The 72089-nt window shown below is 39.6% G+C and overlaps 1 protein-coding gene across 1 annotated transcript; it reads right to left on the reverse strand.

Annotated features, from left to right (window-relative positions):
- Nucleotides 1-22562: 22562 nt before the first annotated feature.
- Nucleotides 22563-25591, reverse strand: LOC148009593 (uncharacterized). The gene is made up of 2 exons (XM_087673313.1): nucleotides 23957-25591; nucleotides 22563-23819 (listed from the first exon to the last, which is right to left on the reverse strand). Exons 1-2 carry the CDS (start codon nucleotides 25115-25117, stop codon nucleotides 23070-23072), a joined length of 1911 nt encoding a protein of 636 aa, XP_087529439.1. The 5' UTR covers nucleotides 25118-25591; the 3' UTR covers nucleotides 22563-23069.
- Nucleotides 25592-72089: the final 46498 nt, after the last annotated feature.

A 72089-nucleotide genomic window follows, 5' to 3' on the forward strand; every position in this document is an offset into this window, starting at 1 on the left:
AAGAATGTCAATTGTTACTTCCTCTGCATTGTCATTATATTGGTGGTTGCTATTATATCTCTTTTTCTCTTTCTCACCAATTTTCCTCACTTTGCTTCTGGTCGTATAGGAATTAGCTGCATTGCAACCATGTATTTTGTGATTCAAAGGTGTGTTTTACATCATATACAATTTGTTAAATTGAAATCATATAATTTGTGACTGATCACTTGCAAGTCAATCATTTATGTTATTTGTATCATCTACAAGCCAATTGTTTATGCTTTACCTATCAATGATTTGAGTACACAAGAATTAAGTTGCCAAACAATGGCATGCATGCTAAAGTGCACACGATTTGTGTCTTTACTTATGAGAAATTTATATTCATGCTTGAGTGCATAAGAAATATTGTTATTATTATGAGCAAATTGTAGATACTATATGCTTGTGTTGGAACTATGATACACAAGAATGGTGAGATCCTTAAGAGCACATAAAATATTTCCATACTAAAGAGGAAATTTCAAACATTCTACCTATATGAATCATGCTGCAAAATAGCTATATCATATAAACCAAATGATCACAAAATAAAGGAATGTTGGTAGTACGTTGAATCACTCTTGCAACTAAGAGTCCATTCTACTTACCTATATCATGTAAGGTTAACATTTGTTTCAATTTACCAAATTAAAACTAATACTTACAATATTATAATCCATATTGAATGAGACATCTAATACTAAATTGAAAGCAAAGGGATTTGATTATATGCTATTAAGACAAATCAGTTTGCACCATAGTGGACATATAAAAAAATTTCTAAGCACTTGGCCTCTTTAGTTTTGCTCCTCTCTTAGCTTTTTGGTTGGTTGCATATCTCTTTGCATGATTGTTACCCACTTGGCATTACTTACATATGGGTGCTTTTCTTATCAAAAGCTCTGTGCTCTTTTAGTATTTATGGATTTCCCTAAGTCCTATAGTGGATAATTTTTTTTGCTCTTGTTTGTTTGCCCCCATACTCGGGCGCTTTTTGTTGGATCGCATCATACTCGCCAGTCTTGCACTTGTTAAGAATGAGGTTGGAGCTGAGGTTGGGTTTGCTCAACTAGGTTCTATTGCAAAGCAAGGATAAGGGCTAGTTGAGGAGTAAGAGGAAGAAGTCGTTTGCATTGCTTGGTGGATAGAATTAGAACATCATATGGATCCCTTACCACCCATGGTCCCCTTTCTCCAAATCTCCACCTCCACTACCATCATTGTCCTCACCACCATTGTTGCCCTCCTCACTAATAGGATGACCTTCTAGATCAATAGAGGTGTCGTCCTCATCCATATATGCTCTTGGTCATTGTTGTCACCACCCTTCTCTTTGTGGCTTGCTTGTTCACCTTTAAAAGAGTCTTCTTGTTCATGAGCTTAAAGTCTTTAAAAATAGATTTAACCTTTGGATTGAGGAGGGGAGCTAGGAGTGCTAAACAAGGAAGTGATGTTGGAGCATGTGGACTAGGAGAAATCAGGGATGTCCTTACCTGGCCATGATATACTAGAGAATACTTACCTTGGGGGGGGGGGGGATGTCATCATGTAGTTTGTTTGCTATGGCCCATGAGGTGGATTTGAAGAGTAGAGTAAAAGAGAGCAATAGGAGTGTGAAATATAGAATGAATTAAAGAAGAAGAGCTATTTATATAAAATTTACTAAAAGGGATTCAATGTAGGTTTATATGTGTGTCCATTTCAACCCTTCCCTTCACCTCATCATGCACAATGCTACATGTGTATTCATTGCACATGTGTTTCACCACCTTTCTTTGTTCTTTGATTGAACTTCTTGCCTAAGGGGTTTATTTGATGCATTACCTTTGCAGTCTCAAATGATTGAGTGGCTAAAGGTATATTTGTAAAACTACCTTGACATTTCTACAAGGTAGCTACTCTTTATATCACCATCTCTATGGCAAATGTTTTCGAAATATGCACCAAAAGCTTAGTAATGCAACTTTCCATACCTTGGAAGCTCCATATTTCCAAAGATCCATAGTTCTCAGAAAATTATGATCCATTAGCATATAGTACATATTGTAGAAATATAGGGCATTAATATAGCAAACTAAATTATACAAATAGAAAATAGTATGCAAGGAGTAAAGTCCAAAAGTTACCATCTATTGGCTAATATTGAATTCTCCCTACACATTGCTCACTAACTTTGTAAAGTTCATTAACTAATTTATGGAATTTAGCTTGAGCTGAATAATTTGTTGATTGTTTTAGCTTTATGCATACTAGCTTATCAAAAGAATACGAAACTTTGGTACTAGTACTCTTAAGATTGGGATCTCCTTCCCAATCAATATTACATTTGTATAAATCTTTTTAGATCTCCCACTTTAACTTTGATGACTTGCCAGTCATGTTACATAAGAATCTGTTGGCCCTCATCCCACTCATTGATATTTTCTATGCTATTTCATAAGTTAGATATGATGTTTTTGGTCCATTTGAATCTTAACCTTACCTCCATACCAAACAATTTTAATCACTCCTTAATTTCCTCAAATTCACTTAGTGTCTAGAGGGAGGCTTCATTGTGTATACATGATTGACATGCAACTTAAAAAGCTTGTCAAATATGTGCATGAGGCAATGTAAAGTGCAAAAATGGACATTCTCAATGTCAATTGGAAATATAGCTTTCTACTTTTTGTTAAGATGTGACCTATTTGGTGGCACCTTTCTATTGCAAGCTAGCACTCCTCCATTCCATGTGACATATTGTAAGACCTTAGAATAATTATTTACTTTCATAAAATAATAGACAAAGAAGCGATGCTAATACCTTAGTTTCTTAAGATTGCCATCAAAGTGCCAATAAACATTAAATCCTCAGACTTCTTCTACATAGAGCTTCTTACCACACGCTTGCCTAGAAATTATGCCAGGATAAGGAGTTCATTAGAAGATCTAGAAGAGAATATTGTTTGTCTCCTTAGACACTTTAGTTGGCTACTCGCCACAGTATTGTCACACTAGATGAATAGATAATTCTGATGTAAATCTGATGTCTTTAGCATAGGCCATTGCATAATCCTATAGTGTAAGATCTACTCTCTCAACTTACATCCCTTTATGATTTGCCATCTGTTAAGCTTGACAACAAACTCCAACATTGAAACAACACATGGAAAATATAGTTTGCACAAACTTATTAGAAATAAGTGTATCATATTAAATCCTCAATGTTGTTTTATAACAAGTCAATACCTTATGTCACATATGCATTACACCTTCTAGAGACAAGCCATGGAACATTTTACAATTTACCCAAGTCAACAACAAATATCATTGAGCTCATCATATTCATAGAAAATCATCTTTTTAGATTTTGTTTCTTCCATTTTAGTTTTCTCTTTGATAAATATATTGTCTTATTGATCACCAATTGATAAATTCTATGCTCATCATATAGTTCTAAGCCAAAATGGATGAGGCAAGATCACATGACTTATTTTGCTATGAGTCAATATGTATATATATTCTATCATATTGTATATAAACTTGTAGCCTTGTCAACTAACCTTGATTGTATCACAAGCTCTTTGAACTTTTGATATGGACAAAGTATTAAGGATATCTAGAATAACATCATGCAATGGAGTAAGGTGGAGTACTTAATATCAAGATTCTCTCAAAATTACAATTAGATGTTTGCATTTTAAAAATGCCTTTAAAAGCTCAAACTATTGAGCCTTGCCTTTGGCATCATTGAAAAAGTTCTTGAAAAGGAATCATAGAGAATGTTGATGGATATTATAGTAAATCAAGATAGTCTACTAATGGGATGCTACTAACCTCCATGCTTACTTGTGTCTCTTTTGTGCTCCACCATTTATTAATAGTCACAACATTGGTAGTTGTCAACATTTCTTTCCTTATAGCATATAAAAGTTTACTTGTGTCTTTCCTTCTCTTCTAAGATGAAATGGAAAAGGCAAGATCATATGCTTTATTTTGCAATGAGCAAATGTATTTTCTATCGTATTTATTGTATATAACTTCGTAGCCTTGTTGACCTACCTCGAGTGTATCACAAGCTCTTTGAATTTTTTCTACAAATAAACTATTATGAACATCTAGAATAAAATCATTCAATGTAGTAAGGCGAATAGCTTGATATCAAGAGTAAAAAAATAACAAATAGATGTTTACATTTCAAAAGCGCCTTTAGAAGCTCGAAACTATTGAGCCTTGCCTTGGCCTTTGGCATCATAAAAAAAGTTTTTGAACAGAAACATAGAGAACATTGGGGGATATAGTAAATCAAGATAGTCTACTAATGGGATGCTTCGAACCTCAATGCTTGTATATGTCTCATTTGTCCTCCATCATTCATTAATAGCAATGACATTGGTAGTAGTTGTCATTTTCTTTCCTGATAGCATATGAAAGTTTACTTGTGCCTTTGCAACTTCACTTCTAATATCTTATTATACTTCTCCAATTGCTCTAAAGTTGTTTTCAATTATGCACTCTCATTCTACATGAAAATTTTCTTCTTATGATGTAGATTAAGATTCTATTGTCCTCCCCAATCACCTCATCATCTTAGCAAAGCATGTCATGGTATGCATGCACACAAACTCCATTATTCTAGGTGCATTGGATGATGTCTTATCCTCTCGCCCATTTCCCACCATATATTGCTTACATCACTCCTATCATTCTAGTGACCACTCTATCTTTTCCTCTCTTAACATTGCCTCCCATACACTTTGGAGGTTCCATCCCCCCCCCGCCAAACTCCATTATTCTAGGTGCATTGGATGATGTCTTATCCTCTCTTAAAATTGCCTCCCACACACTTTGGAGGTTTGATCCTCCTCACTCCATCTTCTAACCTTGACAAGATGCATTGTGTGATGAGGTGTACCATCAAGCGTCTTTGTAGCTCAACTTGTTCCACTACCATGATGCCCTTTGCTAATCTTTCTGCAGTATACAAGACAATCCTCATAGTTTTGTAGTGTTTCATGGCCTCGATATTGGAACTCATTGGCAAATAATGTCATAGCCTCCCCAAGTGTTTAGCACCACCATCAAGTAACTAGAGGCTACCATGCATGGAAGAAATACTTCAAAGGTGTTTGACCATAGAGAACAAACTGTTGGAACTTGTAAGCTACCAAATGGAGGCTTGCATGGAGACATGGATGAAGGAGCATCAAAATAGAAATAAGGAGCATCAGAACATGGAGTCTCAACCAAATAAGATATGTGCTCTGTTTAACTTTTGAATGGCAGTATGAGTAGAGTGTTCTCAGATTATCATGTTTGTGCCCTTATTAGGCTCTACCATAGTGCTAAGCCACTTACATTGAGATCCTACATGCATGGATCCATGAACATTAGGGCCCCTTAAGAATCCAAGTGCAATCTACATGATATCTCTCGAATAATTATTTCATATCCCTCTTTAGAACCAAAGATATGGCTGCTAATGTATTGGCCTATGGCAAATGGATGTTAATAAATTCCCTACATATTCTTTAAATGGTATGAAAATTTTAATGTGCATGTCCCTAAACCCACAAATATGCACATGTAGGTGGAATTTCTAATTTACTTGACCCTCTCTATCAATTCTTAGGTGCCATTGCAACCCCCTTAAGGAAGGTGCCAAGACGAAGGTCGTAGTCCAACATCAATCCATGGTGGCACCTACAAGAGCTTGTAGAATTAGTAAAAAAAAACAACTCAAAGAACTCATCATCGTTAGAATTTCCCAAGGCCAATCAATCCATATCCATTCCGCTCTATCAGTCCTTGGGTGCCATTGTAGCCCCCTTAGGAAAGATGCTATAGGACAAATGGTGTAGTCCCACTTTGGCACCAAAAAGTGCTTGTAGAAATTGGTATTAGTGGAAAAACTCAAAGAATTTATCATCATTGGGAAATCCTAAGGCCAATCAATCTACATATGATAACTAGTTTCTAAAAATTTTCATAGTGCATGCTTCAAATTCATGAAAGAGGGGCATTTGATAAAAGATTTTTCTTAAATGGGGGATTACAAACAAAAAGGATGACATGAAGGCTAAAAGGCCAAAAGCATTAAGAAATTGGGCCAAAATAAAGGCCCTCGAGCCATGGTAAAATCACGAGTAATTATGTAGCATTACTCATTAATTTTGAAGACAATTTTGAGGATGTTAAAGGTAAGAAGAAAATGCCCATAGACGCTAGTGAATCTAATGATTCAAAAGAAGATGATTTTGTTAAAAGCACATAATTCTTATAGGATATGCATATGTAGGAGGTAACCTTTGAAAAGGAAGTTAATGATTATTATGACTTGAACTGACCATTGGAGAAACTATACAAAGAGATGGTAAATGTGAAAAATGCTTAGGTTGAGGAGGAATCCTTGCCAACATCCATTAGGTTGACTATAAAAAATGAGCTCTAGCCCTCCTTTCCAAGTTACGAGTTTGTTAGGTAGAAATAAGCGACACTTATCTAAAGTTGATGTAAGTGTTGAGAGCCACCAATAAGAGCATGAGAGGTAAGAATAGTAATTCCAAACAAAACAAAAACTAATAAATTAAAAACTTTGGATTTTATGCTATGATACTAAAGGGTTATAACTGAACATTGTAGGCCAAAAGTAATAAGTAATTGGATTTATTAAGAGCTTTCTGATTTTTAAAAAAATAAGGAATTAGAGTAGTTGTGGAAGGTCTATATAAACAATCTAAAAGCCATATCTAAAGACCATGAGTGATAATCAACCAAACATGAGGGGGGAGCTGGAGGTGTTGCTATAGGGGTGAATAGGAGACACTCCCACATTATCAAAAAATCTGTAAGAGATATTGAACCTAATTACATTGGTGCATTGGTCAAAGATGAGAAAGAGGTGGCAATTGTCTTCGTTTATGCCTTATGGTCTGCAGCAAATAGAACAAGGTTATGGGAATCCCTTGGAAGGCTACATTGCCCAATTGTCTTTGTTGGAGACTATAATATGGTTGACACCATATAAGACCGACTTGATGCTAAAGAAATCATACTTTGTGGACAAGAAAGAGAGCCTTTGTGCATGTTAAAAGGTTTTCATGGGCTAATGGATCCTAATCCACACTTGGATTAAGCATGTCTGACCTCCTTACTTTCGCAAAGTACAATTAGGTTGCTATTACATCTCTTTGGGTCTTCTAGTATCTTATATAGACTACAAAAAAAAAGTCCTCAACATGATTATTCGATTTGATCGTACTAGCTATCCTCTCACAAGATCATAATGCTACCATAAAGGTAAGCATGTTGACCTTGTGCAATGTGATTTTGAGTATATAGTCAAAGGCATAAAGCAAATTTGGGGGGGAGGGGGCACTTCTCATCACTAGGATGCCTTTACTAGATCCTTGGATTGTAGCAATTAGAGAGTTGGAAACCTTTCTAATTAAGCCCAAACAAACCTTAACAAGAATTAGAAAAGAATGGAGGGCTCAAGTCTATCAAGAAGTTTGTCTTTTGGATGCATGCATAGACAAAACTGAAAATCTTCTATAAGATAAGCTAATCCAAGCCAAGGCAACTCTCAAGGAGTCGATAGAAACTAAAATCTTACAATTATACTTCAAGGAATGGTGGTATGCCAAAGTGGATGGACTCCAAAGAAACATTCCAACTACTCAAACAAAAATGAAATAAGGACAAAATTCCGATGCTTAGAAAATAGGATGGCACCCTAGCTATCTACTAAGAAGTGAACATAGCAACAACTCATGAATATTTTTTTGGATATTATGACAATTGAGCAACAAATTGTGACCAAAGCAAGGTTGTCCCTATGGAGAAAAAAAGTAGTGCCCATAGAGATTGCCCACCTATGTGACATATAAATAATGGACATAGACCTAGTTAATACAATTGACTCCTTAGCCAAAGGCAAATCCCCAGGATTAGAAGGTCCATTGAATGGATTTTTCCAACAATATAAGGAGGTCCTTCTCCTACCCTTGTTTTTACTTTGGAAGAGATCCATACATTTTGGGGCTCTCCCTTTAATAATTAGTGAAATACAAGTGGTAAAACTCATCCACAAAAAGGAAGAAAAGGGGAATATGGGAAATAGACATGAATAACTTGCCTCACTTCAGCATATCAAATCTTCTCTAAAACGTTGGCAAGAAGATTGATAGCCCATCTAGGCAAGTGGATTAGGAAGGAACAAAAAGGATTTAACAATGGTTGCTATGTCTCTTAAATGCCAAAATCAATTTGTGAAGGGATTGGAATTTGCACAAAAACTAACCAATATTATACATTCTTGAAAATAAGAATTGATAAAGCATATGATATGTTAGAATGGGACTTCATCTTTTGCAGTCACTTTTGGACAAGAGACTAGGAAGGAGGCTCATAAAATTCATCTTTGTGCTCTTTGGAAATGCTTCCATGAGAATAGTAGGTAATGGAGAATTGATAGTCTCCTTCCCATTGCGATCCTTAATTAGATAGAACCGACCTCTATCATTTCTTCTATTTACCATAATAGCTGATGGATTTGGATTGCTAATTGAGGATCTAATCTAAAAAGGAAACATCAAGGTGATCAAGATCCATAACAAACTTAAGGAAGCGATCTTGAACCTATTTGTAGATGACAATAATGCCACTCTAAACAATGTTGTAGCCTCTATCTCTACCTTTTTGGAGTGTTTGGAGATATTCTACATTGCCATTGGTTCATTGGATATTGATTAAAAGAACAAGAATCAAAATCTTACGGAAAGATCCATTGATTGGATTCTTCAAGTAGGCTGCCCACCTATACAAGAAGGCAAGGTAGATTACTAAGTTATACCCATGGGATTTGGAGTCTCTCTTGATCAAAGGTGATGGATAGATTAAAAAAGGATTTAGATAGAAGAAATGAAATCCAACAAGGCTTTGCATCATGAATAGTCATATTAAATTATATCACAATACCTCCCTATGTGCATTTCCTAGGGTGTTGGAGACCATCTAAGACTTGTATGGGCCAACTAGAATCATCTATCAAAACTTTTTTTGGAGGGGGGACTGAAAGAAATTTAGAATCCCAAAGATATATTATTAGACTTTCACCCTCCCCCCAAAAAGGGGGACTAGGACTCAAACAATTTGAAAATCCCAAAGGTACCTTGGCACACCTGTACCCTCCCAGAAAAACAAGGGGGACTAGGACTAACAAACCTCAATAGTCTAGTAGACAAACTTACAAAAAAAGTGGATTATTAGATGTCTTGAATAGCTAGGGAGGACTAGTCTATATTTTCCATGAATACTTTGAAAACTTTTAATGTTGCATGAGGTCCTAGACTTGGCAATCATGCACTAAACTCAGTTCACACATTGTGATACTCTGTAAGAAAATGTTCAAACCCAAAGGATCCTCCCCATTGATCAAACATATTTGGGAGGCACGACAAAAATGCAAGTTGGTTATAATGTAGACGCCCTCCAATTGAGCTCTAAGTTGGAAAATTTCTTACTTAATATGGTTGAGCCTCACTATACAACCCATAGAAGTTGAGGATAATATTAATCTAGCCAAACTTAACAGGAAAGGAACAGTGGTATGGGAGGATATAAGGGACAATTGGATAAAGAATAGAGAATTCAAGGCTAAATATATAGTTAATAGAGAATATTTATTGTTGATTAAGAAAACAATATTTGGTATGGGAGGATATATGGAACAATTGGCTAGAGAACAGAGAACTTAAGGCTAAATATAGGGTTAATAGAGAATATTTGTTGTTGTATGGTTTGAATCTAAACCCATCTACATTTAATTAAATATGTAGATAAAAATGAGAAATTTTGGGTGTAAATGGAGTGTTGACCTACTATGCTTGCCAAAACTTCCTAGAGACAACATTGCCCTCATCAACCAATTGAACATGATGTTGGAGGTTAAAGGCGACCTATGCCTAGCCACCTATATTTGCTTGTATATAGACCTGCACACCTATACACTATAGGTGGAGGGCACCCATCACTATTAGTTTATCATTTATTCTTTTGGTGACAAATAGAATAAGGGAAGGCTTGTCACACCTTGTGACTGTTGGAGATCCCACATATCGGTCTCTTTCTTCTTGTTTGACCATAGCTCTTGATCTCTTCTTGCTTTTGCTCTTGCTTCCGCCTTTTGCTCACCTTTCAACTAGTATTAGAGTGGGCACTCAAGGAGTTGTCAGAAGTGGTGTAGCAATGGAAGCATAAACAACATGCTGAATAAACTGCTGAAACACAAGACAAGAGAAAGAAAGAATGAATGAACAGATGAGAACTCAGATGTATGCCCGGGAAACAGAATCCATATCGAACATGAGACATCAACATACAACATTGAATCATTGGCTATGTGGGCACCTTGGCATCGGCTCCTCTCTCCCCAGAATAATCCACAAATGATGGGGTTGAAGTACTAAAAAGGAGGAGGATGAGCCCTAGCAATATATATGCATAAAATGGGGGGAGCAATAAATGGAATCGACCAGCATTTAATGCTGGTCGACCATCATTAAATGCTCCCTAGCCCTAAAAAAGAGCACAAGAAAATTCCAAATAAATACTACATAAAATGTTGTAGCCTCTACAGCACAGACTCACACCTGAGCTGACTAATCTACTAACACCCTCTCTCAGATCAGGGGTGATCTGATACAATACAATAGTACAATGATAGGGAATCATAAACTATACAACATAGAACCACTACAAGAACCATGGATATCCAAGCAGTGTGTGGCCAACCCACCAGCAAGATGCCTCGGAGAGTATCTGACGGCGATGTCGATCATAATAGCACCACCTGAAATAGAGAAGAATCATAACAGCTCTTTGTGTTATGTCACCTATGTCACATAGGACATACAAGACCAATCTGCTAAACATGTCTCTCAACATGTGACCATGAAATCCCCGCCTTCAACCAAAACTGCCAAAGTGTCCCATCATTTGGACTCCAGATGAAAGCCTCCTGCTCTCTGTCAAGTAGCTAGCCCATCACGAACCTGGATGTCAATCCTAACTCCACGATTTGTACCTGCCATACTTCAGTCAATGCGTCAGGGATGTCCCTCGCTGGATCCTATGCATTCGTATAGACATATAGATAAGGCACGGCTATCCCATCTCACCACCCTCTCACACTCCCTCTCTGGCACTTTGGAGAGTCACGAGGGATGTCTGCATCACCACTACTAGAAAGCAGTTGAGGAAGGGGCCACTAAGCCCTTCCCACGATCCCTTCCGTGCCTTGGACTTCGCTTGGCTGGAGGATCGAAATCGGAATCTGAGGCAAAGGATGAATCGCCAGAGGAGTCTGCATCCCGCTTCGTCTTCTGCTCCTTTTTCTTCCAAGAAGCTGCTAACTTGTTGCAGTCCTTCCTTAAATGACCTTTCTTGCCACAATGGTCACATTGGGCCTTCGACTTCTTCATCTTTGAACCCCTCTCTGAAGCTGCAAGAGCCTCACTAGAACCTCCATAATGTGATGGAAGCTTCCCCTGTAGTTGCAAAGTAGCCTCATGCTCAAGTAGCATGGAGGACATATGAAGAAAACTGATAGGAGTCGTAGATGTCTGTGCCCGTAAAGCATTTGCCACTCCATCAAACTCCCGAGGAAGCTTGTAGAGTACTGTACCAACAAGATGTGCCTCTAATAGGGTAGACTGCATAGTACGAAGCTGGTCCTGGGGTCGGGTAGCACAAGGTAGGAAGGATTGGATCGTATCTTTGGATTCAAACGTCAGTTGTTGGAGCTGACCATATAGAGTAACGACCCTCATGGTGGAAGGAGCCTCGTACATCAACTGTAACTTCGACCATATGTCTGAAGCTGTCGTATAGGAGGTGACCGCCAGTAGGACTTCTTTGGAAATACATCGAAGTAATGCTGAATAAGCACGGGCATCATCCGAATCCCATGTAAGCACAGCCTCCTCATGGTTGTCTTCATCAAAATTAGATGGAACGGGAGAAGGTTGTCGAGGATGTGCCATAGCTCCATTAACCACGTACCATAACGATTCTGAATAAACCAAGCCTTCATCACCACACTCCATGTGTAATAATTGGGTCCATGGAGCTTGTCATCAGTGGATGTGCATGGAGGAGCCATCTGGAGAGGATGCAGAAAAGAAATAGAGAAAAGAAGGCATTGGGAGAGGAAACACAACAGAATCACGAGCACAGACTGCAAAAAGCAAGAGTTCACATGCAATATAACCCAAAATTAGATCAAAATAAGCCAAAATATGCTACACAAAGTCAAAAAATCAGTCAAAAATAGTAAGAACGACTTGATGATGTAAGCACCCAGCCAGGAGGAGATGCAGCAAAACGCAGGGTGAAATGAAGGCGCAGGCTGTAGGATGCTGATGCAGTAAAAAACACAGGCAAATCTGGTCGCCTGATTGGAGCAACAACTGCCTGATTAGCAAGAGGGAAAATAGTCCTGAAATCAGCAATAAAACATAGCAGAAACACAAAACTTGAAAACTGATACCATGTCAGAAGTGGTGCATCAATGGAAGCATAAACAACATGCTGAAATAAACTGCTAAAACACAAGATAAGAGAAAGAATGAATGAATAAACAAAAATACAGATGAGAACTCAGATGTATGCCCGAGAAACAGAATCTATATCGAACATGAGACAACAGCATACAATAGTGAATCACTAGCTGTGTGGGCACCTTGGCACCGACTCCTCTCTCCCAGAAGAATCCACAAATGATGGCTGAAGTACTGAAGAGGAGGAGGGGCCCTAGCAATATATAGGCATAAAATGGGGGAGTAATAAATGCAGCTAGCTAGCATTTAATGTTGGTCGACCAGCATTGAATGCTCCCTAGCCCTAAAAAAGGGCACTAGAAAATGCCAAATAAATACTACATAAAATGCTGTAGCCTCTGTAGCACAGACTCACACTTGAGCAGACTAATCTGCTAATAGGAGTTTCATCAATCATTTGCTTTAGCCTGTGAAGAAGCTTCAGCTGAAGGTTTCATGGCAGCCACTGTCTCTTCTTCCCAAGGTATGTATTGAAACTTTCCTTCTACTAGCTTGCTCGAAGATACTTGAGGACCTTTTGGGGGACACATTGAGCATTGGTAAGAGTTCTTTGAGCTCCCTTACACTCAGCCATGGTAGCAGAAGCCCATGCAACATCAATATGAATTGCGGATGGCTATCTCTCTCCATTAATAATCTCACCTATAGCTCTTGGAGCTCCCGGTTATTGGGAAAACACTTTGGCACTTGTCTTGGCATCATTGGCTTTCATTTGTTTAAAATTTGGAGTGTTATGATATGTATCATTACTGTAATACACAAGTAACATGCTATATATAGGTCTGGGACAACTATCTCTTCACTGTTTGAGCTTCATTAATGCTCATATGCTCATGTATTAGTGTTGGGATCATCATTGAAGTGGTATTTAAGATGTATTGAGCTTGCATAGCTCAATTTTGATAGGGTTTTACTACTATATGCAATGTGGACAATAAGCATTTCAACTAAGAGGGTTTATGCCTATTGTGTCCACACGTGCTTCCGGTATGCTACTTGGCCAGAGTGATGCTTAACATTGATCTACATATCCGAATATGCTTATGACATTCTTTGAGGCTTAGATTTGAGATACACTTGATGCACTTGAGCTTTGGATAGTTGCTTCATTGATTATTCACTCAAGGGTTGAAGGCTTATTCAATGTATTGCTCCCAGATGTATCTTTGATGTACTTGGGCTTCCAAGATGCTTTGATGTATATGCATTGAGCTTGGTTTTCTCACTTATGATTCCAGATTTGATTCTAGTGGGAGAAACTTGTATTTAGTTGGCACATATGATGCTATTTGAATGCATTGCCTTTCTTGTCAACACATACCACAAACCAAATTCTCTCCTCGAGCCACACAACTTATCTTTATTGAATATGGTGAGCCTTATGGTCACAAAGCTTATCGATTTTATGACCCACAACACAAAGCCCTCCTTTATGGTAGGAGTGCCATGTTCAACAAACTCCATCTTTTCTCGGCCTCTTCAACCACCATAAAATGTCAATCTCTAACTCTTTAACTAGTTGCACAATTTGCAACCACATCTTTGAATCTATCCCCTACCACACACAACTCCAATGATGGTCCCACCACTTCCACTTCATCATTTGCCACACACATAACTGCCCTCTCATTCACAATAATCCAAATACTTTGTATGCAAGTTGAGAAATCTTTTACATGGTTTGAAACAAGCTCCACGAGCTTGGTATGCCAAAATTGATGTGTTCCTACTTAGAAGGGCTTATTTAATAGCCCATCAAAGTCTACTCTCTATGTATGCAAAGAGGGGGGAAAGCTTGGTTCTTTGAGATAGCGGGACTCTCTCGATTTATATATATGCTCTCATGGATGCTAGTTGATGTAGTTACTTTTGCTTGCGGGCTAATTTGATTTCATATACTTTGGACACCTGCACTTATTGAATGTATTGCTCCCGGATGTATCTTTGATGTACTTGGGCTCCCGGATGTATCTTTGATGTACTTGGGCTTCCAAGATACTTTGATGTATATGCATTGAGCTTGGTTCGCTCACTTATGATTCCAGATTTGATTCTAGTGGGAGAAACTTGTATTTACTTGGCAGAGCTTGGTTCTTTGAGATAGCGGGACTCTCTCGATTTATATCTATGCTCTCATGTATGCTATTTGATGTAGTTACGTTCACTTGTGGGCTAATTTGATTTCGGATGCTTTGGACACCCACACTTACCTTTGTCAACAATTTGTTAGTGATGTATACATGTATATTGGTTATATACTTAGCGTCATTGCTCGTTGCTCAGTCCATTGTGCATTGGAAGGATCTTTGGAGTTGCTCTTAAGATCTTTTACATGCATGGTGTATATGCTTATGGGATGTATTGTCTACTAACGTTTTGAGTTCTTGATAGATTTTGGTACTAGTGGTCTATGCCTATTCACTGCTAGTTGAATTCTTTATAACCTAGTTACTATTCAGATATCCCTGGTAGTGGGAGCTTGCTATCTTGTCTATTTGCCCACAATTGGATTGACATACATTGCTGCATTTATTACATCAATGCTATAGTTATTGTTTTGAGCATTCTTTTGGAGACTAGACACATTGCTTTGGCATTCTATTGATTGCAATTTGTGGACATCTACACCCTCTTTTGTTCCCACACTTTTGCCCATTCTTTTGAATTAGTTTTGGAGCTATTTTTCTATAATTACAATAGCCCATACTCTTGTACTTTTCAGTCATTTATAGTCATTATGATATGTATTTCTCATACATTAGCCGATAGTGCTATTTTCAACATTGAAAAGATTAATAGTAATAACTTCCAATATTGAAAGACGCAAATATGGCAAGTATTGGTGTAGAAGAAGCAAGTTAGGCTATTGAAGACAAAGGTTATAAAGCTAGAAGGTTTGGATAGAGAAGATTAGAATGAGCTTGACGAGTTATACAAGTCAACTATCATATTGTCTTTGTCTAAGTAGGTATACTTCAATGTTATCTCTACTAAGGGTGGTGCATATGAGTTATGGAAGAAGATTCTTGATCTTGATGACAAGCATAGTCCTACATTTGAGTTGTATTGGTTGAATAAGATTGTGGACCTTCATGTGAAGGAAGGCACCCTATGTTTATTCATTTGAATGAGTTCCACTCCATTTTTAGCTAGCTTATCTTGCAAGACATTAAGTTTGAGGATAACATAAAGTTTTTGTTCTTGCTAGCTTGTCACATTGCTAAAATCATGGGATATATTTCATACTACTATGAGTGCTAATCCCTATGAGGGTGGTTTTAAATGCAGTGGTGTAGATAATGCTCTATTGAAAAAAGAAGTAAACATGAAGAATATTGATACAATCCGCATTTCTCATGCAATGATTGTTAGAGAAAGAACTGGTGAAATTGGTAATAATAACCGTGGTAGAGACTCACATCCCAATAGGGACAAGTCTCAGTGTTGAGGGCAATTTCATAGTGAGTCCCACAATTGTAAGTCCTCTTTTAACATGTCATTATTGTGGGTGGCAGGTTCACATTAGGCCCTAGTACCATAAAATGCACAATGACAAGTGCCATGAGAAAGGTAAGAGAAAAATACAGGAAAATGCAAAGTCCATTGAGATTACCTCTAAGTCCAGTGTGAAGATAGAGGAGATAAATGCATTGGAGTACAGTTTTAATGATTACATTCTTGCAACTTCATCTCTTGATGCTACTCACTTGATTGATGCACCATCTACTTACTCATAGTGTTGGATTATTGATTCGGGGGATTTTTTCCATGTTATCCTAGTTGCCATTGGTTTCATAGCTATCGTATATTTATGGGTTCAATGCTAGACTAGGGAGATGATACTACATTGGATATCATTGGTGTAGATGATGTTAGACTGCAGTTTGGTATTGGTACTTTGTTTATGCTTTGTGATGTATGTGATTCCATGAGGATAAAATGCATATGAGACTAGAGTAAGTGATTGAGATATGCAAGGTGATCTTTTAGGAGGAGCTTCATGCTACCATACAACCAATCCTAGTGAGACATCTTGCTGCAATTATTGATGATATAGTGGTGCAAGATCCGCTTGTTGTGCATGATCACAATTTTGGATAGAGAGGACATGTCGTACATGCCCCACATCTAGTTTTGAGATGCTATGCTAGAGCTTCACGTCCTCCTGATTGCTATGAACCCTCTATGGATTATGTCATGGTGACAGACTCTACTAAGCCAGTTACCTATGAGGAGGCTATGCGTAGAGGTGATTCTCATTCTTGGGAGAGGGCTATGTAGTTCGAGTTTGATGCATTATAGAAGAACCATACAAGGGACTTAGTTTCCTTGCCTGATGGAAAGCATGCATTGCCATGTAAGTTGTACAAGTTGGAGAGTATCCTTGGTCACCCAAAGCTAGCATATAAGGCCAAACGTATTGTTAAGGGGTTTAAGCAAGAAAAGGGAATTGATTTTGGTGAAATCTTCTCTCTTATGGTCAAGGTGACTACCCTACGCTTAGTCTTAGCTGTGGTTACTCGGTTGGATTTGGATCTTTATCAAATAGATGTTAAGACAAATTTTCTTGTAGAGATCTATATGAGGATATTTATATATATCAGTCGAAGGGCTTTGTGGAAAGAGGCAAGGACCACCTAGTGTGCAAATTGAAGAAGAGTCTTTATGGGCTTAAGCAACCACCTAGGGAATGGTACCATAAGTTTGATGCTTTCATGCATTCACAGGGGTATTTTCACAGTGATATGGATTTGTGTCTATACAGAATGTAGGTTCATGATGATAGCCTTATTATCTTGGTGCTTTATGTTGATGATATGCTTATAATTCAAAGTGCTCATGCTGAGTTGGATGCATTAAATACTTAGCTCAAGAAGAGCTTTGAGATGTAGAACATGGGACATGCCTCACACATACTTGGCATGCATATTAGATGAGTAATCACTCTAAGGGACTTCTCTACTTGTCCCAAAAGGAGTACATACACAGAGTACTTGAGCGATTCCATATCTAGGATGGTAAGCCTATTGGTTATCCTTTACCTTCTCATGTGAAGGTTAGTTAGGTTGATTATCTGTAGTTGGATGATGAGAGGGTCGAGATGGCCAAGGTTTTGTATGCATCCCTACAATGGATAGTTTGATGTATACCATGATAGCCACTTATCCTAACATAGCATTTGTATTGGGAGTTGTGACATGTTATATGGCTATACTTGGAAGGCAACATTGGGATGTTGTGAAGGGTATCATGAGATACCTTAGAGGCACTAAGGATATGTTCATTTGCTATGGTAGCTAGGATACAAGAGTCATGGATTACACCAACTTAGATTATGCAAGACATGCAAATATGAGGAAGTTCACATTTGGGTATGACTTTACCTATGCTGGAGGTGCTATCTCTTGGATGTCCAAGTTGCAGAAATGCATGGCCTTGAGGTTGAGTACATTGTAGCCACTGAGGCTTGCAAGGAGGCCTCATGGTTATAGGCCATTTGGTCACAGATCTTAGTACGAATATGACTCCCATACTGCATTCAGATTTTATGAGTGCTATTTAGTTGGCATGTAATTTCATCTTCCATGCGAAGACAAAGCACATTAAGGTATGCTGTCACTTCATCAGATAGATGGTAGAGGACAAGTCCATTGAGCTTGTCAAGTTCCCTACTTTATTGATATGAGTCCTATAGATATGCTCAGTAAAGGTCTCCTAGTGAAACGATATGCCTTCCTTTGGAGCTTGATGAGAGTAGGTTGAGATGACATCTTTCCTCATCCTGTTGTACTCTATGTACATGATACACTTTCCTCTTTTTTTTTTTTACTCCTCAATTGAGGCACATTCACCTTTAAGTGGGAGGTTGTTGGAGATTAAAGGCCACCTTTGTCTAGTCGCCTACATTTACTTGTATACAGACCCACACACCCATACACTGTGAATGGCAAGCACCCATCATTGTTACTTTATTATTAATTCTTTTAGTGACTCATACACTATTGGAGTTCCCACATACCTATGGCCAGCACCCATACACTATTGGAGTTCCCACATATCGGTCTCTCTCTTCTTTCTTGAAGCTCCATAGCTCTTGCTCTCTTCTTGGTTCCCCTCCTGCTTCCACCTTCTACTTACATTTCACATGAGATGGTTCCTTAATTGGAATAATGAGTAATGGGACTATAGGTTCCAATAGCTACGTGTTAGAGTGCAATGAATGTGGAAGCCTATGACTTGACTAAAAGAGAATAAACATGAGAGAAGAGGAAGAGAGAAAACATACAATAGAACGTAGATGTCTATGGTGAATGAATGCTGAAATGAAGAAGTTATATATGTACATAGTTTGTTGAATGTATGTCCACGAGGTGATCACTCTCTCCACTTGAAATCCAAGTAAAGAATGACAGGCCACAAAATACAAGTAAAATAATTAGATTGGCTAGACAACTGTTGCACAAAAGGAATCATTGAATAAAATAGTGCATACAATGTTGGCAAATAAATTTGATTGCCACATGGCATGTTGTGTAGCTTATTTGGCTTGCTCGACTAGTCGGGAATGTAAGAAATGACCTATAGGTTGCATAGAAGTGTCTGACCTGAAAGAAGGAAATGCCTAATTGTGCTACCTGAGATTACTAACTATACAATAGTAAACTGCTAGTGCCTATCCAAGGGATGAATAAATCTCTAACTCCCCCTCTCAAATCCTAGATGGGGCATACTGCTCAAGGATTTGGAGTGTGGTCGTCGAAGAGTGATGTGATACTATGTCATATTGTAGCACATGTAGAAGCATATGATTGCATTGAAAGAGAGAGAAAAGAGACAGTAGAACATTGAAATTTGTAGTGAATAAATGCTGAAATAAAGAAGGCAGATATGCAAATGGGTTATTGAATGTATCTCTGTGGGATGATCTCTCTCTCCACTTGAAATCCAAGTAAAGAATGACTAGGGCAAGCTAGGCAATAAATAGACCAAAAAATACAAATAAAATAATGAGGTTGACCAATTAAAATTTGGCCAATTATACATAAAAGTAAATATTGAATAAAATAATGCATAAAAAATTGTGCAATAAATGTGATTGCCATGTGGCATCCTTTACAGCCTATCTAGCTTGTCCGACTACCCAAAAATGCCAGACCTATATATACTGCATAGACCTGTCTGCCGACCTGAAAATAGGAAATGTGTAACTGTACTCGAGAGTACTAGCTATACAATAGTAAATTGCCAACGCTTGTCCATGGGATGAATAAATCTCTAACAATATGGTCCTTGATTATTCCATCCAAAGTATGTGTGAGGTTTATGAAAGACATTGAAACCATAACCCACATATTCATAAGCTATCTGAGCAACCAAATGAAGTTCTATGTCATTTTCTCATTCCACATCTACAAGCTACCTAGAATGAAAAATTAATGAGAGAAGCAAATGGTCTACCTGCTTTGTTATGCACCTACATAAGGGGCCTTTAATTATATGATACGAGGGCGGATAATAATGAATTTGTATTCAATGGTAAGTGTAGACTATGTTTATCTAAACTTAAAGCTGGTTTTCTAATGCTTGTACTCAATTGGGCGAATGCCATAGCAAAGGAAGAAGCCAAAGCAACTTTCCTAAGGATCAATGTTTACTGCAACAAAAGAGAATATTAAGAGATGCTTCACAAGAAAGAAGAAGAAGAAATAGTTGTTATCCTTGTAGTAATGAAGCATTGAAAAATGGAATAATCGCGCCCCCCCCCCCCCCCCCCCCCCCCCCCCCCCCCCTCGCCCACATATCCCCCCCACCAAACACCTTGGCTCAACCTCAAGTACAAACATGGGATCCTTCCATGGGCTAAATTGTCTTTAAGGCCAAGCAACTACATGCTAAACCTATTTAATAGCCTTTCAAATTAAACGTCCCCTTTTTTAATCCTCAAGGGATATGGGTACTATTGATAATGTTATCTCTGGTAGAGTTGTGTCCTATGCAAGTCGATTGACCTATGTGAGGAGGTTGTGACTAGCTTGGTGAATTGGGCACACACAAGTCAATAGTAACAATGGACCCTTGGCTTCATGGTTGTCAACTAGAGCGAGAAAGCTACAACAATGAATGGAGAGAGAAAAGGCTTGTCGCTACTCCCAATAAATTTCTACCACATCATGTTAACTTATTCTAGTTAACAAAGTACCTCCAATTTTGGAGGTACGTCTTGCACCACAAGTACTTACTCTTTTGGGGTGAGTGACCTATGCAAGGAAGTTATGACTAGCTTGGTGAATTGAGCACACACAAGTCAATAGTAACAATGGACACTTGGCTTCATGCTTGTCAACTAGAGTGAGAAAGCTACAATAATGAGTGGAGAGAGAAAAGGATTGTTGCTGCTCCTAGTCAATTTTTGCCATATTATGTTAAGCAAGACAAGTGCACATAGAGCAAAGCCACACCAAAGTAAGTTTCACTTGCATAAGTTTACATAGTCAAGTTTAAAAGTGTGTGCCTAGTTCATTTGACCACCCTTAACTTTGTGTCTGAAGTTTAGAGAGTTTATGGAGTAGTTCTAAAAATGGTGGTACTCCATGAACTTGGAAAAGTCCAAAGACTTGGCAATCATTGATTAGTAAACATCACGTTCTCTCTCTTGAAGTCATTTTTCTATTTCCTCTAAATGGCTCTCTCACCTCAAACACTCTTTCTCCTTGTTGGCACAAGTGGGCTCCTTATGTAGTAAATGTGTGGGTGGCCTTGGTTCTTTCACACTTCCTTTTGCTTATTTAAGTCTATCAACTTAAGTGTGGCATGGCCCAAAGTTAACTTTGAAGACTTACCCTAGTTAATTGACTTGGGCATGACCTAATCTATTGAGTGATTGGTCTTAGAGCCCCACCATGCCTAAGCACATTTACCTAGCATGGAGGAGCTTTGCCAAAAAAGAACTGCAGCCACACACAAGTCCATAACTATGTGAACCCCACAATTCAACACACAAAAATATGTAGTCCATAAGTAAGAAAGGAGTAAACAATCAACACACACACACACACACACACGCACGCACGCACGCACGCACGCACGCACACATTTTTTGGTAATATCACACACATACACACACGCACGCATGCACATGCACGCGCACACGCACGCACGCACAGGCACACACACACGCACATGCACACGCACACAGAGCCGCACTCAAACTTGCAAAGTCTACTAAGTGTCAATACTTCTAGTAATACTTGTTGCACTTATTGGAGTCCCACAATTTAAAGAGCACCAGTCAAGTAGTTGAGCAACACTCCCATTAACTTGACTCTATTGACTATGCCTAGGTCAATTTGACTTCCTACTAGGCCACACACAAGTGAAATCAACTTGTGCGAGTCCATAGAATCCAATTTATGGACACGTGGTTGAGATTATTGACTTGATTTCCTACTAAATAGGGAATTTGGCCAATCATCTTAGTATTCACTAAAATTAAAGGGACTAAGGTTTGCTCCATTAATTTGAAGGGACCCGTACTAATGTGTAGAGCACACATTGGCAATCATTATTCCTCGCACCTCGAGTGCATTTTCTCTCTCCTCCCACTGCATTTTGTTCCCCTTCCACACGGTGTTCTGCTTATTGGCAGTGGGAGCCACTACAAACTCTAGACTTGTGTGTCCATGAGACATGCGTATGCTGCCTGCCAATGTGGTCCATGCGAGGCTCTTAGTACTCTACCCTTGTTAAGGAAGCTAATTTTCGAACCTTCCAAAAAAGGGCCGAAAGACACCTTAGTCTTAGGCTATTTTGGATGCGGGGCTTATTTGGATATGGACTGACCCCCGCAGATCGTTTGCTTTAAGACAACTTAAGGCATTCTCGAAAAAGAAAAGAGTCACTTGAAACAGTTTGCAAATTTCAAAGTCAAGCTCAAGAAGGCATCTTCATTCAATCATCTAGGAAGAGTATAATTTAACAAAAAGAATGCAACTATAAACATCAAAGCAAGGATTTGCTATTAGCTGCTCGCTTGGCTTGTTTCTTCAAAGCACCGAAACCTTAATGTCAGGAAGTTTGCTCGCAGCAATGCAGAGTAATATCCTGCCATATTCAGCAAATTAGTAGTGCCAGAAAGTACAGTACAATGAGTGCGGACCAGCAGTATACTAGTGAGGATTCAGGAAGCTCATATGCAGTCACAGTTTGTAGCCTTGTTGCCCGATAATACATGTATAAATACTTAAGCCACATTGATGTGTAATCTGACAGATGCGGAATGATAAACCCACAGGTCTCTAAAATCATAGCCAATGGTGTGTGTGTCATTTGCCTACTTCAAATTATCATGTAATGTTGCAAAGGGTGCATCTTAAAGCCAGTCAATGTTGTCAATTTCCATACTTTCAATGAAAGGGAGCATGAATAGTGTTATTTGATCAGCTAATGTCAAGTTCGCCTGCCAGACTCCCCACATTCAAACTGGAAACTGAGCAGATTTGGGCATTCAATCTCATCTTGAGAATCTGTACCTTGCGGCTGAATGGATGCCCCCAAGTTGAGATCTGCGACTGCTCTGAGGATGGAGCATGCTTTGGATAGAGAGGCAGACATGGCCGCTTCGGTACCTGCAAACTGCAATCCATCTTCCTGCAACAGAAGAGACTGCACATCAGGAAAAAGGAAGGGCTCACAGGATCTTTTCGCAGATGAGGATCGTGGAAGCTCTGAGTCTTCAAGGCCTGGTTGGAAGGGCTGGCTTGGCCGTATGGTGGAGTATGTAGGCATCAGACATGAGTATGCTGCAGCATCGTCATCCATGTGATACAGGGAGTCTAGGGACTTCAACCTATACTCTTCCAAAGCTTTGAATGCACCCAATACTGACTTGCCTTCCAGTACCAAGCTCTCTGCCTTAGCCTCCAAGGGATCTTTGCCATGAATATCAGCAAAGTCTAACAAACCCTTCCCAGTCTCCATCTCAAGTGGTGCTTTTTTAACGTGCTCCTTGTTCTTGGCACTGGCTGGACACTCTAGTACAGCCTTTGATTCATTTTCTTTCCCTAGATTGCCAACAGTTTTATGAGGGTCCAACTTCAAATCTCCCCTCTTAGTCTGAGATATGGTAATGTCAGATATTTCATGCAAAGGCATCCTATTTTGTGCTGCATTTCTTCTCTGGACTGCAACATTTTTATTCTGCATGGGACATACCAATCAGGTTTAGATACTTCGGTAGCCAAGGCAAGTGATGTGCAAACACACGCTACATGGGACAAAATCCAAAGTCGAGAGCAAAAATGGCAGGCTTGGCTTGAAATGTAGAAGGGATGTACCTTGTTCGAATTACTGTCAGCTTGATGAATGGAGATTGTATCCGAGTTGCTGGATGGAGCAGCGCTGGTTATCGTGGATCCTTGTAGAGTGACCATAGTTTGGCAAGTCCTCCTCAGAGGCGATTTCTCCCTACGCCGGACATTCCTATTGCTGAGTGAGTTATTAAGCTCATGATCATCTGGGATTATGTTTCTTTGCACAGGGAATCTCCCACTGTGGTTCAAGTTCTCCCCACCAGTCTTCTGACTGACAGGTCTTGTCATTCCAGAATTTTCCTTGCTAGGTTGCTTGATAAGCTTGCCGACCACATCGCGTGACGACAATGCAGATGGAGATGATGCTGTAGGCAGAGTCTTCTTTGGAGGAGATGGTCTTCTTACGGTTCGTGCAGAAAGCTCACATAGACAATCACGGCTAGCGGACCGTTTGTAAGTGACAGAAGCACTGAGAGAGTGATCTTTGGCCGGCTTGGCTTTTGTAGACACTGCAGTACGAATCAGGGCTCCTGCGCCCCCCTTGGAGGGGCTGGAAACCTTAGCAGACGAGGTTCGAAGAAGGCACGGTGCATCTGAAAGGGCACGGTTGCTTGGCAGCCTCTTTGAAGGGGAAGAAGGCTGAGCTCCTCTCGGAAATCGAGGCTGCTCCACAGACAGGCTCCTGGACATGGAATTCGTCCTGCTGGCTTCCAGAGATCTGTCAGGGATGTACTCTTCTTGATTATGTGTTATTTTAGCAAATTGCTGGCCCCCTTGCAGGTGCCTTTGTGCAGGTAGATCCTTCATAGCAGGCAATTGCTGTAAGAAAACAATATCGATGGGAGCTTCACAAGAGGGCGCATTCTCATTGCTATCATTCTGCTCGATGTTGCGCCACCTGAGCTCTGTGTTTGGTCGTGCGGCAGGTGGATCATCTGAAACAGGGGAGTTACCTAGGCATTGCTCATCTGAAACAGGGTAATCACCTAGGCATTGCTGCTTTCTGTTAATTTCAGCCTCATGTGGTGTTGAAATGGAGGGGTTGAATGCAGTAGCAGGGGGAATGCCTTCTTCCTGCTTGGCTTGTTTTGCTGTGATTTGCTCTGAATCAGGCCTGGAGGTTCTGTTTGAATCAGGATGACGCAATCCCTTGGAAGAAGAATGCTTACTGAAGCAAGAGCCCATGTTGGCATGCCAGCTGCGAGCTCAAGCCTGATCTAAAAGCTCACAATTGCTTTTGGTGGAAGCACTTACCGAAAAGCTTCTTAGACAACATATAGTATATGCAGAATTGTATTGATTGCAAGCTGGAACAATGGTGGATTGACTGGCCTAAAACCTATCAGCAAGATATTTATACTTTGAAAGTGGTGGGGCAGTTTATCAATACGGTTGTAGAAGCTGAATAGCCTTTTCCTTTGGCATCATAATTGTTTGGGGGGGGGGGAGGGCCGAGGGGGTTTGGAGTTTTGTGTTGTAGGCTACAAGATCAGAGTAGTAAGTACTGAGGTGAAGACTGAAGTGAATGATGAAGCCGAGAAGGGAAGAAGAACTGATATAACGCGGTTGTCAAACCTCTCTCTGTCTCTCCATGATTACACTGGAGCCTGGAGAAGAGTCTCTCCCGACTCCCGAGTCCCTCTCTCCCTCCCCTCCCCTCCTGGCCCACCCTCTCTCTCGTGCTGAAATTTTTTGAATGTGGAGCTCCAGCCGCCATAGAAATTTTGTCGCTTGCTTATACAGAAATCAAAACATTTGAATTTTGCACCCCCCCTTGAGATGGTGCTGTAAATATATTTTTGACCTTTGAGAAATGGAAAGCGCATTACAAAAAAAGACCGACCAGAAGGCTCCCGACTTCTCCCAAGTTTAGGACTCAGGAGGACATTGGTATTAAAAAATAGAGAGGGCTTTCTTTTCGAGGGTGAGGCGGGGCTATGTGTAATCTATCTAGCATAATGTTTAGACACTCAATAGCCCCCAACCTAAGAAAAGTAGCTTGGCCCATTGGTTCTCAAGCTTTTCCCTCTCCTCTTTGGTGGGGATTCCATTCTTATAATTAGGCAAAGATTCTCCTTTAGTTGAAAGTATTGTCTCGTTGTGCATTGGCATCCAAATGTGTCCGCGGACTACGAAAGTTGGAACGATTGATGTTGCCCCGACTAGGTGTAGTCACCGTTATTTTATATAATCTCTCGTTTGCTCTCTCTTTCTCTCTCTCAATCGAACACATACACTGTTACACACACACCCTCACTTTTAATTGAACACACACACACACACACACACACTCTCTCTCTCTCTCTCTCTTTTTAAATTGAAGATAGGATATGATTATGCCAAAGGGAAAGGCGACTCTTTGAAAATTGTGGTTAAACATGTTCATACACACACGTGCATACACAATATGACACATATAAGGCGAAGAAAGATGAGAGACATGAGGAAGAGGAAGAAATGAGAGAAAATAAAAATGATGACAGGGAGAGAGAAGACACACATTTATGAGACCACACAAATAGACATACACCTATTAAACACAACTTGCACATATCCAAACATATGCATGCACACATATACAGAGATTTAAGCACATCATACTATAATTTAAAATACGTATTTAAAGTGAGTCATTCAAAAGATATGAAGCTAATAATATAATAATAATTTTCAAGGCTATATATTATTATAATAGTACTTATTAAATATATATTTATACCTTTAAAAAGAACATTTGATCAAAATATTAATACTTAAAATTCATAACTAAGTCTAGTATAGGATAAGAACAAACAATATCATAAGAATAAAAAAATATTTTTATGTTCAAAGTTTACTAAAATATTTTTAATAAAACATATATGATTAAAGCATTAATATTAGCAAATTATTTTAGAAGGATTTCATATTTCTTCAAACATTATCTAAGAATAAAAATATTTTAACTATCATCATAAAAAGTAATAATCAAAATGTGTTTATAATATGTATTAATATTAAAAGATAGACAATAAAATGTAGTATATAACGTTTAAAATATTTTCAATTATTATATTAATGATACATACTATGTAATATGTATATTATATTATTCACAAATATATCATATAATCATATTTATATCTATTATATAAATATATTATTATATTAACATTATTATATATTGATACATTTTATAATATTATTATAATATATTTAAATATTATATGTAATACAAAACATATTATTATACATCTTTTAAAGTTATGATCACTACATTAATTATTTGTATTATTATATTAATAATTTATTATATTATATCTACATTATGTAAATATTATATTATTATACATTCATTAAGAGGTATTACTTATTAGACAAAAAATATGTTTTACTTTGTATTAATTTTTTATTATGCACTCTGTTTTCAAGAGGCAACTAAGGACTTTATCGTTAACTTCATGAATGACTATTATATCGTTATTGCTCATGCACATAAGATTGCCCTAATGGATAAGGACTTTGCCATGGTTAGCATACTAAGATATAGGTTTGACAAGGTTTTGAAGCCCTTTCCAACTACTACAAATGCCAAAGCCTTTGAAATCCTTAATGTCCCCCAAAATTATCCAGGAAGAAGGAAGATGTTGATGTTGAGGATGTTACTCATCTTTAGAGCAGAAAGACTACATCTAAGCAAAAAAGTCTCTTTCAAGGACATTTAAATGTGTCACTTGAAAAACAAGAAGAATTTTATCAGGACATGATAAATATACCCTCTCTAGTCAATTTTAACAGGATGGGTAAGGTCTATGGGCATATGACTATCAATGTATCTTCCCTTGCTGATACAGAGGACTATGTTAGTATTTCTCTAGAGGATAAGTGCATGTTAGAAAAGAGGGATACCTATCTATTTGATTTAGTTGTGTATTATTCCCTAGGATAAGTGTACATTTTCTTTTCCTTCTTTGAAGATTTCTCGAGTTTCAAAGGTTGTCTTGCCATGTATTTTCATCCCTCTTTTTGTAGGGCATATGTTTCTTTTCTCAATCCTCAAATTGCAACAAGTATATTGGTTGTTGATCCACTTTTCTCAGATGAACTCTTTTCAAAGCAAGATTTTGAAATTCGAGAATTTTTTAAATCATATGATGGAACCTCAAACCTCAATACAATTATTGATTTTGTACTTTTTGATGATTTATGGAGTATTGCCTTTTTGACTCCAATGCCCCTTACATGTCAAAAGCTTTTTTGAGAAGAATTATGAAGACATCAGTGTCCATCTTTTGTCTAATCCGACATGTTGCAAATAGTCATCTCTATTACGTGAGCTTATTAATTATCATTATTTTCTTGCAGTGCTACTAGACTTGTCAAAAGCTTTTTTGAGAAGAATTATGAAGACATTGCTGATCCAACGAAGAGATTCAAGTATCAGATGCAAGAGGTTCCACATCAAAATGATAGTACTAGTTGTGGATGGAGAGTTGCCACAAATGCTTTAGATGCAAAGTTGTTGTAGGATCAATTTGTCTATGTGTCAGATCTAGATGGAAGCACGCATATCAATCATCCACTCTCCTAAGTCAAGCTTTCTTGTAGTCTCTCACACTATGGGATCTCCTACCATGCTTTCCACTCCCCATGAATCTCATAGGATGAGACCTATGATCTCCAAAAAGTGTAGAAGAGATTTCAAAGAGTAGATAGGATTTGAGAAAACTCATCGGTTTGCTCCTAGTCTAGGATTTCCCATGGGTTTCTCACATCCTACCGATTCCACGTGCTCACTATCATCGGGCTTCATTGATCTCCAATCCAAGAGCTCCACAATAGAGGAAGTCACCGTGCATGATTCTCCAATCTATGCACCTACGATCTCTCTCTCTCTCTCTCTCTCTCCCTGTGTGTGTGTTCCTCCCCCTCTTGCCCAATCTCTCAGGATCTGCTCTTGTACAATAGTCTCTACCTCTTCATCCCACAAAATTGAGTAAAGCTCAAGGAAGTGAGAAGATGGGTGGGAGGTGTCTTGTATCCCAAGAGAGTATCACGAGGAAGAGACCAAGCTAGGTCTCTCACACTCAAGCTTCTTCCCAAGCATGCATGCATCAACATAGAGCAGGTGTTTCACAAGAGAAATATCAACAAAGAAGGTTATGGAAACCAAGAGAAGAGGATAAGCCTTTTGATTTTGAATACCTCAGAATGCATGATACTAAGATTTCTCACCTTAAATATGTCCCTCTCTTTTAACAAATGGGCAGGGCCTTTTGTGAGTGCATGTCACTCATGATTCTACTTATGGTTGTCCTTGGAGTTCTTGTTGACCGATCAAACTTTCTAATTTAAAAACTCCAGACTTGCTCCACTCACATGCTTTTGAATGCATGTTAAGTTTGAATTACAACTTGCACATGAGTGAGCCTAGTGCTCAAAAAAGAAAAAAAACTTTTATCATTCACTAGCAACCACTTGATTTTACAAATTTAGTATTTCAATATTCTTTGGCCCTTTGTGTCAACTTTCATGGCTTGTGCTCTTCAATGATACTAGTGGCTTTGCTAGCTTCATAGATGCTGGCTTACCCTCATTGAAAGCCATGATTATCCTGACATTTGTTAGGGTGAGATGAATACGTTGGGCATCATAATCGACATTGCATTTTGTTTGCCGCTTGAATGTTCCTTCCCAATAGCATTTCTTTTCCAACCCCTTCAGCATTTGGAAGTACATAAAAATCATTAGTGCGCCCTTAGTCTTGATGGTCACTACAATCTTGCATCTCCCTAGTAAGGAATGGGGTATACTCCCATATGGGTTGACCTTAGGCATTGTTAGTATTAGCCGAGATGTCCCAGTCTTGGTAAGTGAGGATGCTGTGATCTATTTGCTCCCTCATCAATCAGGGCATGATGATGCAATTCTTTCTCATTGTGATTTTTAGTTTTAGATAGGCTGGTGATACATGTTCATCATCTTTGAAATAAATATCTGTGATAGTGACAACCTGTATGGCAATGGATGGTAGCAACACTGGAGGCTCACGTAGTGGGTGAGTAGGCGGGTAACATTTCTTGATTTAGCTTCCATTAAAAAATCCAATCCCCTTGCCCCTAATGTTTCCAACTCCACATTGCTTGTCCTATTGATTTGGAATACATGGAAAGGTCCAAAGCCTTTGAACTTCATTTTCTGGTTATGAACTTTAAGTAGAGCAACACAAGGTCTCCCTTCTCGAAATCCCTTTGTTTGATATGTTTGTCAAACTAGACCTTTCTTAGTGTCTTCTCACATATCAATGTTTGTGTGGCAATCAAACACTTTCAAGAGATATTCAAATTCTACAGGCAGTTGGTCTAGGCCTCCTTGCCTTTCCAATGTCTTTGCATAGCAATCTAGATAGAGGCTAGGAACAAAGAGTTCAACTTGTACTATGGCTTTCATTCCGTAGGTCGGTTTCAAGGGAGTCTGTCCTATGGCTGTTTTGTAGACAATTCAATATGCCCATAAAGCAACCATCAATTTGTTGTCCCAGTCCCTACAAGAGACTAAGACTATCTTTGTAAGCACATTAACTAGGACTTTGTTGCTTTTGCTTGATCTTTAGCCTATGGATAGTATGATGATGATTAGGAAGGTGGATAACAAATGATCTATGATTTCATTAATAAAATGAGCTCCTTGATCATGCAGAAGTTCAATGGGGTAGCTAAATCTGGAGATTACTTGCTCATAAAGAAACTTTGTGGTTGTCCTAGCATCATTTTTCCTAGTTATTCTTCCTTTAGCTCACTTTGTGAGATAGTCAGTTGCTACAATTATGTATTTAGCTTGCAAGTACTGGGCTGCAAGGCTGATGGGATCTATGAAATCAATTCCCCATTTTCCAAACAGCTGCACGCTATCATTGATGTCAACTCCATCTTGTCTTTCAGAAGAGATACTTAAGTACACTGACACTTGTCAGAATGTTTGACAAATTTGGTTGTATCACACACCCATCACACAGTAGTACAGGCCACCACAATTGAGATGAAGAACTTTTTGTGTAGTTGTGTCTCCATTGAAATGTCCTCTTGCAATTGCCCCATGTGCCTATATGAGCACATCATGCATCTCGTGTTGGTAAACACATCTTCTCAATAATCCATATTGTCCTAATCGATAAAGCTGACTAGCAATCAACTGATAGGGCTGAACCTTATTATGGATGAGTCACCTTAGCCTAGTTTTCTCAACTAGGCATATTTTTTTTTCAAGAATATGAACTATGTTATCTGCCTAATAGGGTGTGAAGTCTACTTTATGGAACTCTTCTTTGCTAGAGACTTTGAATATGTGAGCATTAGACAAATCATCCATGATGCCCTTTTCCACTAGATCCCTAGTGGTTATGTGAGACATATGATCAACAATGTAGTGTTGTTTACTCTTGCATGCTACCACTAAGAAATTGAATTCTATTAGAAGCAACTGAGCCATTTTGCAATGCTACCTATTGCACATGGTTTATTAACACGATAGATGAATGCTTGATGATCTACATAGAATGTGAATGGTGTTGCTAAAAGATAATGCCGAAACTTTTTTACTACAAACATCATTGCCAATCCCTCTCTTTTCATCGTGGAGTTGTTCATTTATGCTTCAATGAAGACTTGCAAAGCTCACTAGAAATCCATGTTGTGTTCACCAGGTTGGCACAACATTGATCCCACAACAAGTTTTGCTACATCAATATGCACACAAAAGGTGATTGACTAGTTTGGGGCTCATAAAATTGGTGAGGTGGTGAGATCTATCTTCAAGTTTTCATATTCTTGCTATCATCCTTCAGTCCACTCAAAGACAATCTACAATTTATATAGGGGTTGAGCAATCAATGCATAGTTCAATACATATCATCGATAGTATTTAGTGTGGCCAAGGAGGCATTGAACACCCTTACAGTTGGTCGATGGTGAAGGGTCGATGATCACCCTAACTTTTGTGAAATCAGTGGCAATCCCATTTCGGGACACAACATGCCTTGGTATGCAGGCATGTTTAACTCAAAAATGGCATTTCAAGGGGCTCAGAGAGAGACCATATTATTTGCATCTCTCAAACAATGCAAAGTTTTCCTAGGTGTTCTCAATTGAAGTGAATGTAGAGGCCATCAACAAATACTTCTAGCCACTTCCTCAGCATGTCCTTGAATATTGTGCACATAAGGTTTTGAAAGGTAGCAAGGGTATTAGCCAATCCAAAGGGCATGATTATATAAGCAAACACTTCCTATTTGGGTAGTAAATGCTATCTTATGCATGTCATTTGGATGAACTTGCACTTGATTGTACTATGAAAATCCATCCAAGAAGCTATAGGCTTCTTTCTAGCTACTTTCTCAAGCATGTGCTTAGTATATAGTAAGGTATAGTTATCTCTCTTCATAGCTGCATTAACTCTCTTGTAGTAGGTGACACACTCAAATCTTTCCATTCTTCTTGAGCATAATGACAATTTGTGATACCCAATTTGTGTGCGTGATTTTGTAAATGAATCCAGTGCTCAAGAGCTTATCAATCTCTTCCTTTACTACATGAGCATGATTCAGATTCATGGCATAAGGTCTTTGCTTTATTGGTGTGGCATTTGGAAACATAGGGATGTTGTGAGTAATAAAGCTAGGGTCTATTCCTCGCAATTCCTCCATAGACCAAGCAAACATGTCGGAGAACTCTTTTAAGAGACAAGTGAGATTAGTTTCCTCCTCCTTTGTTAAGTCATCTCCCATAAACGTGGGTCGGGGGCTTCTCCTCATCACCAACCAAATTGACTTCCTTGACATTGGCGGGTCACTTGATGGGTTCACTAGCTTGTCCTCGACTCTTGGTTCCTAGTAATACCAATATCCGATCATCTTTCTTGAATTTTGCAAATCCCTTTGGTATATCTTGTGGTTTCTTTTGTCTTTCAACATTTGAATCCTTGGAATGATTATTCTTCTCCTCCTTCAACCTTTTGCGATGTAGGTGGACTAGGAGGTCCCCTTTAGTGCATTGAGCCTTAGAGGTTCATGGCACCTTGGGATCATAATCATAATTTACATTGGATTCAGAGTTAAATTCACATCCTTCACTAGATGAGGGTGTCTCACGACTTGGCGATAATAACTCGGATGCAATTCCTAATTTCTAAAGAGTTGTAGAATCAACTTGGCTTAATCCTACATGTTCATAGTCCACAACTTCTAGATGTTCTAGCTACGTTCTGTCATAGTCCACTCGAATTACTCCTTTCTCAATATGCAACACAGTGGTCTCTTGGGGTTTGGTATCCATAGTGATATATTCAATTATATGTCTATATATGTCATAGTCGATGGTTCCTACATCATTAGATGTTTCATCCCCAGAATCACAATCCACATACTCATCATCAAAGTTCTCTTCATCAGATAATTTGTCATTTGCTAGCTCATATGTTGTGGAGTTCTCATTTTCTTTGAGAAGTGCCCAATTGCACAAGAGATTCATCATGCACCTTGGTCCGTTTGGAGCTTCCATTAGATCTCTAAGAGGCATCAGATTGGCCACACAGTTGTTGGCTAGTGTTTTCATTAGATACCCAATAGATGCTCCGTAACTCTAATTTGTTTTTAGGAACTTGGTAGGTCATAAGGGGTAATTTCTTACTTGAGCTACTAGCCATAGTGGAAAAAGGCATAGAAGGCAAGTCATTGTCCCTAGTTGCACGTACTTTTGTAGTCATGTTGTAAGTGCTTGCTTTCTCAATTGCTTTCTTCTAATCATCCTTGTCATTAGAGAATGGAAAATTAATGGTTGCAAGCATGTGCATCTAGTTGTGCTTGTCCTTTGGACATGGGATGTACTTGGTCAAGGGGCCATAGTTGGGTTTGCCATGCAATACACCCTTGAGCACTACAAAGATAGCATCTAGGTCACCGGCTGAGGTATTCTAAGTGTCCATCTCTATGTGCATTGCTTCTATTCGATTTTTGAAGAACATTAGTCTATTTCCCTAGTCTTCTATCACTCTTGCACATCTAAACAAATTGCTTTTGTTCGATTCCTAAAGAACATCAATCCATTTCCATAGTCTTCTATCACTCTTGCACCTCTTATCCAAGGTCTTCTTAGCAATGTGTCATAATCCATGCCCTTCATGACAATGAAGTTTACTGAGAACTGGACTCTAGCTATCTTGATCAACTGGCCTTATAGCACTCCAAATGGTCAAAATTTTGTTCCATTTGTAAGTATCACATTGAATCAAGTAGTTTCCATAGGGAGATTGCCCCAAGCTTGCAACATTGCATGGCTAAGGATGCTCACTCCTACCCTAGTATCCACCATTTCCCTTTGAGTAATCTATTCTAAAATGCAATGATTAGAAGGACTATATGCATCTCAATACCTTCTCCTAGAAGGCATTAATATGTAAGGAATTCAACATTCAAGTAGGTATTATGCTTGGGACATGAGCCTCATCACTTGATTCGTGTGCTAGTCCCAAATGCCCTTTCCCTTCAACTCATGATTTGAAATTTTTCCACAAATGATGGTATTGCCTCTTTAATTCTCCAAGAGGCAACGACACCTAAGTAGAGATTAGAGCTCTAAGAAGTTCTACATTGAATTAATTGGTTTTGTTCCCACTTGGTTGTTGAGTGTTTGTATTCATGTCCTATTGGGGCAAGGTTGGCTTGCTTTGTTGGGTTTGTTCATGTGGGTCAAGTCCCTAGCTCGCCATTGATTGTATGTAGATTGGAGAGGAAGCTGGCTCCATGATGAACAACCTTGATATTGATGCTTCTACTCGACCTCACACTTTCTCTATGATCTCGAGTTGGTGCTTAGGATCAAGGTACTTACCTACCTTAGCACTTCCCTACTTAGTTTTGGACACTGCAATTTTAGGTTCCATGTCAAGCACTTTCTCCTCGTTGTCAAGGTAGTAGCATTATCACCCTTTAAGGTGACATTTGCTTTAGATATTTTCTTTTTCTTTTTCCCAATGGAGGAGCCATCTATGTTACTAAGGCTCGGTATTTTCACTCTAGCTTGCTTAGCCTGGAGTCATCACATTTAGTGGAATGTGTGTGGCTTCATCATCTAGTGACTCGACTCCAAAGAGTCCTAGGTGTACTGATGGTATGCTTACTTTACTAGTGGATGCCTTTTTCCTTGGACAATTTGTGTACACATGTGTGACTCCACACTCTAGGTGTCTAAGCTCAACCTTCTCTTTGTTGATCTACTTTTTTTCAAGGCAATATGATGAAATGTGTCCAAGGTAGCCACAATTCCAACAAGTCAAAGGATATTGGGATTGCATTCCATTGTTACCTCAATCCCTGCCTTTGCCCGATATCATCATCAGAACCGGTTCATAATCCATAAGGAATGGATTGCCCTCTTCATCATATGAGATGTGAGGGATTAGATATGGCTCTTCTTCCATTGGCTCCTCTATATAGTGCACAAGTGCATCACTCTGTGGAAGAGATATGATTGGTGTAGGTTCGGTGCTGAGAGAGCTAATGGTTTTTCTCGTTCAAAATGGAATTGCCTATTCACTAGGTATCGTGGTAGTCGACAATGTACAGCTTCATGCCCGAAACATCCACAATTCGCACAAGTCCTGGATATAGGTTCAAGGCACTTTGTTGGAAGATGGTTTCCTCCACAATGCACACATTGAATGTTAGGTCTCATGGGCCTTCTCGGGGCTTCTTATAGCTTCATCAATTCGAGTCTTAGGTTAGATATTTCTTGCATTAGTTCCAATCCTTTTCCTTTCTTGTAGGTTTTGGTCATGGTTTGTTCATTATGGATAGTTGCCCATTTATTGTGAATGATAATAACCCATGTTAGTCGGATAGTCTTGTTGCCTCTTTCTTTTAGTTTGTCATCAACTCTTATGGCTTCCTCAAACATGTTGGCCAATATGTCTCTTTGCAAGTTCAAATTACTCACCATGGCTTTGTACACCTCTTCATTCTTAATGTTGTTAATAAAGACAGTATACACTGCTCTAGGCATGGGCCCTTCAATTGTAGGGATCTACAAAAAAGCCCTTCAATTGTAGGGATTCTTTTGTAGAGACTGCGTACGTATGTGATATAGTCTTAGATCTCTTCCTTGTCCTTATAACTCATGTTCATGAGCTTGACAATCAAGTTATTCGCATATCCCAGTTTCGAAAAATGCTTGATGAACAAGTTATTGAGCAAATTGAAGGCATTCTTCTAGGCATTGCCTAGGCTAATGAATCATATTTGACCCTTCTCTCCCAACCAAAGTTCAAAGACTTGAGCCCTCTTGTTAGCATCCATGAGACTCTTCACCTCGCATACCTACTCGAACCATTCAATGAAGCTATTTGAATCATTGATTGCCCTATTACTGTTGTCGACTTGCTTCATGAGATGATTAGTATTTTGTTCAGGCCTTTGGTCCTAGGTGTTACCTCGAATTTGTTTAGAAGTGAGGTTGCCAAGGCAGCAATGGCCCTCTCTATTGTGGTATTATCCATCCATTGCTTAAGTAGGAGCTCAGAGGGGATAAGGTTAGCTTTGGATTCGTCAATCTCCCTTGCTCCTTGTCGAGTTATGGCTCCTCTTGCCATATCCAATATGCATTGGACCCGGTTTAGCTTGGTCTCCTTCCTACGCTTGTCTATCCTTTGGGCTCGGGTATATAAAGCCACTTGTATTATAAGATCTTTTTCTAACCTTCTCTTAGCTTTCAAGTCTGTCAACATGTCCTCTATTGGCCTTTGTTCATGTTTTAGTATAGTATGAAATAAGTTGTTGGATATCTAATGGGAACTTGGTTGCCTCAAAGTCCAGGTTTATCATGGTTTGAGCTAGAGCTTGACATGGTTTCTAGAATGGGAACTTGGTTGCCTCAAGGTCTAGGTTATCATGGTTTGAGCTAGAGCTTGACATGGTTTCTAGCTCTTTGTGGTTAACCAATACCTCAATGAAGAAGATGAGATTTGGTAAAGAAGTGGGGGTTCCTATTGGTCTCCTTTAATGTGATACAAGACTCTCAACATTTGGCTTCAGAAGCTCATGAGGTTGCACACACCCCTGCTAGCTAGATAAGTATGGTAACACTCAGTTTCTTTAGGGATATGGGTCGGTTATGTTTTCTTTAGCTGATGGTTCTAATGTGTTTCTTTGAGTTTCTAGTGGTTTCTTGTTCTTGTCTCTATCCTCATTTTAGAAAGTTTTGGAGAAGACCCTATCATGAGTGGATCTTTTTTTTTTTGTATCCCTTTGTTTATGTCTCAAGGTTTTTGGTTATGTCTTGGCCAATTTCGATGTTTGCATCCCTGTCCTACTTTATTATTGTAGTTGTTCGAGTCATTGTTTCCCTTGCGTGTTATGTGTAGTCCCTTGCCTTGAATTTATACTTCCCTTTCTTTTTTGTTGATCCTTTGTGTGTACAATGATGTGACAAAGTTGTGTTGGCCTTAAACAAGAGGTTTGAGGTCTTGGAGCCTAGGGAGATAGCCTTATCAATGTTTTGCTCACAAAGGTACATCACATTATGTCACACAATGTTACTTGATTCCCTCATGAGGATACTCTCTCCTCTACCCCATCTTGGTGAAGTAGATGGGTGGTTGTTGGTTTGAGACACAATATTGAGGGGGTTTTAAAGGTCAAATAACAATGCCCTGAGCGTTGGTGGGCAAGAGACCTCTATGATGGTTAAGATGTGATTCTTTATCACACTCCCCATGGAGTTTGGATATTCATCTATAATCCTAGGTGTGGAGGGCAACATGGTGTGAGGTGTGAATGCATGTTTGAATTGCACAACTATGGGTTAGCCGACTAATGTGTGTTGTGAACAAGCACTAACTAACGTGTGATTGTGACTAATATGTGTGAGTTACTCAATCCACGAACATCATTACCAATGGGTTTCCTCAATCGAAACAAGGATTGAAACATGTACCTCTCTCTTTGTGCTCATAGTAGTTTAGTAATCCCATGCAATGATCCATGGAGTTGCATAGGTGGACAATGTTCCTTTTTGTAGTTCTCTGCCTATGGATCTTGCTAACTTGTGAATTTCCTTGTCATCTATGACATGTGACTCACTTTGCTTCGCTTTTGTGTTTGGTCCGCTTTCTCGGTGGCTTCCTAGGATGGGTGCCTCTTTTTTCAAAAAAGCACTTGGTGGAAGCGTTTAGGACATGTGTATGTGGCAAAAAACCCGACTCGAGATGATCCGAGTGAGGAGGCTTGCGAATTGGCGGTTATATTTCGAGTCAAGTGGGAGACGCCGCCCGAGTCTGCGGAGTTGGCGGGCTGAGCAGAGCCTCGAATGTACGAGACTGCTGCAGCCTGCCTTGTATAGTTGAGGGTTGGACTTGAATGGTCTTGTGTGACAACCGTGGTAGCCTTGAGGAAGGGTGGTGGCTATAGTTGCCTCGGGTAGCAGTCCGCCTTAAAGGGTTGCATGGACGGCTTGGAGTTCCCGTCTGCTTGCTTGTCCTATGGATAACGAGATCGGTTGTGTTTTGGCAGGCGGAAGTGACTAGGTTGCACTTTGCCTCGAATGAGTGGATCGAGGAATAAAGCCTCGAAGTGGCAAGATTCTCGACACGTCGGAGCAGCCCGAGTTTGCGATGATGACATGGTACCTGTAAGCTGGTATGAGGTGGTACACCTCGAAGTGGCAAGATTCTCAACACGTCGGAGCAGCCCGAGTTTGCGATGATGACATGGTACCTGTAAGCTGGTATGAGGTGGTACAGCAAGGAGCGCCTCACACAAGGATCGCCAGCAATCCGTAAGCCTGAGACAACTGGCAATATCGTGGCAACGTGCCTTAGCTCGTGGCAACTTCAATCGGAGATTGGCTCAACACGATTAATTGAGATGCAGCGCAGCATCACCCCAGACAATTAATGTGGCACAGGATCGAGAGACATCGCTCGAGACCAGCTGGTTGCCACAGTGAAAAAGAACCACTGTAATAACAAAAACGTCCCATGGTTTTGGGTGTTGCTCGAGATGAAGGAAGACAAGGCAGCGCCCTTGTGATGATGAAGAGCATGATCCGAGAAGATCAAGTATTCGCTCGAGATGAGTCAAAAGGCCATTATTGTAAACAGCACTTTTTATGATTAAGGCGTGCCTTGCGAAGACAGCAAACCGCTATTGTGATAATAATAATAAAGACAATAAAAATAAGTACAAGACGTCGCCATGACTAACGCATAGCTGCTCACTCAAGAAAAGGCGACAAGCGCTGCAATTGAAGGTATCACTCAAGCCACCTGGAAAGGTGACGAGGGCGTATGTCTCAAGTCACGATGGTTGTTCATGTGATGGTCCAGAAACGGTGATCCTTTTTCGCTCTAGACAACACATTTGTCTTTCTTCTATTCTCGTCGAGACAAAATAAACTCTCTCGTCAGAGACAACCAACTTGTCTCTCTTCTGGAGACTACGAACCTTGGCTACTAGAGTCAATGGTTTTCCTCGAGACTCATCCGCCTTGCTGGATTGTCACACTTGATTCTTATTCAAGACAATAGTGCAATCGCCTACTTCATGCGCTCTAGCAATAGTCTTCTCAAGATATCATTTGCCCTTGTCTATTTCCAATAATGGTCTTCTTGTCTTCTTGAGACAATATTCTAAGTTGCCTAGTTGTCCACTTAAGGGCAATGGTCTTCACAATCAAGACAAAAAGCAATGTGCTCAATAGTGCAATCAAGGCAATGGCACACAGGATGGGCTTGATTTGAGCATATCCATGATGTGTACTCAAGAACGATTTTGTTTCATGAGCACTTGATGGTTTGATTTCAAGGCTCTAGAGTGGTTTTGCACTAGCATGAGATAATATGTCTCCTGTTCTTGGGAAGGTGGACTAAGTAAGATGAGCTTGAAGTAACGATGGTGATGGTGATGACAAGGACCATGGGTTGTGACTAGTGGCTATGATGTCTCTACTAGAAGCAATGTCAATGTCTCTACTAGAGACAATGGTCATGCACTTGGTGTACCCAAGACTAGACTTGGCTTGTGTTAAAGCACTTGATGCAACTAGAGACAACAAGCATCTAAAGGCATAGACGGACTGGCCTCTTTTGGATTTATGGATGGGAGATGATGAGCCAAGGATGCTCAAGATTACCTCAAGAGTATGGCTCTCAAGGTGCTAAGATGATGAGAAGTACTACAATTCAAGGGGAGCTTTGTGGTGAAGAATCGCCTCAATAGGCTTGTTCTTGATTCAAGAGTTTTCAGAATTCGAGAGTTTGCATTGGGTACATACATGCCTCATGCTCAATAGCCAAGAGGGAAGTCCTTACTTTTGTGAAATCCAAGAGGATTCCAACCCTTGCTCAAGATGTAATGGTCTATCTCATGAGATTGGGAACCATAGAGGTGATTAACTAATCTTCTATGACGGTCTATAGAGTGGTGATCTTCACTGCCAAGTGATTTTGCAAGGTCATAATCTATCTCCTTCAACCCTTGAATGGAGTCCTACAAATTCCTCAAGATTTTCAGCATAAAGAAGCAAATTACCAGATCATACACATTTAAATCCCTCGAGTGTTGAAAAGTCAAGCCAAGTACTAGACTAGGTCTAGAGGCTTCCACTTCCATAGCACCAATCAAATCCATTCATGTAAATCAACATGGGACGGTTATGAATGGTCTAATACTTGAAAATTTCAATAAAAAACTTGCAATTTAGGATGTAGAAGTTCAAATAAGTACAAACTATGAGTCATAGGGAGCCTCCACTAGCCCACCATCGGTATTCCAGAGAGACCTCATCAAGCTTGCAATTAGGTAGACCACTTTAACTGACCCAAATAATCTGAAAACTAGTAAACTGCAAAGAATAAGCTAAGCTTCATGTGTGTGCAAAATCCTTAATGCATAAAATTCAACTCATCAAACTATGCCCCAAACTATGCATGTAGAGGAGCTAGTTGACATCTAAAGAGAAACTATTTCTTGTTCCTATAAAGCACATGGATTCAATGTCTCAAAGTATAAAAAAAAATCAGAGAATTGTAGTTTTTTGGCATGCTATGGCTACAATTTTTGACGGTTGAATTGACTCCTCAACAAGAACCTCATTAGCAGCCAATGCCATTAACTAGTCGATCCATATACTAGATAATTGGACCATAAAATTTAAAGAATCTTAGGAAATATCCACCAACTTTCATTTATGACTCAAGCAAGACAAATTTCCACTCTACAAGCCCATAAACACCCTTGATGACTAGCTAGTTATAATTGTGTTAATTGTATGAGTTACTTAATCCAATATACTAAAAGTTTAAAAATTCCCTAAATATTGCAAAGAGAACTAGTAAAATTTCAAAACTCCTTATAGCCTTCTCATTTCTCACAAAATTTGCCCAAATAATATCGTTTCTTGCCAAACATTATTTCTAGTCATTATGAGCACTACCCTTTAGGTAAGCCTTTTCAAAATTCATGAAAAATCAACAAATTTTGAATCAACATAGAAAATCAACCAGGATTCCATGCACCCTTCAAATGCTCTTTAACTTGAATGGTTAGTCACAATAATTCACATACATGTGATGTTTTACGATGTTGTGAGACTATAGGTTCAATGGAGGAAAAGCAAGGAAAAGACATTTGTACAAGCATTTTGAATTTGTACTTATAGGGTACTTAAACAGGGACTTTACAATATTTTTAGGGAGCAAAACCGATCCATCAAAATAATAAGTTTTCTAATAACTTAATGAGAAGTTTGGGTCGATTAAAATACATGCAAGGACTTATCTTAAGTGGTACAAGATATCCAAATCCAAAAATGTAAAAAAGTGATGTATTTTATGAAAAGTGGCGTTTTCAGCTATTTTGAGAAGATATTTGTAATTCTGCCCATGTTCCTTTGTAGATCATGTCTATTATGATTACGATTATTTTGAGTACTGGATGATTGTATTTAGAGTTCTTATGACAAAGTTATGGCCAAAACAAGTTGTAGTTAGAAGTTAAGTATAAAAGGCAAAAGCCTATGCTTTTAGCATGAGAAGCAAGGCAATGAACTCTATATAACATGCATAGTTTGATATATGAAGGCTTGGGTAAAATTTCAAGAGTTGATATATAATCATAGCTAAAGATTAATGTGAACATTCACCTACACCTCGAGTTCCTTGAGCCCAAAAAGGATTTGAGAGAACGAACCCCATGTGCATTAGTAAGGCATTATGCAACGTTAATGATGCCTCTTGTGTAGCACATGGTTTTATATTGTTCTCTTTTTTACCCCATGTGCACTAGAGAGGCGTGAACAACATTAATAAGGTGACTTAGCCAATGTGTTTAAAGATGTAATGTTGTCTTTTTTATAATATTCAAGCAAAAACATTGTACTATCTTATTTCTATAATTAACACCAAAGCTTGCCATCCAAATTTGCAAAATGTTTGGGTGATTCTCTTTTGTTGTGTGGAATTGTGAATTTTGTTGCCATATTTCTTTGTGGTTGATGTGAATATTGTACTACAAAAGAAATACCGAGAAGCTATTGGTTGCATGATTGTTGTTAAAAAAGAAGCTACAATACTACAAAACCAATAACTCCTTGGGCTTTTAAATACTAGAAACTAGTGTGTTTATATGTGTAGTTATATGCATGTCCAAATTTTAGATTTAATGTGCCTATAAATGCAAGTCTCTATACATGTAGATATATGTGTCTCTAGAGTGCCCGTAAGTTTTTTTGGTAGCTTATAAAGTGCATCTATCTACTCATTTATGGCTTCTAATGTAATTAAATACACTAATTTAATACAATGAGTAAAGGTCTAGATAATAATATTCTACTTTGTTAAACTTGTATCTCCATGCTAGTGCTTTTCAAATATGGTTGTTTGCCTTCAGTTAGTCCATATTCTCGTTAAAGGCATACTCCTTTACCAATGGGAGAAGTGCATGATACCATAAGCTCCGATAGATACTCCTACCATTTTTTGCAAACTCTACATTCATTTCTAGCAAGGCCTTAGACCACCAACATGGACTCCAATAAGGTAGATCATGGGTGGGGCGACAAGGATAACAATTGGATGATGTCATTGACACCTACAATACATATTGGAAATACTGGTTCTCACCTATCCATTTTGCATGGATGCAGGTATGAGACTTCATCCCTGCTCAATTATGATGTGAATTTCATTTCTTGGAGGTACTAGACTTCATCCTTGCTCAAGTGCGATGTGAATTTCATTTCTTGGATCCATAAAAAGATTTCATTTTATTGGAAACTGTTGGAATAAATATTAGTGGAAGTTTTTTTGTATAAAAGGGTGCCCCTTCTTCGTCCAACTAATAGTGCTCTGCAATTATCTCATGCATTATTTGATTGTAGGTTTCCTTAATTAAAGAAAAGCTCGTGGTACTCTATAATTAACATGTTTTTATGTTATTTCTCTTTGGCAACACACATGGAATGAGAAAAAGCCCTTCAACCTTGGGATAAGGAATCATTATCCATTACTTCACCCAAACTTGCAAGCTCCTTTACTTGCATTATCTCAGGCTAAAGGTCCATATTGACAATGCGTATAAAGTCTCTTCTTTGATCCTTTGCCCTCTTTGACTTTCGAAGCACATCAAAGGTTGCACCTCTCGATTAGGAGCTAGATTCTTCTCATCAAAGCTACTTTTCTCACTTACAAAGTGGCCTAACTTGTAGCACCAAAGTAGGCTATTTTGTTGAGGAGCTTCATCACTTGACAAATCCTCCTTCTCCCCCCTTTATGAAAAATTTAACATTTGGTGAAGGCATAAGGTCAGTCAGTTCTTCAATCGATCAATGATAACATGGAGGACCCTTTGTCCTCCACTATATGTGCTTGCTCCATGAATACCACATAGCAATAATAGACTAGCTTCTTAGAATCACAATAACATAGCCAATAAGCTTTGGATTCCTTATTGTATCCAAGAAAGATACATTTCTTACTCACGGCTTGTAGCTTGGTCCTTTCATCTTACTACAACTTTAGTTGGGATGTACATCGTTGTGTTGACTACTTACCTCAAAAAGACTGATAAACCCTTCCCCTTTAGCATGTTGGGGGTAAAGGCGCCTGTGCCTAGCCGCCAGTGTATTACTACACTGACAGTCACTGCCACTGCACACTGTAGGTGGCGGGCGCCCGTCATCACCATCACTTATTATTTATTCTTTTAGTACAGTTTGAATAAAGGAAGGCCCAGTCACACATTGTGACTGTTGGAGTTCCCATTTCTTGTCTCTCTCTCTCTCGCTCTTGGTCTCCCGCCATAGCTCTCGAGTCCAAGCTTTGGTTCTTCTCTCCCTTTCAACTGGTATCAGAGCTCGGCTTTGCGACTCTTGAGGTTCCCGATCCTTGAGCTTGGTTCATGGCATTCTCAGCTTCCCATCGACTCCCCACTCGTATTAGGTCTCCTTCCCTGTAGCCATAGCTCATTCTCTTGAGCTCCCATCACTCCCCGGCTTCTCGAACTTCTTCTCGGCCTATTGAGGCACCATCAGGGCATTGCCATTGAGGTATTGCTTCATTATTTCAGAGTTTTACTTCAGTTCTCAGGTCTCACAGGCTGTAAAAAAGTTGTGGGCAGCCATAGCTCACACCTCTTGCAGCTTCCTTCACCTGGATCTTGCTTCCAGTATATCAAGGCTTGCTTGAGACAGCATGTATTTGTATGCCTATGCTTGTTTGGGATGACTACATAACCGGTTTGATGCCTATTGCATCCCGATTGATTGGGGGATTGACACTACAAGGATTTGAGCTAGTAGCAACACCGATTAGCGACGGCGGATAGCAACGTCGCTATTGGCGTCGCTAATAGCGTCGCTATTTGCGTCGCAAATAGTGACGGGCCGTAGGGAAAAAACGCGGCCGAAACCGAGCGCGGTTTTCATTTCGTGTTTGCTCCATTGTGAGTTTTGAGAGTGACAGCGAGGGAGAGAGCGACCGTCGTGAGAGAAGGAGAGGAAGAAGACTTGCCGCCACCGCCGCCGTTGTTCGCGAAGGAGAGGAGGAGCCTTCATCGCAAAGAGGAGCTGCCCCACGCTCGCCATATCTCATCGGTGAGTCTCCCTCTCTCTTTATTTTGCTTGTTCAAGGTTTAAATCACTCTCTTTTGCTTGTTTAGGAGAGGAAATGAAAGAGAAAGAGAAGGAGAGGGAGAGGGAGAGGGAGAGAAAGAGAAAGAGAAAGAGAGGGAGAGGGAGAGAGAGGGAGAGTGCATTCTCTCTCTCCCTCTCCCTTTTGCTTGTTTAATGTTTAAATCACTTTCTTTTTTGCTTGTTTAGGAGAGGAAACGAGAGAGTAAGAGAGTAAGAGAGAAAGAGAGGGAGAGGGAGAGGGAGAGGGAGACAGAGAAAGAGAAAGAGAAAGAGAAAGAGAAAGAGAAAGAGAGGGAGGGGGAGGAAATGAGAGAGGGAGAGAAAGAGAAAGAGAGGGAGAGGGAGGGAGAGTGCATTCTCTCTCTCCCTCTCCCTTTTGCTTGTTTAATGTTTAAATCACTTTATTTTTTGCTTGTTTAGGAGAGGAAATGAGAGAGAAAGAGAGGGAGAGGGAGAGGGAGGGGAAGGAAATGAGAGAGGGAGAGAAAGAGAAAGAGAGGGAGAGTGCATTGTCTCTCTCCCTCTCCCTTTTGCTTGTTTAATGTTTAAATCACTTTATTTTTTGCTTGTTTAGGAAATGAGAGAGAAAGAGAGATAGAGAGGGAGAGAAAGAGAGGGAGAGGGAGAGGGAGGGGAAGGAAATGAGAGAGGGAGAGAAAGAGAAAGAGAGGGAGAGGGAGAGGGAGGGAGAGTGCATTCTCTCTCTCACTCTCTCTCTTTCTTGTTTAATGTTTGAATCACTTTCTTTTTTGCTTGTTTAGGAGAGGAAATGAGAGAGAAAGAGAGAAAGAGAGGGAGAGGGAGAGAGAGGGGGAGAAAGAGAGGGAGAGGGAGGGAAAGGAAATTTAAGATAATAGACTTATTGATAATGGCATGCAATGTGCTTTGCCATGGGCCACATACATTGGTGACTCTTTAAGATGGCTTAAAATTGGTCATGTCCTTCATAATGTCCAAGTAGGGGATCTAATTGTGATATGCATAATTCATTGTTTTTGTATTAACTTTATAGGCATAACAAATTAGAAATCATGCCAACTAGTCAACGGAAGGACTAAAAGAAAATGATACCCTAGCTAATGGTCATTACGGTACTTCATCAAAATGAACCCAAAAGTATTGTTATAGAAGAAGAATCCCTTAAATTGAGTATAGGATATTTTCTCTCAGGTCTTATGACTATGAGTAGAATTGATTGAAATAAATTTTATTACTATAGTTGATAAATTTCATAGATGGCATTAATTTTAATACGCGATCCTAGGACAAAAAAACCATATTTCTAAGATGCTTTTTGTTGAGACTGATTTATTATTAGACTAAGAGATCCTCAATGATGCTCAAAATGGTTACTTATACTCAAAGCCCTCTAGTGCAGTTTTTTACAATAACGAATAATTATCTACCAGGACAAACAAATCCTTGAGCATGATACAAGGCCGAGATATAACCTCGGAAAATCTCTCAACTACTATGTACAATGCAAGATTTATGGTCAACTTGCAACTTGACGTACATCTCCATAAAGCTATCCATTTAAGCCTCGTTTGTTGTAATGTAGATAAGATGGAAAACGAAGAAGGTCTTATTATTCAAGACCGCGAGACGTATCTTAATCAGCGTGTCCCATGTCCTTGCTCTCAATGCAAGTTGGCAATTAGACGAAAACGCCGATTGTCTATAGAACACGTACGACGATTTGGTGAGTTTCAATCTGAGATCATTGATCAGGCGATTGCGGATTTTTAGCAAACGGTAATTTGAAGTTAATATTAATCATGCATTGTACTCGCAAGCTAATTGAAAACCATACACAATAAGATTGGGTCTTGTTGGCAAATTTTCTATCCAGGGGGGTGATGTCTCGACCCAAGGGGGAGTGCACCCTTTGCGGCCAATTAGAAGAGTTCGTGGACGTGCGATGGATGGATTACAGGAGCCAATCCACCACTCGCAAGGCCCATCTATACCGTCAATGCTAGAGGAGACAGACAACCTTCCCGACCTACCTACAATCTTGGAGCTTGAGATGGAGGCAATGATCGATGCATTGATTCCCATGGATGTTGAGACATCTGACCCGCTTAGAGAGGAAGCATCCATACCATTATATGATGGGTGCCGAGTATCTCGGTTGAAGATAGTACGGTTGGAGCGATACGAGTGTGACTGAGTTATTCAGGTACCTTGCACATAGGCTTCATTGATTTTTTTTTTCAGTATTATTGCAAACATTTGTGCTTTTTCAAGGTGTTTTATGATTTTTTTCAGGTTATTGAAATATCATATATTACCACTTGCAAATTCCATGCCTGAGTCTCGTGATGATGCACGACATGTTTACGGAAGCTTGGCATGGACTACAATAACATCCATGCATGTATCAACGACTGCATACTGTTTCAAGATGAATACGAGACTATGGAGACATGTCCAAAGTGTGGTGCTCACAGGTATCGACAGGACTTGCAAGGGCAAACCATCCCTCAAAAAGTTCTCAGACACTTTCCGCTCATCCCCCACATAAACCACAGGTTTCGCACGTCTGGTATGGCAAGCTTGACAACGTGGCATGTGCAGAATAGGTCCACGGATGGAGTTCAACGAATATCAGCAGATTCGCGCGCATGGAGCCACATTGACTCTACCTTCCCAGGCTTTGCGCGAGAGCCAAGGAATCTTCGGTTCGGTCTCGCCATGGATGGTGTGAACCCATTCGGTGTGCGCTCGACTTCTTATAGTGTGTGGCCTATAGTGCTTGTCAACTACAACATCCCTCCATGGCTTTCTATGAAGAAAGGACATCTCATCCTTAGCTTGCTCATCCCGGGCCGCTACAAAGTAAAAAATATGGATGTGTATCTTTGTCCATTAGTCGATGAGCTTAAGATTTTGTGGGAGGAGGGGGTCACTGTGCAAGATATGAGTAGGCGCGATGGTCGGCGGCAGTCAGCCAACATTCGAGCCATTCTCATGTGGATGATGCATGACTTTCCGGGATTGGGAGAGTGCTCAGGTGAGCAGACCTCCGTTCTCGTTGGTAATATCTATATTTTATTTTATTCAATCAAGTATTCACTAGGTCGTGGCTCGCCTTACAGGTCTGGTTACCTCAGGTTATCATGCATGTCCATTGTGTGGGCCACAGTTAGACTCTCGAAGGTCACGAACCATGAAGAAGATGGTATATCAAGGACATGCCGCTTTCTTGCCGGAGGATCATGAACTCAGGGAAGGTTTTCTTGGACGACCTCCAGCACGTATGAATGCTGCAAGCTGGTATGAGCTGAAAATGGTAAACCTGGAATCACATCCAAATGGAATGCGACGGTTCTCAGTTTTCTACGAGTTGCCATATTGGACCCACTTACAGGTCAACCACTTGTTGGATCCCATGAATATTTTCAAGAATGTGGGCAGCTTGCTATGGGACCACATCACAGGAAAGAGAGACTATAGGGTCATGAATGAATTTGAAGGAGGTAGGTAAGATGGAGACACTTTGGCCCGCAGTCGAGTGCTGAAGGGGAAGTGTCGCTTCCTCGCGCTCCCTGGGTTTTGTCTACCAAAGAAGAGCGCATTGTGAAGCAAGTAATCAAGTCTATCCGCACTCCGACGGGTATGATGCGTTCTCTCAGGTCCGCATTTTCTAAAGATGACAAATTGTCGGGGCTAAAATCCCATGATTGATATAAGATATGTTAGGTTTGTGAACAGAATGGATTGTAATTAGCGTGGGTATTTTGCAATTTAAAAAGTGGCCATTATTCATAATGCTTTCTCATTTGTGGCAGTTTGTCCTACCGATCGCGATCGCAGGATGCCTTACTCTAGAAATTCGCGGGGCCATTTACAAGTTGTCGACTTTGGTGCAATGGATCTCACAGAAAGAGATTAAGACGTCCTCTATTGAATCCACAAGGCGGGGAGTAGTTGAGACGGTCTGTCTCTTTGAGAAATACTTGCCCACTAGCATGCTCACGATACAAGTTCACCTTTTTGTGCATCTTGTGGACGAAGTGGAGATTGCTGGACCTGTCCATACGCGATGGATGTTCTTCCTAGAGCGCTTCATGAAAACTCTGAAAGGCTTTGTGCGACAACGAGCTCGTCCAGAAGGCAGCATGGCGGAAGGTTGGTTGGTGTCAGAGGCATTAGTGCATATCTCACAATGGCTACCAACGGTGGAACCAGACAATGAAATGCTATGGACGCTGAAGGACGATGATAGACTGACTGGAGATGTGGTGGTTGGAAATGGGGTAGAAAAAAGAATGGATGCCTCAATGGAAGAGAAGGTGAATCGCTTTTGTATGTTGCACCATGCCTCCATGGAGACGTGGCTCGCCAAGTACCAGATTGCAAGGCAAGATCGAGAGGAAGCGCGAGCTGAATTCCGACGCAGTACGCGTCACCGACCGATTCAATATCCTGAAGGCATGGAGGAGATGCCGCGGTTTATGTCAACACGATGGTTGCATGGAGCCTTGACCACAGCATCCAGCGAAGGGACAGAGGTCTCAATGGAGGAGTGGGAGTTCTCGAGGGGATGTAGTCCAAAGGTGATGAGGGGTTTAGAATGTATCGTATCTAAATTTGCTTGCTACATCTAATTTGAGTGTTTCAATGTAGAGTACAAAATATATAGTGCAGTGTGGTCGCGTGGACGGCATTTTCGTGTGGAGCGTATTGACAAAATGCGCTCCACAATGGACTGTGGTGTCATGGCAAGGTTTGAGCAAGAGAGCCGGCGATGAGCAACAGATCCGAACACGGTTGTGGATGAGATGGAGTATTTTGGAAACTTGCAAAGTATTATTACGGTGGATTACCGTAGCTTCTCCATGATACTATTCGATGTGCAGTGGTTCAAAGTGGTACTTGGAAGAGCTGGAGCAACAGTTCGACGAGGTCCATCTGGATTTCTCGTAATAGATTAAGAAAAAAAATGGACGGATTTGCGTGACACCTTTGTGTTGCCGGCCCATTGTGAACAGGTGCAAAGAGTCATTTGCTTGCTAATTGTAATACGACATAGTTTATGTCACAATGGTTTGAACTCGCTTTGTATGTGTTTGTGAATATGCAATCTTCTATCCAAACCCCCGACAACCTCGATGGTGGTATGTTATACCTTCAACTCCTCGAAGTGCGAGAGTATATGATCAAAGCGATGTTCCAGGCATAGATGAAGAAAATATACAAATAGAGGGGTCGATATTACAAGGGGTGGAGGCCACCGCAAGTTTGGAGCCCGTATCGGCTAACAATGATGGAAATACAGAAGTCCAAGAATTTTTTGAGAATGAGGCAGACTCATTCTTTTGTGGTGACATGTCTATCGACCTTCCAGTGTATGCAGAGTTGTGTCAGGAGATTAACATGGAACCATAGAATACTTCATTCTTGGAGAATTGTATTACTCAATTCGTTGTTTAGATCTTCCATAAAGGTACATAAGATATGCATTTTCAGAGGGATTTTTTCAAAAATGATTTATATTACTGTGCTTTGTATAGTTTAAATTGATTATTCTAACACTATTTTTTATCTGTGCAGGTGACATTTTCAGGATGAGTCGAGGGATGAGCGATGAGGAGTTTCGAGACATGATGGCATGCATGTCTCCAGATCAGATCGCGAGATTCAGAGAGATGGCAGACCAGGAGTTGTCTCGTTCTTCGTCAGGGCGCTCTGCTAGATCTGCTTCAGTGCGATCAGATGCTTCAGCTTCGAGCAAACGATCTCGACGCTCATGACTTGGGCCAGAGGGAGGGACTGCATCGGGATCAGGGGGTGCTGCTGTGGAGACACAGACGTGGTGTCTCCGTCTCATCGTTCAGCTGGAGCTGCGTCACCTCCAGGATTTGTCACACCTGTGGGGATGTCTACTCCAGTTACTCCGGCTTTTGTGCAGCCATCAGCAGGTGGCACCCCTTTTGGTGGCACCCCTTTTGGTGGCACCCCCTTTGGTGGCACCCCTTTGAGTGGCACGCCGAGAGAGGGTACCCCCGTCGGTACACCGGATGTACAGGGGTCTCCTGGATATGCCCAGAAGCGTGGATGGAGATGGGAGAGGACCCATCTTAGACAGACTCCTAGGGGTTATGGATACCTAGTTGATAGTAGGTCAGGAGCCATTATTATGAATGATGAGGGGAGGAGGGTGATGGCTCGCATGAGGGAGTTGTGCCAACAAGTTTTTCGACACAACGTCTTGGATCATTGGAAGAACATACCAGAGGGGAGCAAGGACTACATAGTAGTATCCTTGCACGAGGAGTTTCTGGTGCTAGCCACAGTAGATAGATTCTCTACGGATTGGATGATGGATTGCATGCATGTATACATGTCACATAGACGATCCGACGCACGCAAGGCAATCAAGAGTGGGGCTGCAAAGCCCGAGTGGTTAGATGCAGACGACTGGCACCGAATGAGGGAGGAGGCTACAAATTTGCTAGGACATTGGAGTCAGCAGAGCGGGAGGCGGCGAGGGCACGACTCGAGGCGGGAGTGGTGCATCATCTTGGGAGTGGCGGCCACAGGACATATTTGGAGGACTTTGTAAGTTTCTCTTTTGTTTTGCTTATTTGTTTTTTTGAAATATTCTTTGTACTGACAATCATGTTTCTAACAGTTAGCATTTTGTTTTCTTTGCAGCACTCCATTACAAATCGCGATCCGCAAGGCCTTGAGACTCGATATGCAAAGAGGCACGGTCTCAATGCATTGATCGACTGATTGTATAGACGCGGCGGCCCTGTAAGTCACTCATCTTTCTTGTCCATAGTTACCATGAGATATTTGAATGCATTATTGTATGGTGGATTGATATGTTGTTTCTTTTTTTGCAGAATCTGTTCGATGCTCCTTTGCGGCGGGACGAGCTTTCGGGGGATGAGGATTTCTAGCTCGCCCTTGGATCCTTGGAGCTCACACACCTTTAGTTTTTAGTCGCCTAATCTATGTAGACATTTTCTATGTATTAGTGATATCCTTTCATGATTGTACCAATCGCATTTTATGCGATCATGTATTTATTTCATGTATCAGTTTTATGATTTCAGTATACATTCTTTTTGTTTGCAAGCGCTTTGTATGCAGTAGTACAGAAACTATTTTGTATGGCTCTCATACAGCACATAGTGCTATATGTGGCAGGGCAGCCACAAATTTTTTTTTCCCTGTTACCGTCGCTATTTGCGTCGCAAATTTACTGCTCGCATTGCTATTGGCCTCGCTATGAGCGTCGCAAATTTACTGGTTGCGTCGCTATATGTGTCGCTATATGCGTCACATTTGCGACGCATATAGCAATGTTTCTATGGCATCGTCAATAACGACACTTTTTGCGACGACGGGGGCAAATTTTGTTGTTTGTATTTTCGTCGCTTTAAACGTCGGTATAAGGTCTATATCTTGTAGTGTGAAGCTACATGTAATGCTATGATTTGGCCTGATTTTGGGGTTGGAAATACGTAGTTTATAATAGTAAATGCATACTGAATACTCTTGGACTGAAGCTATCTTTCATGCTTTGACATATGCCTATTGGTTCCGGATGTATGTCTTGGGTTATGCTATGATGTATTGATCATCGAGGGAAGACTTTGAGCTTGTCATTGAATACGGATGCTTTTGGAATCTTGAGCTTATTTCAGCCCGCACTTATTGACATTGGTATATGCTTTGATATTGATGCTTCTTGCGTTTATGCATACTCGTTGCCTACAGCTTGATGCTCATGTCACGGTTGATTACCCTATGCATATGTTGAGCTTGAGTGCTCATTGAAGCTCCACCTTGGATGCATTTTGGATTATCTGGAGTAGTCTTGGATGTTACTTGGCTTGTCAGAGTTTGGATTGGGATGTATTTGATATCTTACATGCTTACAGATGCTACATACGGATGCTCTATCGCCTACATGTTTGGGATGTACTATTGATGTATTGTCTTGGACTTATGTCATTGGCACTCTGTCTTGCCTTGGCTTGAGGTCTTGAGCTCGTACATACGAATTTTTTTCTAGTGGGAGAATTCTTGAATGCTTATTAGACATTGAGCAGGTGGTACTTTTATGCATTGAGCTGTTACATGCTATTGAGCTGTTACAGACACTTGAGACTTTGGGACTTCTTACCTTTTGGGATGATACATCATATATCTTGGTTCACTGTATGATTATGAGCTAAGTCTCAGTTTTGGATTCGTATCTTTGTGAACTGACACCTACTTGTGTCAAGTTTTGGTAGTGGCAGGAACACTTTGCCCCGTTGCCTGGGGGGTGTACCTACTCACTGTGGCAGATGTTTGTATGACATACTTAGGTGTTGGATTCATGCTTATCGACCATCATATGCTTATGTTATGCCTGCATGATGCTGGCTTTGGTCTTCGCAGTATTTGATTGCCTTGGGATCCGATTTTGGCATTGTTAGCTCTCTTTTACTAAAATCTAAAATTTATTATAGCAAGCATATATGTAAGGACTGACATGGATTTTTCATGCTGAAACACTCTGAAATGATGTACTTTCACTAGTACTTGGAGAATAGCTTTGGTTCCACTTTCTTCGCCATTTTTCCTCGATTTTGGTGATTTTTTTGTCATTTTCTATAGTAAACAACAAGCAGTTTTGAACTGTCTATAGTCTTCCAGCCTGCATTATGGTGAGTTCGTCCATTGATCATGCTATTTTCAACATCACTAAGCTTGATAGTACGAATTACTCTTATTAGAAGAGTCAGATTTGGCAGGTGTTGGTGCAGAAATTGCAGATTAAACCCTTGAGGTTAAGCAGGCATCCGCCTGCAACTATGTTAGATGAGGAATGGCTTGAACTTGATGAGTTATGCAAGTTCACTATTGTATTGTCTCTCACAGAACAGGTTCACTATAATGTCTTTGAGGAAGAACAGAGTGCATGGCAGTTGTGGGATAAGATAAAAAATCTCTATGACAAGAAAAGTCCAGCGAGTCAGATGTATTGACTGAAGCAGCTTATGGATCTGCACATGAAGGAGAATGCGACTATGTTTGCTCACTTGAGCCAGTTCCATGTTATACTTAAGAACTTGACCTCGCAGGACATCACTTTTGCAGAGGATGTCACTCCTCTTTTCTTGCTTGGTACTCTTAATGAGTCATGGGATGTATTTCGCACTGCATTATGTGCCTCTACTACTACCTTGAAATTAACAGATGTTGAGAGTGCTCTTCTGCAGGAAGAGGTTAACCATAAGAATTTGGATGCCTCTCGTGTGTCTCATGCTATGATAGTTAGAGGCAGGAATGATGGATATGGAAAGCATGGCAGTGGTAGTGGTTGTGGACGGGATTCTCAGAAATCTCGGTCCAAGTCTCATGGGAAGTCACGTAGCAAATCCCGTGGCAGGAATGCAGATGTTACTTGTCACCATTGTGGGAAAAAGGGTCATATTAGGCCACAATGCCATGAATTGTGCAATGAAAGGCGCAAAGATAAGGGGAAAGACAAAGTGCAGGATAAGTCTTCTGATCGCAGCATAGTGCCTGCAAAGTCCAGTGTTAAAATTGAAGAGATCAATGTTATGCAACCTGAGGATGTTGATGATGATGATTATATCCTTGCAGCTTCTTCTAGTGCTTCGTAGATGACAGAGATACACTCTATGTATGCACAGTGTTGGCTCTTGGACTCAGGTGTATCCTTTCATGTGACACCTTGTCGAGAGTGGTTTCATTCATACCGCACTGTTTCGGGTACTGTGCGCTTGGGTGATGATAGCTCTCTTGATATTATGGGCATTGGTGATGTTAGGCTGCAGTTTCCTTCTTGTAGCAGTTTTGTTATGCAGGATGTACATCATGTACCTGGTTTGACACGCAGTCTCATGTCAGCTGGACAGCTTGATGACGCAGGTTATCATATATCTTTTGGAGACTCTGCATGAAAGATCACTCGTGGGGCAGACTTGTGATTGTGAGAGGTGCCAAGGCTGGCAGTCTCTACCCCTTGATTGTATCAGCTTCTTCCCTTGATGATTTGTTTTTTCTGTGGGTTCTATCCCACATGTATCTCTTTGGCATGCCCGTTTGGGCCATATGTCTTTGAAGGGAATGAAAATGCTTTCTGGTTTGCAGTACTTACCGCCCCTTGATTATGCATGTTTTGATTCATGTGAGCATTGTCTTTATGGCAGGTAGACTAGGTCTATGCATAAGAAGTCTGGTAGGCCACGCATGAGTGAGCCCTTGGCATTGGTACATTCGGATGTTTGTGGGCCCATGCCTTGTCAGTCTATGGGTGGTGCAAAGTATTTTGTTACGTTCATAGATGATTTTTCACGGAAAGTTTGGGCTTATCCCATTAAGCTAAAATCTGATATCTTTGCTGTGTTTCAGAGATGGCTTGTATTGGTTGAGAACCAGTCTGGGTATAGGCTAAAATGCCTCAGGACAGATAATGGGGGTGAGTATGTCTCACGTACTTTTGAGCAGTCATGTGATGAGAGGGGTATTAAGCGTCAGTTGACCGCCCCCTACACCCCCCCAGAATGGTTTGGCTGAGCGGATGAATAGAACCATCCAAGAGCGTGTACACAGTATGCTTAGCCATGCAGGCCTACCACAGAGCTTTTAGGCTGAGGCAGTTAGTACAGCTGTGCATGTCATAAATAGATCACCCTCTAGTGGTTTGGATTTCCAGGTTGGAGAGGAGGTATGGACTGGAAAACCTCCCTCTTATGCGCATCTCCGAGTCTTTGGATGTGAGGCATTTTGCAATGTGCCCAAGGACAAGAGAAGTAAGCTGGATCCCAAGAGTGTCAAATGCATTTTCCTTGGTTATGGGGATGCAGGCGAGATGGGTTACCGTCTCTGGGATTTGCAGGTGCGGAAAGTCATCCGCAGTCATGATGTAGTCTTCCATGAAGACAAGATGCATAGGCAACCTGAGAGAGTTGTTGAGATCCGCAAGGTCCTATTTCAGGAGGAGCCGAGAGCTCTCGCATAGCCAGTTGGACAGCCTACAGCTGCAGCAGATGCTCATAGTCAGAGTGTTGGACGACAGGTAGCTGGGCAGGCATCAGAGGTTGCCGTGAGACGGTCTACTAGAGACAGACGTCCACCAGATAGATTTCAGCCCTCGATGCATTATGTCTTGGTGACAGATGCAGGAGAGCCTTTCACTTATGATGAGGCTATGCACAGGGGTGACAGTTTTGTTCCAAAAGCTCTTTTGACCTCATCATGACATTCGAGCTCAAGATTATAGAAAATAGTCCTCCTTTAGCCTATTTCTTATGAGGCCCTTTTTGAGTGCATATTTCCCTTAATGAGATTGGGATGGGTGCACACTTACCTAACGAAAATGGAAAGAAGGTGAATAAATTTGCAGTCGTAGAAGAGAGTTCACTTTCAATGGGTTTGTGAATCACTTGAAGGAGAATAGCCTCTAGAGCCGACTCTCAATAGCTTACACACCTTAGCAAAAATGACATCATGGAGCAATACAATCGTATTGTCATGGAGATGGCACAATGTTTGCTATGAAAGGGAGAGAAGGACCGAAGCTTGGACTCGAGAGCTATGGCGGGAGAGCAAGAGAAAGAGAGAGAGAGACAAGAAATGCGAACTCCAACAGTCACAATGTGTGACCGGGCCTTCCTTTATTCAAACTGTCACTAAAAGAATAAAGAATAAAGTGACGGTGACGGGCGCCCGCCACCTGCAATGTGCAGTGGCGGTGATTGTTAGTGTAGTAATACACGGGCGACTAGGCAGAGGCATGCAGTGCCCTTCAGGTACCTCATGATACCCTTCATGGCATCCCAATGCTTCTTGCTAGGTGTAGCCATATAGCATGCCACAACACCAACTGCAAAGGAAATATCTGGATGAGTGGCTATTATGGCATACATAAGACTGCCCACTGTGGATGCATAGGGAATCTTGGCCATCTCGGCCCTCTATTCATCTGTCTGTGGACAATCAGCCTGCGATACCTTCACATAAAAAGGCAATGGACAGCCAATAGGCTTTACGTCCTGCATGTGGAAGCGATCAAGGACTTTATGAATGTACTCCCTCTGTGACAAGTAGAGGAGTCCTTGATGCATGTCGCGTCTAATGTACATACCAAGTATGTGAGTGGCATGTCCCAGATCTTTCATCTCAAAGCTCTTCTTGAGCTGAGCCTTAAGAGCATCTAGTTATCAGGAGCTTTCCCTGCTATCAGCATATCATCCACATAGAGTACCAAAATCAATAAAGAACCATCACGGGCTTTCTTCGTGTAAAGACACAGATCCATAGCACTCTGGCTGTAGCCCTGTGATTGCATAAAGGCATCAAACTTATGATATCACTCCCTAGGTGCCTATTTCAAGCCATAAAGACTTTTCTTCAATTTGCACACTAGGTGCTCCCTGCCAGGTTCTGCAAAGCCCTTAGGCTGCTCCATATAAATCTCATCATGCTAGTCCCCATGTAAGAAAGCCGTCTTGAGGTATAAATCCAAGTCAAGCTGAGCAACCAAAGCCAAGACTAAGCACAAGGTGGTCATCTTAACCACAGGAGAAAAGACCTCATCAAAGTCCACACCATGCTCCTGCTTAAAACCCTTTTCTACCAATCTAGCCTTGTATGCCGGCTTGGGGTGTCCAGGGGTACTTTTTAGCTTGTATACCCACTTGCATGGCAAAGCCTTCTTGCCCGTAGGTAAGGAAACCAAATCCCAAGTGTCATTCTTATGCATGGAGTCTATCTCAGACTGCATAACCCTCTCCCAGGATTCTATTTTAAAAAGAAAAATGTATCACAGATTATAAGCTTATAGTACTTTTTTTGACATGTTATAACACCAATGTGGCTACTTAGCCTAGTGGTAGGGGCATAGGTCTATGTGGTAGAGGTCATGGGTTCCAATCTCGCATGCTTGACCTAAATAATTAATATAGGCCTCACGACTAGTAACTAGCGCTATGCCTATATCCATGTGCCAACAACATTGCACCTCTTGGAAATTAGGTTGTTATAAATCACATTTTTAAATTGTAAAGGCACCCTTTTTAAATTTGAAATTTGAAGAATCATCATTCCATAAGAGATATTTTCCTATATTTTAATGCCAAAACCACTACCTCCTTTGAAAAACCACACTTGTTAATCAAAGGTGGAAAGGGGAGTGAATACAATTTGCATAATAACCCATCTCCCATTGGTCCACCTCTTCTAGCATAGTGAAACATATGTGTCCAAAGTTGCTCATGCCAAAGATTACTAGTGCCTTCTCTAACAATGGTTGTAAGAGCTATAAACTCATATAAGTTGTCTCATCTAACTCCTTTATTGACAACATTGCTAGCAACATGAAGAATCTCTATCTCGATAATGTGGAAGGCAATTTTGAGGCCTTCCTTTGTAATGGAAGCTATGCTTACCAAGTTTCTCTTGATATGAGGCAAATATAACACATCTGAAAGTTTATTAGACTCTCCATTCAATATCAAAAATGAAAATGTACATATTCCTTCAAATAGGCATTTTACATTATTCCCAATCATCATAGTAATAAGTTCTCTTAGAGGGCTTAGAGAAACATACCACTTTTTCTTATTGGTCATGTGATAAGACACTCCACTATCTAGAAACCAAGATTCATCTGCCTTTAAAGATTGAGGTGAGGAATAAGCCTCCTCGATTGCAATTACAACTCCAACTCACCTTCACCAATGCTCATGGAGTATTTGTCTTTTAGAAGACCTTTTAGTGCCATTCTTTTCATCACTCTCTTTCTTTTATGTTCCTTTACCATGTGACCCCTCTTTCCAAAATAATGGCACTTTCCTTTGAGCCTCTTCTTTCCATCCTTCTTTTCACCCTTAACTTTGGTGGTAGCCGTGAATGCAACATCTCCACCATTATTTTGAATGCAACATCTCCTCCTTTAGTAACATTGCATTGAACTCCTCCTCAAAAGTGAGAGCAAGAGTTGTAGCATGTGTATTCAATATTGTGACAATGTGATCATACCGGGGTGTAAAACTCAAGGCAATCTGCTAGAAAAAATCCTTAGTGATCTTTATTATCCTAACATCTACCATTTGATCAAGCAAATCCTTGAATTAGTAACACAGATCTCTACTACTTCTTCTCCATCAAAAAGCTTTTCCACTGCAAGTCGATTATCTAGGTTTTGAATCTTTACCTTGTTTCACATCTCCATCAAAAAGTTTTTCTAATGAAGTTTATTTGCAAGTCGATTATCTAGGTTTTGAATCTTAATATGGTTTCAAGTCTCTCAATATGTTCCACACTTGTTATTGGATAGATTTGGATGTGTATTGAATCAAAGTTGAAGAATCGAATCAAATGCAATAGTAAAGTTGGTGCAAAGCACATCTACATTTCTTCATTTCCACATATGAAGAGAGTTGGATCAAGTGGGATCTAGTTGCTAGGATTTCTTGGATCTTGTATGTAATTGGCTCGGCATCAACCCCTAAAATTGCATCTATAGGCTCTTCTAAGTCCAAGATGACACCAAACTTGAATTTCCACAATGTAGATTTTGTTGCATCAAGTTTTCCTTTTGTGAAGCTGGGTGGATAAATTTTCTCTACTTCCTCTATTATTGCTACCATCACATTTTCCTTTTTTGAAGTTGGGCATATAAATATTCTCTACTTTCTTTGCTGCTACTACCATCACCACTAGTTGATATCACTCTTGGCCTTTCCTACTACAAAACTTGATTTTGTTTCTACATGCTATTAGTCAAAGTGATCTGTGCTCTAATACCTTATTTGAAAGAAAACACAACGGAGTGCATGATAACATTGAGCACAAGTACAAGAGAAGAAAGTGAGAGACGAAAAAAATATATCTTTTACCAAATCAATATAGTTTATGGTTGAAGATTGTGTTTACTTGCGGACTCCTATGAGCTTCAACTGTGATGTAGATAGATGTTGAATGAGAAAGGACAATGATTCTAGAATATATGAGTGCTCAATAGCTATGCGGTACAAGAGGGTAGCATTAAATAAGTATATGTTGTATTGGACATTGACTAGTCATAGACTCTTCTCTTGACACACTTTCATGGCATCTAATGGTGAATAATATCAATGTGCACAAGCAAAGAGTGATTATCAAAGCCTCTTGCACCTACCCATAGGACTACTCAAAGTTGCACCCCAACTACTTGTGCTTTTTCTTCTCGTGCACTTCTTACGAGTTTTTTACATCATTGTGCTTCTCTTTGTTGCTTGCATACCTTAGCTACATCCAAATTTTGTTTCTTCTTGTGCTCTCTCTCCAAGCTTTTTCCTTCTTGGCTTTAGGAATTTCTTTTCTTTTGTATGTTTGGCCTTCATGCTTTCAACATGTAGGTATGATGTCAAAAAAAAGGTCATTTACACAAATGTCCTCCTTAGGTGCACAATGACTAAACCCTCTATCAAAGGCAAACCAATAGGTCTAGACTCCTTGTGGTATCATTAGATTGACTTTGGAATTGTTACTCGAATATATATATATATATATATATATATATATATATATATATATATATATATATATATATATATATATATATATATATATAGAGAGAGAGAGAGAGAGAGAGAGAGCTTCTTTTCTTGCTACCTCAATAGGTCTTGTGAGCAGCGCCTTATTGCCTTGTCACTCAAAGAATAATGGATTAGTGTATATATGTATAGTTAGGGTTACTGAGTAAGATGGGTGGCTGACCACATTGGCCTTTACTCCAATAAGCTGCCACTTAAAAAGCCAATGTACCTTTTAGGGACACAAAAGAATAGAAGGACATGTGAGGTAAATATATGTCAAGTGTCCTCACCCAATGCCCAAAAAGTCTTCGCAATGTGGAAACTTTTTAGAGGGCAAAATCTTAGTAAGAAAGTCTACACGGTTGTCATCAATATGAACTTTAAGAAGCCTAATGCACCTATCCTCAAGCACTTAAATGAAGTGATACTTCACTTCTGTCGGCTTGTTTTTCACATGAAATACATGATTCTTTGCTAACATAATGGCACTTTGGCTATCATTGTGCAACAATGGCATGTTCTATTCATGAAGGTCCAAATCTCCCACTAGACGAGTAAGCCATATAGCTTCTTTGTATGCATGTATGACTACTATATATTCTACCTAATAGTAGATAATGCCACACAATTTTCAAAACAAGACATCCATGAGATTGCACTATGATACAAGGTAAATACATATCCTTTGCTTGAATTTATGTTATCAATATTCCCTACATAGTTTGCATATGTGTACCAAGTATACCACTATTGCTCCTCCCAAAGAAACACATATCCCTTGTACCACTCAAGTACCTCAAGATGCCTTTCACTACTTCCTAATGCTCCTTGTTTGGATTTGACATATACTTATTCACTACTCTCATTGCAAAAGCAATGTCTAAGTAAGTGGCAATCATAGTATATATGAGACTACCCACACATGATGAGTACATAACCTTGGCCATTTCATCCCTTTCCTCATTAGATTTGAGACAATCATAAGCACTTAGTTTCACATATGGAGGCAATAGAGTACTAATTTCCTTCCCCCCTTCATGTTAAAACGTTGCAACACTTTGCTAACATAATTCTTTTGGGATAGATAAAGCAATATCTTTGTTCTATCCTTGATACTGAGAATAAGATTTGTATGTCCCAAATCCTTCTTTTCAAAGGTTTCCATTAATCTTTTCTTCAAGACATCAATATCATACCTATTTTTTCAATCTATCAACATATCATCCACATAAAGGATTAAGACTATCAAATTGCCATCCTTAGCCTTTCTAATGTATAAGCAATGGTTTATCTCACTTCTCTTGTAGCCATGAGATTTCATAAAGGCATTAAAATTTTGTAGCCATGAGACTAAAAAAAGGCATCAAACTTATTGTACCATTCCCATGGGACTTGCTTCAAACTCTTGTAGCCATGAGATTGCAAAAAGGCATCAAACTTATTGTAGCATTCCCGTGGGACTTGGTTCAAGCCATAAAGACTCTCCTTTAGGTCTAGACAAGATTTTCTTTGCCATTTTCCACAAAATCCTCTGACTTTGCATATAGATCTTATCATGAATGTCACCATGTAAGAATGTCAACTTGATAACCAATTGTATAAGGTCCATATCTTCTTTAGCCACTTCTTTAGCCACCACACATTGAGACGAGCATAGAGCATCAAGTGTTCCTTCTTTTTAGCTTAGCACTATCAATTGTAAGCTCCAATTTATGAATCCACTTACATGACAAAGCATTATTTTCTTTTGGCAAAGGAATTAACTCTCAAGTTTGATTCTTCAATCATGATAGGATCCATTTATGACTAGGCATTCTTGTCTTTTGGCAAAGGAATTAACTCTCAAGTTTGATTCTTCAATCATGGTAGGATCTATTTATGACTACATAATTAGCTCCCACTTAAGTTTATTATCTCGAGTCATGGCCTCTTTATAGCGAGATGGATCTCCACAATTTGTTAGCATCACATAGTCAATCCCAGGAGATTGAAATATCTCAGGAGTACAAGAGACACTAGTTAATCTCTTTAACACAATGGGCTGACTTTGGTGGGAATTTTAGTCTTTGCTCTTTCCTCATGAGTCGTCATAGGGCTCTCAACTTGTTGCTCAACAAATCTACCTGCTTCTTACTCACTAGTAGAAGCACCGCTTGGGTCCTCTTTCCACATACTTGGTGCACTAGCATTTTCCCTTTTTGGCAATACAACAAGTGGCAATGCATCTTGAAAAATAACTCTTCTTGTTTCCACTTCCTTAAGGGGTTATTTATACATTTTTCTCATTGAAGATCACACCATTACTATATATGATCTTCCTAAATTCTAGATTGTAAGAAGCTGGGAAGAATAAGGATTTAATGTAAAAATAATATTGATATTATGCCATGTCATACTGACATTGGTATAAAAGGAGAGGACATGTAATTTTTCATATCTTTTTGACACATTAATACAATTACTGTCCTTCTCTCCCATCTTTCTCACAGCTTCTATGGCTTCTTTTTCTTTCATGTCTTTCTCTCTCTAATTCTAGTATTTCTCTCTCCTCATCACTCTCTTTCTCTCTCTTCTACAGTCTTCTCTCCCCTCTTTCTCTCTCTCTAGTTCTCTATCTGAGAAGTGGTATCAAAACATTGGTCTTGGATAATTTTTTCCTTCTATTTTCAGTCCTATTTTCTCCATCAAAAATCAATTTCAGACAAGTACTTGGTAAAGACAGTGACTAGTGGAGAGTTGTAGACCATGTACAGTTAGTAAGAGACTACATCTGGAGATCTTCAAGGTTGGATATGGCGGCAGGAGGCTAAAGTAGCAAGTCATTATCAAATTTCATGCAAAACTGGAGGTAACTAGGGTAAAGAAGAGTTAACTAGGCTTAGTTTGGGATTAAATTCCAATTACTTTTCAAAAGGGAGCTTCTCTTCTCTCTGTTCCAAGATTTTGACTAAAGCTTCAATGATAGCTGCCAAGAAATCCTTCAAGTTCCTTCTCTACTGATCATTTCTCACAGCCAAACCATGGGGCAAATATTATTTATCTTCTGTGCTTCAAGTTGAGTACCCTGGTCAGGTGTTTGATGCAGCAGATGGAGTAGCCAACAGCCCAAAATTTGCACCAAAAAATGCACTGATTTTCCTGATCTGCTCTAGATCTTCTACAGATTGTTGTATGCTTTGAAGCACTTCATTAGGTACATATTTAACAACTTCTACTGAGAGATGAACTCTAATCTTCATCTCCTTTGTTCAAAACCCTAAAACACAGCAGGGCAGCCATAGCCATAGACCTTGAAGCTCAAATTTCTTCAAATTTTGAACTTCTCCGACCTCCAAGGCTTCTCTAGTACCATGTACAAGTTGGATAGACTTCAAGATTGAAGACATTGTAGAGATTTCAGCCTGTGGAGGACATTGGAGCTCATATTGAAGGTTTATTTTGGGGCTTTTCTTCAAGAGGCTTGAATCTTTGGTATTCAAGTGTTCAAGCAAGCCCATGACATTGATTCTTCACGGATTTGAGCATATTGGAGCTCATATGGACTGATTTAGTGGATATTTCAAACTTCATGGTGGATTTTGAAAAATTCTTCCATCAATGGGATTGGAGCTGACATCTATCATCCTCTTGAAGCTTAATCAATGTATTTCTCTTGCTTAATCTCTCAAATCTCTTAATAATCCACTTGCTAATGCTTTTCCACTTGTTGATGAGAGATTATTGATCAATTAATTCTCTGCATTGATCAATAGATCAAAGATTAGTGTTATTTCCATTAATCTCAACCTATTCCATTGAATTTCAGTATTGATTCAATCATAACCTCATCATAGGTGTCATTTACCAAGTTTTGATGCATACCCTTGACTTGTTTGGTTGAATTCTTTTGCCCAAGCTGAAATATTGTAAAAGGGTAAGTACTAAAGCAATCAGTGAGTCACTGGCATTGGTAAGACCCCTTTCTTATCCAAATTTTCCAGATTTCATTCAATTGCATCTCATGAAAGGGGCTGAATGAATATTTCAGCAATGCATTTCATACTGGTTGATTAAAATAGATTGCCATTTCCATGTCGATATACCCACTGAGGAAAAAGGTGGATGCCGGAGGAGATAGTGGGACAAAAGAGAGGTGACCCTCCCTCACTATCAAAGATCTCGACAACCAACTGACCCGGGGGGAACTTTGCCCACCTTTCGATGATTCAGAGCTTGTGTAGGGAGCCTGTCATGCTGTTTTATCCCTCACATAGGTACAACGAGTGGACAATTGAATATTGAAGAGTTTTCAAAGGCTCAAGTATCTTCAGGATCAAAACAGGGTAAAACAAGGATTTAATAGGGGACTACAGGGCATTTACAAGTTGTTACAGGTACACTCTTCATTACTGAAATACAGGTGTAGGTATTACAAGGTATCCACATGTCCTACTCAGCCTTCTACAGGGTTTGGTAACCATTTGGGGTTACTATTTTACCTTACAAGGTCAAAACAGGGCATTTACAGGTCAAAATAGGATGCAAGCCGACTGTTTAGACTCAGAGATTGAGTTGTAGAATTTCTTGTCCTAAGTCTGTTATAGCATACTATAGCTCATCTCGACGAGGGCATTCTTGGCTTCGATTTGAACTAAAAATTTTTGAAATTGGAGTTCTCTAGCAAAAGTTATAGCCATTTTTCTGACAGGGGGTACTATAGGACTGTACTATTATGGCATGGCATAAGGGTAAAAATAAGGTCCAGGATGATTATGCTCAGAAAATTAGAGATTCCATGTTGGATAATGTACCTCAAGAGAGCCTTGAAGAGCCTCAACAACAAGGGTAAATTAGTGTACTCAATGATACCTTGTGCGTACATGAACAAAAGCATAGAGCGTTGAGGCCCTACTATCAAGAATGGAGCAAATGGCTTTGTTTACTGATCAAACAAAGTCTTCCATTGAGAAGTTAATAGATTCAATGACTCAAAAAAAGGCTTCTATTGACAATTTGGTGGGATCCAATGCTCAAATTATGGCTCAATTCTCCTAATGGATGCAGATGCAAATGGGATCTAAAGAAGCCAAGGAGAAAGTCTATTCAAACATTGAGCCTTTGGTCCCACTTCAGCCATCTAATCAAACTGGTCATGGTCATGGAATTATTGGACGAAGAGGCATTCCAAATAGCCAATATGAAGTAGGTGAGACTTCACAAAGGCATTATGACCATTTGGGCAGTTTGAATGGAGCCAACTCTTAAGCTTTCGGGATGAATACTCAACTTCCTAGGGGTCCTCTACCAACGGGAAGATTGCATAGTGGTTCTCAACAACCTATTGGGAGATTTCCACCTCAATTTGGGGGTTCAATGCATGGTACTCATGATCAGTCTTTTTTGGGACAACAAACATTCCATGAAAGAGAGCTGAAGGACAATATCATTTTAGCCAAGTTTAATGGTCAGTAATCTTCACCATCTGATTTAGAGGAGTGGACCTCTAAGATGTAATCTTCCTTTGACATATTCCCCAAAATTGATGACATGAAGATTCATTTTTCTTCTTTGCATTTGGAGGGATTTGCCCATACTTGGTGGAAGTATATAGAAAGGGAAAACATACTTGTCGAGAATTGGGAAGCTTTCAAGGCACTTATGGCTAAAGTATTTGTCTCCCCACTTGAAAAAGAAAAATTGGCACGTAGATGGTATGATTTGGAACAAAGAGGCCTAAGTGTAAGAGACTACACTAACCAATTTCTCAATCTAACCATGTATATAGAAAGTATCAGTGATGAGGCTAAGCTCCACAAGTACATTTATAGTTTAGAGCCATCTTTATCAGCTGATGTCATGGCACAAAACCCTACTTCTCTCTTTAAAGCTATTGAGCTTGCAGAGCACTATGGAAGGAAATATAGAAGAGAATCTTCATTTTAGCCTGGTTTTGGACAGCCAAGGACTATTTTTAAACAGGGGCAAGTTGATAACATTTATGGCAGCAATCATGTGCCAAATGGGAGCTTAAGGGTGCCAACTTATCCACCATTCAATGCTTCTAGACCTCAAATTAATTTCAAGATAGCAAACAATCCTAGAGTTGACTTCCAACAAGGGGACAACAAGGTTAAATCCATTTCAGCCAACATGAATCCTAAGTCTATTCCTATGGATCTTTACAAAGAAAGAAAGGAGAAAGGCTTATATTTCAAGTGTGGGAAAAAGTATACACCTGATCATGCCTCAAAGTGTGTATATAAAAAATATCAAACCCAAGCTTCAGAGTATGTTAGTCTTTGATGATCTTGAAGATGAGATGAATGAAGCTAATGCAATTGCACTTAATGCTAAAAATGAAGATCTTGAGAAAGAAGTTGGGCAAGAGTATTTCTATGATCCAGCTGACTCTTTTCCTTTTGATCTAGGTGGAAGTGTTCCTTTTGATCCAGGTGGGACTTATCATGAGCCACCTGCTGCCACTAGTTTTTCTATTTCCATGGATGCTTGGACAGGTTCTAAGAGCCCTAATACACTCCGTATGAAGGGTAACATTCATGGAAAGGCTGTGTTCATTCTGATAGATAGTGGTAGTACCCATAGTTTTGTGAATAAGTCCATTATGGACAAGCTGAATTGTATGCCCACAGATTTATAATAGCCCATTAGAGTTCAAGTGGCCAATGGTGAAGAAGAAATCAACACACAGATGTGCCCACAAGTTTCTTTATAGCTGGCTGAAAATTTTGAAGCAAAAGTAAACTTGATTACTTTGGAAATTGATCACTTAGCACATATGAGGAGGGTTTTTGATGTATTGAGACATCATAGGCTTTTTGCTAAGGAGAAGAAATTTTCTTTCATGCAGACTAAAGTGGAATACTTGGGACATATTGTCATTGAAAAAGGGATACAGGCTGATCCCAAGAAGGTGCAATGTATAAAAGATTAGCCAACACCCACTACTACTACTACCTCTCTTAGAGGATTCCTTGGTTTATCTTCATTCTATCGCCGATTTATTAAGCATTATGCGGATATTGCAGCTCCTTTTGACTGACAGGTTGAAGAAGGAGGCTTTCTTTTGGGATGCTCTTGTAGATAGTAGCTTCAACCAATTAAAGGGACTTCTTACCTCTGCTCCTATCTTAGTATGCCACCCGGACTTCTCCAAAGAATTTACCATACAATGTGATGCTAGTGGCCATGGCATTGGGGCTGTTTTGTTACAGGAGCATGGAGTGATTGCCTTTGAGAGCCATAAGCTTACATATAAAGAAATGACCACGAATGTTATGACTAGGAGATGTTGGCTATCTTGCATGCAATTAAGAAATGGCACCATTACTTGTATGGTAGCCGATTCAGAGTCCAGAGTGATCACAGGGTTCTTAAGTATTTCCTTACTCTGTCCAAAATTACTCCTAAGCAGCATCAATGGGTAGCTACACTACAGAATTATGATTTTGACATCACTCATACGAGGGGCAAAGACAATATAGTGGCTGATTCTCTTTCTCGCATGTGCGCTTGCAAACTTTTAGCTATGACTAAACCACATAATGATTGGATTGAAGAGCTACAGGAGGCTTATCTTTTGGATAAAGAATTCAACCATATTTTTCAGAAATTACAGCAAGGTCTTATGGAAGAAAACTCGCATTATCAGTTTAAAAATGGCCTTATTTGGTTGAAAGATAAGATTGTCATTCCTTCTACCTCTTCTTTTACACGAAAAATTATGGAGGAACTACATTCTTCGCCTTTAGTTGGACATCTAGGAGTTTTCAAGAATGACAGGATCAGCAAAAGCTTTTATTGGAAAGGACTGTGGAAAGATGTCAAGGACTTTGTCATGAAGTGTATGACTTATCAATAGAATAAGGACATCACCCATAAGCTAGGAGGTTTGTTACAGCCATTACCTATTCCTACAGGTAAATGGACTCACATTACTATGGATTTTATTATTGGCTTGCCTACTACCAGGGAGGGATGGAATAGTATATATGTGGTAGTAGATAGACTCACCAAGGCAGCCCATTTTATTCCAACCAAGATCCAATTTACTGCCTCTCAAGTGGCCAGTCAATTTATGGAGTAGATATTTAGATTACATCTATGGGCACTAAATTGGCTCCATCTACGGCCTATCATCCACAAACTGATGGATAGACAGAAAGAATTAATAAATGGTTGGAGACTTATCTTCGCCATTTCTGCTATGATGTCCAAACTTCATGTGATTCTTGGTTACACTTGGCTGAGTTTGCTTACAACAACTATAGCCATGCTAGTATTGGAGTTTCACCCTTTGAGACTTTGTATGGCTACAAGGTGTCCTTAACCACAGTCATCTTTAATGAAAGGATCAACCCTCATGGGAAGGAAGAGTTGGAAAGAATGCAAACTCTTCTTCAGCAATGTAAGATGAATCTTAGGAAAGCTCAAGACCAAATGAAGATGTATGCTGATGAGAAGAGGCGGCCTTTATAGTTCCAAGAAGGAGAGTTGGTATTACTGAAGGTACCCAAGTCTAGGTACTCTACATTAAAAGATGGAACTAGTAATAAGCTTGCTCACAGATTTTATGGCCCCTACTGGATCCTTAAGCCCCTTATTTCACAAAGATTCACAATGTCTTTCATGTTAGTCAGCTCAAGCCTTTCTATGGTGATCCAGTGTGGATATAATTGATGAGCTGCCACCTATTGATGAAGAAGGTCTTATTCAGTACATCTCAGAGGGCTGTTATAGGTCAGTGTGAGAAGAAGCTTTGATCTCGTTCTATCATGGAATATTTGATCAAATGGAGAGGTTTACCACCTGAGGAAGCTTCTTAGAGGCTTGATTCTATATTGGATGAGTTTCCTTTCTTAAGGGATACATTAGTGGCTAAAGCCTATTGATTATGGAGCTAGTTTTGGTGCAGACAAGATCAGGACATCATGCTATTTTAGAACAGTTTTTATTGTGTCTAATTTTTAGAATTAAGCTATCTACATGGGCTTAAAGTACTCTTCAAGAGCTACATCTTGATATATGGCAATGCCTCATTTGGACACTTCTACTAGAAGTTATGGCAAATTTGGTCCAGTAGGGTCTCTTTACACAGCAAGCTGTCTACTTCATTTTGAGATTATTTGTTAAAGATCTTACGACTCCATATACTCTCGAAGTATTCCAGATCATGTATATAGCTGAGGCCTACTCTTGTTCTTCAATTTTAGTCCATATGTTGGTCATTTTTCATTCATTTTCCCATTCGTAAAGCTGTAAAAATAGAGTAGTACTCTGTTCTATCCATCATTTTCTAGTCTTTCAAGTTTGTTTTTGAGGGCAAAATTCTTTGGGAGGGGATGGATTGTAAGAAGCTAGGAAGAATAAGGATTTAGTGTAAAAATAATATTGATGTTATGCCATGTCACACTGACATTGGTATGAGAGGACATGTAATTTTTCATATCTTTTTGACACATTAATACAATTATTGTCCTTCTCTCCCATCTTGCTCACAGCTTCTATGGCTTCTTTCTCTTTCATGTCTTTCTCTCTCCTCATCACTCTCTTTCTCTCTCTTCCTATAGTATTTCTCTCTCTTCTGCAGTCTTCTCTCTCCTCTTTCTCTCTCTAGTTCTCTCTCTAACATAGATCCCAAAGGTGATAACCCATTTTGCCACTTTGTACATAGCCTATAAAGATGTATTTTTGTGACTTAGGCTCCAACTTACTATGATTTTCTTTTGGCACATGTACATAAGCTTTACAATAAAACACTCTCAAATGATTATATGAAGGTTTCTTGTATGTCCAAGCCTCTATTTGGTGACATGTTTACCAAATGTATACCCATTGCCATAGTGTCAACCCAAAAGCCTAGAGTAAGATTAGTATTTGAAAGCATACTTAATATCCTTTCATTAGTCATCCTATTCATGTGTTTCGCCACACGATTTTGTGGTGCTAGATTACTAGGTGTAGTGAGCTCCCTTTTGATGCCACATGCTTCACAAAAGTTTTTGAATTCATGAGAGATATACTCTCCACCATTATTAGTCTTAAAACACTTTAATCTCTTTCCACATTGATTTTTTGTAAGTGCCAAAAATTTTTGGAAGGAAGACACTGCATCATCTTTCCTAACCATAGGAAAAGCCCACACTTTTTTAGTCATATCATCAATAAATATGCTAAAATAGAATATCTTGCCTAAAGACCTTGTAAGGCGTAGTCCGACATATATCAATATGTACTAAGTCAAGTAGCTCACTCTTTTTCATGTTTAAGTGTTTTTAATGGGCTAAATAAGCATGGTTACCATATATGCAATGCTCACATATATAAAAATTAGTAAAATAAAGAAATGGTAACTAACTCAAATGAGAAAGGGTTTCCATTCCTTTTTTAGACTTGTGGCCTAACTCACAATACCACAAAGATACACTTGGATGCTTGGTAACTGCAATTACATGATCTTTTATAATGGATACATGAAGAAAATACAAGGTTCCACATTTGGATCCTATAGCTATAACAAGCGAGACCTTGTGGATTTTCTATGACTGATTGCAAAGGTAGTGAAATATCCCAAGTCATCAAGTTAACCTATAGAAATCAAGCTCTTTATGAGCTTTGCAACATATGTTATACATTCTTAAGAGACATTCTTAAGAGTGAAGGTAAAGCCATTATGAAATGAAAATGGCAATCTCCTACACCAACCATGTCACACACATAGTCATTTCCAAGATGGACAAATCCATCCCTACTACTATCATATGAATAGAACCACTTCCTATGAGGAATCACATGAAAGGAAGTACCCAATCTCGGTTCAAGTGTCCATTTAATACAACCAACACATTTGCAAGAATACTAAAAGTAAATAGCACTTTACCATCATCTTCATGTATAATTATTGTATTCACTTTCTCAATCTTTACTCTGTCTTATGGCTCTCTTTCTTGTTAACATTCTTTTTGTCCTTCTTCCTCTCCTTCTACTCTTACTTCTATTTATAATAGTCCTTCTTGATGTGAAGTGTTTTACCACAATGGAAGCATTTAATATCTCTCTTGGAGCTTGCTTTTCTACATGACCACCCATGGTCCTATATTAGGGCCAATTTTGAGGTTAAAAGAGCCATGTAAGAATTTGGATTAATTCTTAATAACATCCTAACTAGATAAAAATTGAGAAAAAAAGAAACTTTATTAATGGATCATTTGTTTTAATTTTAGGGTCAAATTAGCATTAAATAATGGTGATAGCTTTCTCTTTTCTTTCTTTTCCTTTTATTTTCATGTTTAATAACCTCATTCCCAAAGATTTTGACTAAGACTGTGGTATGATGCCACATCTCCCAAGACATTTAATAACGACCTCTAGGTACCCTTTTTTCAAGTTCTAATTACGTTTTGTTTTTGGACTAAATTTATTTTATTTTTCTAGGTTTTCTTTAGG

This window comes from Lygodium microphyllum, chromosome 30, assembly GCF_053477565.2.
Source record: "Lygodium microphyllum isolate KBCC chromosome 30, Lygodium_microphyllum_v1.1.10, whole genome shotgun sequence".
Lineage (NCBI taxonomy): Eukaryota > Viridiplantae > Streptophyta > Polypodiopsida > Schizaeales > Lygodiaceae > Lygodium > Lygodium microphyllum.

Coding starts and splice junctions, on each gene's coding strand:
- LOC148009593 (XM_087673313.1), bottom strand. CDS start 25,117: ATGGGCTCTTGCTTCAGTAAGCATTCTTCTTCCAAGGGATTGCGTCAT. Junction 23,820..23,956: donor CTGACAGTAATTCGAACAAG/GTACATCCCTTC, acceptor TGTCCCATGCAG/AATAAAAATGTTGCAGTCCA.